General features: G+C 45.8%; 3 protein-coding genes across 4 annotated transcripts in view; 1 reads left to right on the forward strand and 2 right to left on the reverse strand.

Moving 5' to 3' along the window:
- Positions 1-9,043: 9,043 nt before the first annotated feature.
- LOC141919203 (phthioceranic/hydroxyphthioceranic acid synthase-like) lies at positions 9,044-21,974 on the reverse strand. Its single transcript, XM_074814353.1, has 6 exons — positions 21,914-21,974; positions 19,574-19,727; positions 17,921-18,081; positions 15,173-15,376; positions 14,888-15,069; positions 9,044-14,602 (listed from the first exon to the last, which is right to left on the reverse strand). The coding sequence occupies exons 1-6, from the start codon at positions 21,972-21,974 to the stop codon at positions 9,044-9,046; spliced, it is 6,321 nt and encodes a 2,106-aa protein (XP_074670454.1).
- A 19,991-nt stretch (positions 21,975-41,965) lies between these two features.
- Positions 41,966-50,507, forward strand: PTCHD3 (patched domain containing 3). 2 transcript variants are annotated; one of them, XM_074833387.1, is made up of 4 exons: positions 41,966-43,282; positions 43,510-43,631; positions 45,212-45,357; positions 47,801-50,507. In XM_074833387.1, exons 1-4 carry the CDS (start codon positions 42,548-42,550, stop codon positions 49,399-49,401), a joined length of 2,604 nt encoding a protein of 867 aa, XP_074689488.1. In that variant the 5' UTR covers positions 41,966-42,547; the 3' UTR covers positions 49,402-50,507. The 2 variants fall into 2 exon arrangements, with proteins under 2 accessions (XP_074689488.1, XP_074689498.1); XM_074833397.1 differs by lacking the exons at positions 43,510-43,631; positions 45,212-45,357 and having other exon boundaries at positions 41,966-42,979; positions 43,090-43,282.
- Positions 50,508-66,655: 16,148 nt separating this feature from the next.
- The window catches only part of LOC141919256 (phthioceranic/hydroxyphthioceranic acid synthase-like), a 14,845-nt gene continuing 10,120 nt past the window's right edge, over positions 66,656-71,380 (reverse strand). The window contains exon 6 of the mRNA XM_074814483.1: positions 66,656-71,380. This exon is cut by the window's right edge and continues 834 nt beyond it. Within this exon, the coding sequence (XP_074670584.1) occupies positions 66,656-71,380 (4,725 nt within the window).

The raw sequence follows: 71,380 nt of genomic DNA on the forward strand, positions 1-71,380 counted from the left end.
GTCTTTCTGGAGTTATAGTCTTCTTGATTTCTGAACAGCCCTTTTACCTGTTGCTCCAGGTGTTGTCACTCATGTGGCCCTACACAATCCTCCATTCCTCCATTCCTTTCACATCACACCCTGTGTTTTCCAGCTCCAAATCCTTCTTTATCAGAAAACTGACTCTTTCTGCCTCATATGCCTCTGAGATGTCTGCTTTTCTGAGATTTGTACTACCTTGAGTGAAGCATGGTTCCTTTCACAACTGCAGTCCCTGAGGCCACTAGTTGTCACTCTACATGAAACTCATGTCCCAGCTTCAGAGCATGGAGTGCCAGTCATGTATAATGAACAGATCTTAGAGGTCTTTATCAGGTTAATTTATGTATACTCAGATCTGCATCTATCTTCCATTGCACTTTGTCCTAAATCTGAAAGTTTGGCTCGCAGGGAATTGGTAACAGTTCTTGGTTAAAGAGGCAGGTATGGCTCTGTTCCAGATTGTGCATCTGCTTTGAACAGTCTCCAAACCATACTGGTTTCATTTTCCTGAAACAGCTTGTTTGGGGTTACTTGCAACAGTGTGCTGCATCGTGAAATCCACAGTCTCTTCCACATTTTGTGTGCCAGACTGCAGTCTGTCATAACAAATTGGGGGAGTCCATGCCTGGGAAATACACGATTGATATGTGCTGCAAATGATCAGATGAGAGATACTGGCCTCAAAGACATTCTACAGTACAGCTTCTCAAATTTATTTCACGTTTTCTTCTTGGATAAGATTTCTTTTTTCTTTTTCAGGGTGTGATTAACTTTGCATCAAGGATGTCACCCTCTGCTAAATCCACCCTTGAAAATGATTCAAGAATAGGTCAGCCTCTTTCTTCCAGAGTCACATGGAATTGTCAAAACTAACACTGCAACAGAAAAAAAGCAGCCTGTCTGCTCTGTGTGGTGTGTCGGCTATTCTCATCTCTGCTAGGGATTTAAGCGGTTTGTCTGTAATTGGTTTATTTCATAACCAAAACTGAATATATGAATCCCTTTTATGCTTGCACTGGGGACGCACATTGATGAAGAGCCGTGCAAACACTTTATCGCACTTTCTGAGCAGGAAACCTGAATGGCAGCAAATATTTTCTATCTTTCATCCGAATATGAGCAGGAAATGTTTCCACTTAAAACCTGGCTTAAGCCACGTTCCAGGCTTAAATCGTGACTACATTGTCCATCGACACCACTCCAGGCTTAAATCATGACTACATTGTCCATCGACACCACCGGCAGCGCCAGGCCCAGCGATCCTGGCGGGACTCCAGTTTCTGCTGAGTCAGGCATATTTCTATGCTGATTCCTGCTGGTTGTCGGCCCGTCTGCCGAGTTCAGAACGGGTTTGTCCTGTCCGGATAGACACTGTGAACAGGACCGAGCTCCTCGGGAGCGCAGCCGTGAGTTTTCTATCTAACCGCATTCCTTCAAAAGCCAGGAGGAGCCGAGGCTGCCAGGGCCGGCGCTTCCCACCCGCTGAGCGGAGCGCGCGGCCTGTGCGGCCCCTGAGGGGCGCTCGAAGGGGGCCTGGGCCGCCCGGCCGCAGGGCTCGCGGGAGCGGCGGGCCAGAGTGGGGCAGCGCCCGCGGCCGGTACCGAGCGCGGGCGGCGGCGGCCGCGGGCAAGCGGCGGGACGCGGGCAGCGGCAGGCGGCGGGACGCGGCGCTGGAGGGCGCTCCAGGATCGCGGAGCCCTCGGCCAGTTGAGCCGCCGCCCGCCCCGCTCACCCACGGGCGGCCGCTCTGCCAAGCTGCCCCGCAGCGCGAGGTCCGCAGGGCAGCAGAAGGGCCGATCCGGCCGTGCGGGGAGGCTGTGGGAAGCGCGGTGCTCTGCAGCAGGTGGGAACCATCTGCCCAGCCAGGCCAGGCTGGGCTCCACCCGGCTCCGGCGGAGGTATCCACCCTCTCGGGGAAGCCGTTGTCTGGCTGGAGGCGGTAAGGTCTGTACCCCACACTCCTGGGTGGAGGAGGGTGCAGCTCCACATGGGCAGGCAGTGCGCTGGTGATGTAAGCCAAAATGTCTTGCTAACATTTTTTTTTACTGAGAATAGAGTAGGTCAGTGTAACTTTTGGAATGTGCAGACGCAGCTGAAGGTTGGCGCTTCCATAAAGAAAGGGGTTTGAAGATAATAAAATAATAAGATAGTTGGGGCGTGTTCTTGAAGATAACAGGAACAAGGACAGGACAAACTAGAATGAACCCGCTCAAGACGCAACACAGCTGCACAACCCCCCCAAAAAGACCTTTGTGAGCACGGGTGAGCCCTGAGGTCAACCAGCAGACACAGTGAGAAAGACTACCGATGATCGCCAGACACCCCTTGAGACCACCACCCAGCAAGAAAGCGCATGCGTAATTAGGATGCAAATATTATAATTAGTTCCAGGAATGTAACGCATATGTAACTCGCTTCTGAGAAAAATTACGAGTATGTATGATCTCACTGTATATTAGCTGCCGCTTATAGATCTTGGGCATGCTCACTTTTTGCAAAGCTATGCGTGTGTGTGCCCAGCACTGCAATAAAGAATGCCTGCTTTCTAAAACTCCAAAACAAGTCTTAAGAGAGTTCCTCTGCACGCTTTTGCGATAACAGTGAGTCACACAGGCAGCAGGTGGAGGAGCTGCAGGAGGAAGCTAGCAGGTTATGTATGCTGTGGTAGGGAGGGGGAACATGAAATAGATAATAATTATTTGAGATGTTGCAGGAAGAAATATTAGGTCCCTGTGGCACTGACCTCCAAGGACTACCAGACAAAGAGCATCACAGCAAACAGCACTGTGCACAGGGAGGTGCCATGGTCTCTGGTAACCGGTGGCAACAGGATATCACATCCCCCCATTTCCTCCAACATACCAACCAGCAAGAGGTATGAAACCTTAGCCGTGGACGAAGCCAATGAGCAAGACTCAGAAACCGCACCAGCTGCACACGCTAAAATCTGCAAAAGGCAGCAGCGAGTGCAACTAGTGGGTGACTCTCTGCTGAGAGGCACCAAGGCGCCATCCGCTGGTCTGATACGCATACAGTCAAGGGAAGTTTGCTGCTTGCCAGGAGCCAAGATCCGGGGTGTCACAGAGAGACTGCCATAACTGGTAAAAGCACAGACTACTATTCCCTACTTCTTTCCCACGTGGGTACCAGTGACACAGCAGAGCATAGCCTGGGCAAGATCAGGGAGTACTTCAGAGCCCTGGGGGCACAAGTGATCTTCCCCTCAGACTTGCCAGTCAGAATGAGGGGCATGCGCAGAAGTTGATACGTCTTGCAGATCATACCTGGCTTTGCAGTTGGTGTCGTAGCCAGGCCTTTGGCTTCTATGATCATGTGACATTCTTTGATCAATACAGATTATTGGGAAGAGATGGGATTCACCTGTCTAGAAGAGGAAGGAGAATCTTTGCTAGCCGGTTGGCTGACTTAATAAATTGTGCTTTAAACTAATGAACAATTAGTTGGAGAGGGATGGGATCCAAAGCTGTGGCACCTGTATACTCACAAGCAACAGGGTGGATGAGTGCACCAACCAGAGTAGTGAGGAATGTCCCACAACCCTCCAAAAAGGTTCTGCCAAAAAGGTGAGGCAATCCAACTGAAGTGTCTCTATACCAGTGCACACAACGTGGGTAACAGGAGAAGCTGGAAGTCACTACACAGCTGGAATGCTACAATTTGATTGCTGTCACTGAAACTTGGTGGGATGAGTCACATGATTGTGGCACTCTGATCAATGGTTATAAACTGTTCAGGAGGGACAGGCAAGGAAGAAAAGGGCGGGGGGAGGTTGCCCTCTATGTTTAAAAAAAAAATTATTGATTGCACAGAGCTGTGTTTGAAAAACAGCAATGCACAGGTCGAGAGCTTATGATTGAAAATTATAGACCAAGCCAACAAAGGAGACCTGTAGGAAGCATCACGCTGTGTTGGATTTGTGTGTCTGTGGTGGGGTTTTGGTAGCAGGGGAGGGGGATACAGCAGTGGCCCCTGTGAGAAGCTTCTCATAGCTCCCCTGGCTTCAAGTCAGACCCACCTCTGGCCAAGGCTGAGTCAATTAGCCATGGTGGCTGCACCTCTGCAATAACATATTTAAGAAGGAGAACTTGAGAGGAGGAGTTGTGAGGAGGACACCTATGCAAATACTGAGGTATGTGGAAGAAAGGAGGAAGGGGGGGGAGGTGCACCAGAGCAGACAGCCCCCGCCCTGCAGCCCATGGTGAGGCAGGCTGTCCCCCTGCAGCCCATGGAGGTTAATGGTGGAGCAGGTGCCCACCTGCAGCCCGTGGAGGACCCCATGCTGGAGCAGGTGGCTGTGCCCGAAGAAGACTGAGACTCTGAGGTAAGCCTGGCTGGAGCAGTTCGTCACTGGGAGGACTGCAACACGTGGGAAGGACCCACACTGGAGCAGTTCATGAAGAGCTGCAGCCCGTGGGAAGGACTCACATCAGAGGAAGTTCATGGAGAACTGTCTCTCGTGAGAGGGACCCCATGCTGGAGCAGGGGAAGAGTGTGAAGAGTCCACCCCCTCATGAGGAAGGAGCAGCAGAAACAACGGGTGATTAACTGACCACAACCCTCATCCCTTGCCCCCCTGCGCAGCTGTGGGGGAGGAGGTAAAGAAGTTGGGAGCAAAGCTGAGTCCAGAAAGAAGGGAGGGGTGGAGGGAAGGTGTTTTTAAGATGTGGTTATACTTTGCACTGTCCTACTCTTTATGATTGGTAAATTTAGTGGTGGTGGTGGTGGTGGTGGTGTCCAGTTTACATTGGTGTTCTTTTTCTTCCCCTGTCTTTTGCCTGTGACCATAGCTGGTGAATCATCCCTCCCTGTCCTTGTCTTGATTCCTGAGCCTTTTGTTTTATTTTCTCCTTCCCATCCCTCAGGGGTAAGGAGTGAGTGAGCAGCTGAGTGGTGTTCAGTTGCCTTCTGGGCTTAAACCATGACACATGCTCACAGGCCTTGATCTGGCTAGGGGACTTCAACCACCCTGGCATCTACTGAAAAAGTGGCACAGCTAGCTGCAAGCAGCCTAGAAGATTCTTGGACTTCCTCCTAATCCAAGTAATAGAAAGCCCAGAGAAGATGAGTTACTGGATCTGTTGCTCACCAACACAGAGGTCAAGATAGGTGGTAGCTTGGGCTGCATTGATCATGCTCTGGTGGAATTAGTGATCTTCAGGGATATAGGCCACGTGAAAGGTATAGGCAAGTCCCTAAACCTTAGGAAAGTGAACTTTCAGTTGTTTAAGGAACTGGTGGATGAAACCACCCTGGAAACTGTCCTCAGGGATAAAGCAGCAGAAGAGAGCTGGCAGCTATTTAAAGACATTTTTCTTACAGCACAAGAGCTATCGATTCCTCTGTGCAAGAAATCAGGCAAGGAAGGCAGGAGACCAGGATGGCTGAGTAAGGACCTCCTGGTCAAGAGGGAACTGCGTAGGCAGTGGAAGCAGGGACACACATCCTAGGCAGAATATAGGGATACTGCCTGGGAGTGTAGGGATGGGATCAGGAAAGCTAAGGCACAGCTGGAGCTAAATTTGGCAAGGGATATGAAGAATAATAAGAAGGGCTTCTACGGGTGTGTTAGCAGAAAAGGAAGACAAAAGAAATTGTACCATCCATGATACATGAGACAGGGGTTCTGGTGACAACTGACATGGAGAAGGCTGAGGTACTCAACAATATTTTTTACCTCAATTTTCCCTGGCAATTGTTCTTCCTACATCTCAAGTTCCTGAATCTCAAAGTAGGGACTGGTGGAATGAAGTCCCACCCATCATAGGAGAATATCAGGTTTGTGACCACCTGACAGGTCACAGAATCACAGAATCATTCAGTTTGGAAAAGACCCTTGGGATCATCGAGTCCAACCATCAGCCCTACTCTACAAAGTTCTCCCCTACACCACATCCCCCAACATCTCATCTAAACAACCCTTAAACACATCCAGGGATGGTGACTCCACCACCTCCCTGGGCAGCCTGTTCCACTGTCTGACCACTCTTTCTGTGAAAAATTTTTTCCTTATGTCTAAACCTCCCCTGTTGGAGTTTAAAGCCATTCCCTCTTGTTCTGTCACTAATTACCTGTGAGAAGAGACCAGCACCAACCTCTCTACAATGTCCTTTCAGGTAGTTGTAGAGAGTCATGAGGTCTCCCCTTAGCCTTCTCTTCCTCAAGCTAAACAGTCCCAGCTCCTTCAATCGCTCCTCATAGGATTTATTCTCCAGGCCCTTCACCAGCTTCGTTGCCCTCCTCTGCACTCGCTCCAGCACCTCGATATCTCTCTCGTATTGAGGTGCCCAAAACTGGACACAATACTCAAGGTGTGGCCTCACCAGTGCAGAGTACAGGGGGACTATCACCTCCCTACTTCTGCTGGTCACACTATGTCTAATACAAGCCAGGATGCCATTGGCTTTCTTGGCCACCTGGGCACACTGCTGGCTCATGTTCAGCTGCTTGTCAATTAGAACCCCCAGATCCTTCTCTTCCAGACAGCTCTCCAGCCACACCTCCCCAGGCCTGTAGTGATACATGGGGTTGTTGTGGCCCAAGTGCAGGACCTGGCACTTGGCCTTGTTGAAGCTCATGGGACCTGATGAGATGCATCTCGGGTTCCTGAGGGAACTGATAGATGTAGTTACTAAGCCGCTTTCCATCATATTTGAACATTCATGGCAGACAGGCGAAATCCTCAGTGACTGGAAAAAGGGAAACATCACACCCATTTTTAAAGCAGGTAAAAAACAGGACCCTGGGAACTACTGACCAGTCAGCCTCAGTTCCATGCCTGGTAAGATCATGGAACAGATCCTCCTGGAAGCCATGTCAAGGCATATGGATGACAGGGAGGTGATTAGAGACAGCCAACATGACTTTACAAAGGGCAAATCATGCCTGAATAAGCTGGTGGCATACTGCAATGGAGTGACTGTTGGTAGATAAGGGAAGAGCAAGTGATGTCATCCATCTTGACCTCTGGCAAGGCCTTTGACACAGTCCCACACAATGCCCTTGTCACTGAATCAGAGAGAAAGTGGTCTGATGGATGGACTATTGGATGGATAAGGAATTGTCTGGATGGCTGCATCCAAAGAGTCAATGACTCAGTGTCCGAATGGAAGTCAGTAACAAGGGGTGTTCCTCTCCTATGAAGAAAGGAACACCTCTCTTATGAAGAAAGGCTGGGAGAGTTGGGGTTGTTTAACCCGGATAAGAGGAAGCTCTGGGGAGACCTTATTATGGCCTTTCAGTATATAAAGGGGGCTTATGAAAAAGATGGAGAGAGACTTTTTACCAGGGCCTGTAGTAACAGGATAAGGGGCAATGGTTTTAAACTGAAAGAGGTAGGTTTAGATGGGTCTTAAGGAAGAAATTCTTTACTATGAGCATAGCAAGACACTGGAACAGATAACCTAGAGAAGTAGTGGGTGCCCCATCCCTGGAAGTGTTCAAGATCAGGTTGGATGGGGCTTTGAGCAGCCTGATCTAGTGAAAGACAACCCTGTTCATGGCAGGGCAGGTGGAACTAGATGATCTTTAAAGGTCCCCTCCCACCCAAACCATTCTATGATTTTCCCTAAAAGTCCTTAAAAGTTTCCCCCCACTTTGGAGAAAGGATATGTAAAGAGATACCTAATTTTTTAATTAAATCAACTCTGTAGTTAGTAAAGAATTCCAAAGGAAGAATAAGAGTTTCCCTAATAAAAACCAAGTTCACCTAGTATACTATTCACACTCTGTTTCATTCCTGTTGGGTATGTATCCCAGTGATGTTAATGGTGAGTCTTTAGGAAAATGTTACTTGTGTATAATTTGGAGAGAAGATTTGGAAGTATCTCTTTTATATAGAATTTGCTGAGAAGGTTTAACACTAGATTTATCTTAGAGTATAGGATTAAATAATATTAGCACATCCTGTAGGAAAAGATTAATCTAAAATGCTGATTCATGCTTGATCAAAGGCATTTACCTCTTCTGTGTAATACAAAGTACTGCTCTCACCATAGACTAATCTAGAATGATTTGGTCTGAGCTGAAGAAACTAACTGAAGAGGGTCTGTGTTTGAAGCAGTAGGTAAGATTGTAATTGCTTAACGAATTTCAGGTATTATATAAAGTCACAGGTAATGACTGCATGCATGGAAATTGTATCCTGTGTTTGACTTCAGTGCATAGTATTTGCTTTAAGTTTGCAATAGAAATTGATTTCTTAGAAGTATTAAAATGATTTATTATAGTCAGATTTGAAACTGAATAAAATGTTCTGATTTTTAATCATAATACATTTTAAAGTATTCTGGAATTTCCACAACTGACTCACTACTACATAAGTATCATTAAATTTTTCTATCTGTGGGTGCTGCTTTCAAAAGTGTGGGGTAAGTCTCACTAGAGTAAAATAAGGATGGGTGTTAGGATTAGAAAAAGTTAAACTAAGACACTGGATGAAGGACAAAGAATTAAAATAAGACAAAGATACACTTTGGGTTTTGCTTTTTAAACTCTTTTACTATTCTTGTTTATTTGGGCTTTCATAAAAAATGGTTAATGAAAAACAGTGGCTTTGCTGTATGCTTTGCAACTGGTAAATTTTTAATATATTTGCAGACATAAGGAAAAAATTAAGTTTAATTTTTTGAGAAGAAACCTTGGAAATTCACAACATCTAGAAGTCTTTCAAAAATATGCCTGTATTTATACACATTTAATACAATAAGAATACAGTAATGACAAAAATGGTGATAATCCTAATGCTTTATATGTACATTCATCATTTACAGGTGTAAACATACCATTTTCATCAAGATTTTCATATGGTCAAGTAACAAGTCAAAAAATTGACCAAAGTTAATACAGCTAGAGCAATGGCAGAAGAACCTGGTGTGGGTCTTTCTGGGTTGATGCAGAAGAGAACATCACCAGATGTTCTACCCTGTCTGTAGTGACATATTCTGAGATATGACAAAGGGTCCAGGTATCTTCACAGTTACACAGTTCCTGAATGAGAAGACTCCTATAGCCAGCTCCCATTTTCTGCACTTTCAACTGCAGCATTTTTTGTCTCAACTATTCCATTTGCGTTGCTTGTTTCTTCTAAAACTACTACTATACTTGACAGAGTTGTGTGAGGATCAAGCAGTTTCAGAAGAGGTATGTCCACCTTTCTCTCTTGAAACACACGGTTCTGAATGGTCATGGCTAACATAGAGTCTATGCCCAATGATGAAAGTCGTGTATTCATGGTTAGTTCATCTCGGTTCAACCCGGTGAGGTCACTCACCAGTGAGGTGATATAGTCTTCAGATTTGATTAAAGCAGTATCCTGGTCTTGAGTTCCCTCAGAGGTTTCAAGCTGGTTCCCGAATTCTTCTGACATAAGTGATATGAAGCGACTTTTGAGTGAAGTAATCCGAGAAAAAACATGATGCAATAAAGCTTGAAAGTTTAATTTGGTGACAGCTTGCTGTGGGTTATTCATAAGCAAGCTCTTCCTGAGATACTCATGAATTTCATGCACTTGCAGAATGTCTATGCCCTTGGATGCCAGAATGTTCTGAATATGTTTTTGATTGAGCAGTATACCAAGGTTCAAAGCACCCCAGTTAATGGCTTGGCCCGCAAGCCCACAGTTCCTCCTGTAGAGGCAGAAGACATCCAAGAAGGAGTTTGCAGCTGCATAGTTTGCCTGGGTGGAATTTCCCAGAAAGGAAGTTACAGAGGAGTAGCACACAAAGTAGTCAAGCTCCTGGCCTCTGGTAGCCCAATGAAGATTGAGGGTCCCTGCTACTTTGGGGCTCAGCACTTTCTGAAAGTCAGACAAGGTCAGAGCCTCAAGGTGGCCATCGTGCAGAACGACGGCACTTTGAAACACACCTTTGACGGGACTCCCTGCAAAGATGTTCGCAATGGACTGGAAAGCTTTCTCCACATCACTGGTTGAAGTAACATCACACTGCACGGACACTACTTTGCTCCCTTTATACTGCTGCTGCAAAGCCTTCATCTCTTCTTGCTTCTCATTGTCTGGAATTTTCCTGGAGAGTATTGCAATACACCCTCCTCCATTCTCGGCTATGAATTTCACCGTTTCAAAGCCAAGTCCAGTGAGCCCCCCAACTACTATGTACACGGCATTCTGCTTAAACAGCTTCTTCTGGGATTCATACAGCGGAATATCTGAGAGCATGCTGATGTCCTTCTGCCTTCGCAGTACAGCAAGTGGGACGGATTTGCAGGTAAAATAGGACATCGCAGAGTTTATCCTTTCAAAGTTCTCAGTCTGCTGAAAAACAGAACCTGATAGATGTCTAAACTGTTTCATATCCATGGAACTGATCCACGCATGCACGGTCTTTTGCAATTCCTTTAGAAACGCTTTCTGGAAAATGCTGCTAAGCGTAAGGATATGAAAGCTGATGTTTTCATGATCAATTCCACTGATGTTCTGGATACATTCAGACTGTCGATTGCCACACACTATCACCACATCTTTAAGAAAGTACATGTGGGCCAGATCCTCCTGAGACAGTTTGTTTACTGGAGGAAGAACAACAAGGGCATTGCATAAATTTATACGCTGGAACTTATCAGGAGTGGGCCTCACAAGTACTGTTCTCCAACCCATCTCTTCTGCTGCCGCAGAAAGAACAAGGCACAAAACTGATGATGGCTCTGTAGAAATAATACCCAGCGTTCTGCCGTGTTTCCCCTTGGGTAACCTCTGATTGAAGATTTCCCATGCAATGATAAAGTATGACACACAAGGGACATTCTGAAAGCATGGGAATTTCTTGACATTGAAACAAACTGCTCCTGGGATCCGAACTCTGGATGACGCAGCAGCTGGATAACATGACACCACGCGATCTCCCACTTTAACTTTCTTCACATCAATGCCTGTTGCTGTTACTGTGCCACTGAAATCCAGAGCTAAAAGCCCGTGTTTGTCTATTGCTTGTGAATTCCAATACAGTGTATTACCAAAGTTACGACTGGAAACGCTAATGGGAAAATAATCTTCTGAGTGGAGACATATTTTATCCACTTGAATTTCAACGCTTTGTTTGTCAAGCTGAGTAGCAGTGCTGGTGGCTAGTTCAGCAGACAAGTCTTTCGCTGCGTATGGATCAGAAGTGTACAAAGTGAATGTTTCTGCCTTCTGGAGAGATCTTAGGGGCTGGCTGTAATCTGCATCTACGAAAGGTGTGCGTCTGATTTCAGCCACGTAAGCTCTTCCCTGGCTGATGCAAACTTCTGGGTAGTCCACACCCTTGTATTTGACAAGAACATCTGCTAGCACTGAGATGTCCAGGGAACTTGAAGAGCTGAGGTCAATCATCTGAAATGTGATTTCTGGAACTTCAACAACACAAGTTCTGGTCATGCCATACAACGCAAACCCACAGTTAACGTGGTCTACGTATCTTTCTGTTGTTCTGTAGGTGATCACTCTGACTGAACAGGGGGACGTTTTCTCTCTTAATGCCACGATAACTTGGCGATAGGCTTCACAACACTTTGCCAATTGGTCTACCACTTTGCTTGGGAAATCTTCGTTTAGCTTTTGAATTCCCCACAGGAACAGAATTTCATCATAATCCTCAACCTCTGCTCTCATTTTATTCTGTGTGTGGCCTTCCAAGGGGGCTTCCCAGTCTTCGTACATCACATATCGCGAATCAGGATGCAAATATTTTTTGAGCTGCTCAGCTATCCCAAATTTGTCAGCAAACACTAGGACTCTGGGCGTAGCCCCCAAATGTCCAATCGTCTGTGAAAGAGAAAGTTCTTTCCACTTGTTTTCAAACATAAACTCATTGTCTCTGGAAGACGCTTGCTTCATGAAAGTGATGGCAACGCGCTTGAGTTCAGCCAAAACGGAGCCACGTTTGTCCATAAAGCATCCACAGACCTCTAGGCAGTTCCCAATGGATTTGCTTGTTCTCATGTATATCATCATTTCTTCCTCCAGCGGTCGGAGCACCACCAGGCTGCCTATCCCTGAAGGAAAGCCTGCTCTGGACCGGAACGTCCTTGAGGTCATGACAGCGGTCATCTGCAGAAAACAGTCGAGCAGCACTGGATGGATACAGTAGTTGTACATCTCTCTGACGGTCTCCTTGTTCACCTTTATGCTTGTTATAGCTTCCCTGAGTTCCTGGCAATAATACACATCACTGAGCTGCTTGAATATGGAGCCGTACTGAAAGCCAACCTGAGTCAGTGCTTCATAAACCTCCTCTCTGCTAATCACTGACCTGCATCTTTGATAGATGTCTTGGAAGGCGATGGTGCTTTCTTCCACCACAGCTTCAGACCCCTTTGTAACTTGGCCTGCAGCATAAACTGCGTTGGAGGAAGAGACTATCTCAAAGGCTGTCACTGCTTTTTGTGGACTCAGCTTGACACTCAAGACTTGGGAACTCTGTGTGAGAACACACGGCGCAGAAAAACTGATACTCATCTGGCAGGTACTCAGAGGCACTTTAGGTCTTGAGCTGCTCATCACAGAGGCCAGACCAAGCTCCACATAAAAAGCACCAGGGACTAAAGCCACACCATTGTTCTTGTGCTCATATAAGTACGATGTCGTGTCCTGAGACAGCAGGCAGCCAAACTCCATGTTGTCACTGTTTATGCCATAAATCAAAGGATGACTGGAGCTGACACCTCTTTGGTTTGCTTGTTGATGGATATCCAGACAGGCCATGAGCCTTTTGCGATCAAACTGATACCGCGGAATGGCCAATGGAACACTTTGATACCCATTATAAAAGTGCTGCCAGTTGGGATTACATCCCAGTTCAAACAGATTTCCTACCAGGGTGAAGAGCGTCTGATACTCTGCACCATTTTGCAATGAAGAGAACACCTTTGTGTCTTGTCCTAGAGTTTCCTTTATGCTTCGCTGCAATGCTCGGTGGGGACTAATTTCCACAAACACCACGTTTTCCCTGTCTCTAGCTGCAGTTCTGATGGCTTGACTGAAAGCAACAGGCTCACGGGTATGCTGGGCCCAGAATTTGCCTTGAGCAAAGTCATTCTCAGAAGCAGCCACCCCAGTCAGCGTTGAAATCACTTCAATTTCCCCCTTGCGTTTTTCTACAGGCTGTATGTTCTCTTCCAACTCCCCAAGTATCATATCCATGCTGGGACTGTGGTACGCAGCTGGGACGCTTAAAACATGAAGGAAGATGTTTCTCTGGCTGAAAGCCTGAGCTAAATCTCTCTGGACAGCATCCACAGAGTCTGAATTGCCAGACAAGGTGCAGGAAACTGGGCTGTTGAAAGCTGCAATGCACACCCTTCCCGAATAGGGATGCAGACATTCGGCAATCTCTTGAACAGGGATGTTTCCGACCACCAGCATTCTGCCACGCGCGGTCTTTGCCTGCAGCCTGCTCCGGTGATAAATCACTTTGACTGCATCTGCCAGGGAAAGGTACCCAGCAAAATGCGCAGCAGCCACTTCCCCTACCGAGTGGCCAACAGCAGCGACTGGCTTAACACCCCAGTGTTTCAGAAGGGAAGATAAGGCAACCTGCAGGGTAAAAAGCAAGGGCTGGGAAAGCTCTGGATTCAACAGATCCTTTGGGCTATGACCTCTTGCTGGCAGGAGGCTGATGGGAGCATGTTTCTGAAAAAGTGCTTCTACTTCCTCACACTTGTCTCTGAACACTGGCTCTGAGCTCAGCAATGCCTCACTGAACTCCTTCAGCGTTACGCCGTTGCCACAGAACACAAACACCAGCTGCGGTTCCACCTTTGACATGGCCACTTCAGTGCTCGCTGCCGACATAACCTCTTGCTGCAAGTGTTGGAGAGAATTTGTGACAAATGCTTTTCGGTACCTATAGCTGGCATGGCTTCTTCTGCAGGCAGACGTATAGGCCAGGCTTGGGAGAGTTACGGAGTTTCTTGAGCTCAGCTGGTCAGCTGTATCGGCCATTGTCATCTGAAGGGACTTACTTGATGCTGCTGACAGCAGAACTAGCTCAAGGGGCCTCTTAAAGGCAGGAAGAGGCTCTAGCTGCTTAACCTGCCTGACTACAACGTGAGCATTGGTTCCTCCAAACCCAAAGCAGTTGATGCCAGCTACTCTTCCGTACTCACTGGATTCTTCCCAGGGCTCTACAGTTGTGGGAATTGCAAGGTTTAACTTCTCTGTATCGATGCTGCTCATCTCCTTCGAGTAATGCAAGGATGGAACAATCTTTCCGTGATGCATCATCAGAAGCACTTTGATTAACCCTGCTGCTCCAGCAGCCGATTCTGTGTGGCCAATATTTCCTTTCACTGAACCGATTTTCAGAATGGAAGCTTGTGAAGACCTGTTTTTACAGATGACACTACCTAGGCTTTCAGCTTCAGTAGGATCTCCAGCAGCAGTTCCTGTACCGTGTGCTTCAATGTACTGCACAACTGAGGGATCAACATGAGTTTCATAAATGCTGCGCAATAACTTCTCTTGCTCTATTCGAGATGGTCTTGTGATTGGAGTCATAGACCTACCGTTCTGATTTACTGCGCTGATGTTTATAACACCCCAGATTTTGCTGTAGTCTTCCTTTGCCTGTTTCATAACAAGGTAGAATTATCTTTAATACTCTCATGCTTCTCTGTATAGAGGAATACAAACCAACAAAACCCAGGACAGAGAGAGTATAACACTAACTTCCAGATGCGTGATCCCATCCCCACGGTAGGGAAAGTGCATAAATGCTTAATGCTTAATAAGTGCTTCATTAATCTTAAGCTTGAATCGGAAAATCTTTTCTGGACCAATTATTAGAACTGGAGATACAAAATTCAGGTAAGCAACCCATCTTATTTTAGGCTGCTTCACAAGTAATCTTACCTTTTTCAGTGGTTTGAGGAAAACAACTCCACAGCCTTCTCCCCTTCCATAGCCATCTGCCTTTTTGGAGAAGGGTTTGCTTATTCCCTCTGGAGAGATCATTTTTGCTTTACTGAGAGACACAAAGGTGCGGGGATCTATTATGCAGTTCACTCCACCACAGATTGCTGCCTCACAATCTCCTGGAGCAAATAGGAAACATGCTCATGTTGAGATGGCCAGGATGCTAGACAGAAACAGTAGCAATCCCCATCGCGTTGTCCAGCATCTCATCAGTCCCGTTACCTGATTTAATTGCTCGCAAGGCATAGTGCAGAGCAAAAAGAAAAGATGAACATGCAGTGTCGATAGCCAGGGATGGTCCAGTCAGATTAAATGTGAATGAGACCCTGTTAGCAGCAATGCTCATTGCTGTTCCGGTGCCATCATAATGATTTATTTCACTCACTGCTCTGCTTGTTACGATTTCATAGTCTCGATTCATAAGACCTGTAAAAATATCAAATACGTGTCACGTTAACCCAAGCAAAGAGAAGAGATGTACAGCTCTAAACCTGATAGCGTGTTTTGCTTTTCTGTTTTAATGGTAAACTACGTGGCATCAGTGCTCCTGTGGTGAAACTTGTCTCCAGCACAAGTCAAAGGCAAAACTCCCAGCAATTCTCCTGGTCCCAGCTTATACAAACTACCTAACACCTGACATTTCTACCTGCACAGTAAACGACGGGCCTTTCCTGATGGCTGAGCTCCTTGTATGATGCAGTTAAGCTCCGTGTAGCCTGCTGAGACCCCTGTATTTCAGTCTGAGAGTGGCTGATTTGGTTTTGCTATGGGAATATATATTAAGAAGTTACAATGATATAAATGTACAGGACATTAGCTTCAGTTCCTCAGATGTTCTATGTTAAGGGTCACAGCATATGCTGTATCCAATACTTTTTACTTATCTTTGGGTTACTCACTGTGATCCAGTAAGACAGAAATAGAAAAGAAGAACAGGGCCTGTGAGAGGAGTTGGGTCCTCTTTCTGAGAACACATATGCTTGAAATACGGTGGATCCCCAAGTCCATAGGCATGAGTGGAAAACACAGTACATCTATTCTGAGAGCAAGGAAGAGTCTCCTCTGAGAAAGAAGAGCATGTGTCAGACTAAAAGGTCATCTAAACTGTTTGCCCCTACAGTTACATCAGCCTAAGTATCCCAGAAAACTCCCCTTAAAAAAGACACAGATTACACCAGCAAAAATGGGCTGTTATTCTAGCTCCTTGACAGGATAGGATAGGATAGGATAGGATAGGATAGGATAGGATAGGATAGGATAGAATAGAATAGAATAGAATAGAATAGAATAGAATAGAATAGAATAGAATAGAATAGAATAGAATAGAATAGAATAGAATAGAATTTCAGTTGGAAGGGACTTACAATGATCATGTAGTCCAACTGCCTGAACAATTCAGGGCTCACCAACAATTAAAGCATGTTATTAAGGGCATTGTCCAAATGCCTCTTACGCACTGACAGGCTTGGGGCATCGACCACCTCTCTAGGGAGCTTGTTCCAGTGTTTGACCACTCTCTTGGGAAATAAATGCTTCCTGATGTCAAGTCTGGACCTCCCTTGACGCAGATTTGTGCCATTCCCACGCGTCCTGTCACAGGATACCAGGGAGAAGAGGTGAGAACCTCCCTCTCCACTTCCCCTCCTCAGGAAGCTGTAGTGAGCAGAGTTTGCCCCTCAGTCTCCTGTTCTCTCAACTAGACAGACCCAGAGTCCTTAGCTGCTCCTCACAGAACATGCCTTCCAGCCATTTCACCAGCTTTGTTGCCCTCCTCTGGATGCCTCCTTTATAAGTTGTGGGGCCCAGAACTGCAGAGAAGACTCAGGGTGAGGCTGCACCAATGCTAAATACAGCAAGGTAAACACCTCTTTTGACTGGCTGGTTATACTGTATTTATTGCACCAGATCCCTTCCTGCAGGGCTGCTCTCCAGCCACTCCTCTCCCAGTTTACACTTGTGTGCAGCATTACTCCGTCCCATGTGCAGAATCCGGCAATTGTTCTTGTTCAATTTCATGCCATTGAGGATTGCACAATGCTGCGGTCTATCTAGATCCCTCTGCAAGGACTCTTGTCCCTTGAGAGAGCCAACAGCAATTCCCAACTCAGTATCATCATCAAACTTACCAATGGTGCACTCAACTCCTGCATCCAGACCATTGATAAAAATATTGAACAGAACTGGCCCTAGAACGGAGCACTGCTGGTGACTGGTTACCAGCCAGATGTAGCCCCATTCACTACAACCCTTTGAGCCCTGCTTTCAGCCAGTTCTTCACCCAGCACACCATGTACCTGGTCATCTCACAGCTGGACTTGTCCAGAAGGACGCTCTGAGGGACAGTATCAAAAGCCGTACTAAAATCCAGAAAAACTACATCCACCGCCTTCCCTTCATCCACCAGGTGGGTGACTTTTTTGTAGAAGGATCTCAGATTAAACAGAACTTTCCCGTTGTGAACCCATGTTGACTGTGCCTGAGGATTGTATCATCCTTTAAATGTCTTTCAACAGCACCCGGCATAATCTTCTCTGTAACTCTTCCAGGTACTGAGGTAAGCAGTTGGACAAGTGCCCCTTGGTAGCACACTAATAACTACCTGAGGATTTCTGCTGGTTTAAAAGGATCTTAACCCCTGCAACACCTTAACCAATGTTAAAATGGAAAAAAGTGTAGGCTTGGCTTGAGGGTATCATTCCTGGGAAGGGTTGGGCTGGGTAGACAGTTTAACTGCTTTCTGCTTCAACCTCAGTGCCTGAAGACACTCAGAAGAGCACCTAAAACAGATACGTAAATTATATAATGAACTTCTAGAGCAGCCTAGTAATCCTTACCAAAAATAACCAGTAGTGTCATAGCACAGTAGCCTTAGATCTCCAGTGCTACATATGTATGTAAAGTTTATGAAGGAGTGCTCCAATCTTTGTGAGGTTCAAACATATTTTCTTCACCATGAAATTTTCATCTTACCAATAAAAACACCTGTTTTGGTGCCACTGACAGCTTCTACGGGGACTCCTGCATCCTCCAGGGCTTTGTATGTGCATTCTACCAGTAACTTCTGTTGTGGATCCATGCGTTCAGCTTCCATATTATTAATCCCAAACAGGTGGTTGTCAAATGAATTAAATCTAAAATACACAGAGCAGAAGATGTTACAATATATATACATCAGGGATTTACTTCTAGACTTAAAGTACACGTTCTTTGCGATTTCATGAAAAGCAAAGCAGTAACTGCTGTTTAGGCTGCAGTTCCCACCTATGAAATTCAGAAGAAAATGTTTATAGGCCAAGGATGTTTTATGTCTCACTGCAAAATATGTATTTTTATCAACGATTCTGCATTTCACAGCTACGAGCCCACTCCTAGAAATTTTTATTCTTATGGTTATTCCACTAGTACCAATGGGATTGCTCAGATTATGAAAATCTGCGGAATGAGACTCTCTCTGCTGTAATGTGGTCTCAGCCAAGAAGTTTTAAAGAAATATTGTCTTCTAAATTTATTTAAGGCAATATAGACCAATGTTTTACAATTTAAAACCAGTAAGTAAAGGATCAGCTCAGATGTTTCCAAGAAATACCCATACTTCTCTAATAATAAATTCAAAATATTTTATGTGTGTATGTGTGTGTTTATCTTTAAGAAATCTTCAAAGTAGGCCCGTGCTTACAAAAGGCCAAACCCAGCCCCTGTGTAGCTGTACCCATATCTCTGGGATAACGAGACATGAGGACACAAGCAAAGGGATGCATACTGCACTTTGCTCCTCCAGATTTTCTATTTACACTAGTATCTTTACCTGATACTTGTACATACATAATCCCTCAATATTCTGAAGAAGTGACTCAGAATAAAGAAAAAACATTTTTTTTTTAAGACACAAGAGTACGAGCCTAGGGCAAAGCAAAACTATTATGAAAATTATGAATAGTTCAGGTCTACAAGCAAGTATAACACTCAAATTAAGCATAAGATCCACTTCTTGACTATCTTGCAAATCCAGACTTCCTTACTTTGTCTCTAAATTGTCACACCAGCACCTGAATTAGAGCTACTTGTCCCCACAAGCACAGGATTAGGTCCTGAGGTCCAGCAAAGCTGGCTAATTTTCATGCTGAAACTGGAGGAGACTTAGTAGGCAGTTCTTACAGCTCAGAGTCCATACTCCACCACCTTCCTCTACAGTCCATAGTACTACAGGCAGCACAAATTATTTGGCAGGCTGGAGCCCACCTCAGATCCAGGAAATACCCCCTCATGCATAATGCGTGTGTACTGCTGTACACCCAAAATGCAGACACCCCCATCACATGACAGGTGACATCTCAACACATGGTGAGTATGTACCTACATGTTGGATTATGTGATCAAAGGTCATATGTGTTCCCAGCCACGAACATATGTGCTTAACATGGCCTGCAACTAAATTTGTTCAGCAACGTCACACACCAGCAATTCCTGCAGTTTGACAACTCCATGTTCATCATATGAGGTAAAAAAGAGTCAGTTCCTAGGTCCTATTTACCAGCTCTCCCTCTGCCTTGCACCTTCTGAAAGGATGGACACGTACGCCTAAGTACAGAAGAAAACGGTGGCACAGCAGAGTAGCAGACTCACTCATTGAGAAGAGCAGCTCGCGTTGTACATATTTTTCCTGGCTTGTTGTCATCTGGATCATACCACTCTTTGGCATTAAATCTCTCAGGGGGGATTTCTACGGTGCAGTTTTTGCCTTCCTCCAGGACCTTCCAGAAATTGTCAATTCCATCACCTGTTGTACAAAGGTTTTAAAGTAGATAAATTATGTGCTCCCCCTCTCCCCATGCAGACTCAGAAGTGCACACTCAGTTACAAGCAACTCCCACCTGTAAATCTAGGTTGCTCAGGTAGAATCCCCAGAGAAAGGAATGATCATTCTTTGGTGAGAGGAAAGTGGAAAGGCATGACTCATCCCTTCACCGCCTGCCTAAAAGCAAAGGAACCCCACCAAATCCTTAACCTCTTCTGTCCCCTTTTCCCTGCCATCTCACTGCATCTGCTACATACACGCATCATGTCCTTAATGACCACACAGGTATGATGGGGTCTTTCTGTATCTGTACAGCACCACTCCTCAGGCAGCTCCACTGGCAGCAAAAGGTCATCTCTGGACATCATTAGCTCTTTGAAGACTGACTGAGCTTACAAATACCAGGAAAATGTCAGAGGCATCATCCTTTGTCCCTAACATTGGCAGGGCATCTGAATCAAACATAAAATTCTGTGTATGTTCAACGCTGACAGAGCCCAACACCTCACTAGTAGATTGTGAGGGACCCTGTCCTTACTGGTGGGGATCCAGATCTCCATCTCCAGGCAGGGAGGATATGTCTAGGCCCTCTTCTTAGCCCTGAATCCAACTAATAGGGCATCCACACAATGGCCCACATTTCTCCTCCTCCCAGCTTCCACTTCCCCCAGCAGACATAGTGGCCACATCCACACGCTCTGGAAACAGGCCCTTGCAGGTGCTAAGCTCTGGCGTGACCAAGCACTGACCATGAGAGCTCCAACCAATGCGGGCCAGCGCTGGGATGGCAACTGTGCTAGCAGTCAGTAACGGTGATCACAGGACAGCATTCCCACCTACACCCTCCTATGGTTTCTCCATCATCACAGACACGGTCTCAGACACTAGCCAGACACGGGGTACTTTAACAGCTCCCATCGCTCAATGGCTCCTTTGAGGCAAGTTGAGAAATGCCGTTCTGAGCGTGCACAGTGCAGGATCAGGACACGTGTTCACTTCACGGCCAGGTAATTAGGAACAACTTTTCTGAAGACAGTGCCTTTGCTGGCATGTCTGGACCAACCAATGGCTTGCACCAAGTTAGTAATTAATGCTCAGGCAAGAGACTTCTTCTGTGTATTTACTAGCACTTTACTAGATTCAGAACCATTCATGTTTGCTCACAGTTAGCTATGGACCACACAGTTATCGCTGTACCACATATACCTATTGAATCTTGGACAAAGGGAGGCCAGGAACTAAAACGTGGTGAGGGCAAGAAAGAAAACAAGGAAAGGGAGAGACTAGCATGATCACCTTTAGGTCTGAATGCCAACTTGCAAGGACAGAACTGTATTCCACTGCCTGGATTACTTCTGGATGTTTTAAACCTGTTTCTATCTAATGTAAAGAGTATGGACAGTTTGACAGCAGCAGCCAGATCCTAGAAATCTCTCACAGCTCTTTAAGGGTCTCCACCCATCTAATCTCAGTCAGCCATCTAACCTTGGAATGTGAAGTCAACCATCACTTTCATAAGGCCTAATTGTAACTAAGATTGTAAATACAAGACTACTGTAATACAGGCTGCTGTCTCTGATTACAGGAGGCAATATCAGTTCTTTACTGAAGTCAGCTTCCCATCTTGTACAAGAGGCACCATTTAGGTGTGTATTTGTAAGAGGCAGAATCTGACTAGAGACAGAGCTGTATTTATCCAGCTCTGCTCTCCTCTGGGACCGTTCAAAGTGAACACTCTCATAAAGCAGGCAGCTTTCTTCTAGGAAGACCCAACCTATTTATACTGCAGGCAGAGAAGACCCTCTGTGTAGGCCCTTGATCTGTCCTGTCCTTATGGGTGCATAGTCCTGCAACAACACACAATCGTCCAGCCAGTGCACATGCAGAAAGCTCAAATCATCCCGGACCCACCCAGTTCATTTGTATATGTGTGCAGCTCAGCGCCCTGCCCACAGCCAGCACTGCGGGTCTGTCTGTCAGCGGACAAATTTGAACCACTTACTTCCCACCACAGCATGACCTTTTACAAAGGTCCTACAAGTAGCAAAGCCATGAATTCTACAAAAGTAAGGGAGGAACATGCCATTTTCCTCCACCTCAACATTAATGAGTGACTGTGCTTTTCAATGTTCACGCAGCAGCCTGCTTTGCTTTTACACAAAACTTACCTCCAGGAAAGTTGCATCCTATTCCCACAACAGCAATTTCATCTCCAGTCTCTGTCTCCATCTCCTGGGCTGCACAATACAGGTATAAGTGTCAGCCAGCTCAAACAATTATGCATTTATCATTAAATAAATATTAGGTTAAAAGGTGAACTTCCCACAAACACACATACTTGTTCAAAGCTTGATTAATCTTGAGTGATCTATTTTTGGTTGTGGTGGGAAATGACACTTCCCACAGGTGACCAGAGCTGCGCAGTACTTTTCTTGTTGCCTCTACTCTTAGAGGAAAATCCCTGACTAATTGTCCAGGCTCCCTCACTCACAGACATTTCCTTTCAACTGTTTAACCTCTGCTAGTCCTGCCACCAGCTGATGTGCTCTTGAGCCTCTCCCTAGATCAGTCCTGCTTCACTTCTTGCGGACAGAAGTGAACAGTGCAGTGACCAAGGCACACTTCCAGCTCTATCATCTCTATCCTATTCACAGAGCAAATCTCCCAGACAGACTCTGCAAATTACCAGTTAAAATCAGACTCCCTAAACAGGCAACAGACGATCAAGTAGCTGAAGGAACAAAAGAAAGTGCCTGGAAAGACAGACCTCATTCAGAGCTCTGCTTTGCTGCATCCCAAGGCTGCTTAGCTTTTGTCTAAATCAGCCTCCTCTGTAGTCAGAGGCTAACCCCCACAGACCACGCTCAAAGCCACCATCAGCTACAAGATCTCTCTCTTCCTGACAATGCACAGTCTCCAGGTAGCCCCACTACAGCCACACAAATAACTGGTCTTTCAGCTCATTGCAGCTTCACAGGGAAAGCTTTTGCTGCAAAGCAACGCAAAATAAAACATGATTTTTTTCAATCAACTAGATGGCAAAGAAAAAAAATGTTTGGGATCAAATTAAATACCTCAGTATAGAAGTGAAAGATGATTTTTTTTTTCCTTAATTCTGGGAAGGGAACTTGGTGAGATAAAAATCAGGTCAATTCAATTACTTGGAACTCACTAGGATGCCCACCTCAGAACCCTTCAGTCCTCCTGGTCTTGCTTCAACCCACAAAGAGGAGAAGATTCACGCTGAAAGGGATTTGGGGGATTCTTGGCAGTGGTGATAGATTCTCATCCCAGTGATACCGCAGTAGGTCCCAAAGAGCCCTTCTCAGCTATTGACTGACAGCAGTGAAACAGAGATGAGGCTGTTTTACAGCCCCACACATCATTCATAGTTACCATTTCTTGGAGGTTTGCTTTGAAACGTGAAATTAAAAACAACTGCTGAGATTCACACTTTGAAAAGTTTACTTCAGGGTTCCATTAACTAAGATAGAGAAAATTAAAAGGCCACCTAGCAAAAATAAGGAGACCAGAATCTGGCTTTCTAGGAGTAAATTTGATTTTACCAATAACACAAACTCTAAAATGCTATAAAAATTCTTTTCTTTTAGTTCTTTCACAATTGTCTATGATTTCTATGTTTTTTCTATTTCATATTTTAATTTCATTGCTGCAAATAATAAAGCTGCAAAGCCCAACATTAGATACTCTTATCACAAAGCATTGCTCCTAAATTAGCACTTAAATAGCATATAACAGAAAAATAAGGACCTTCCGACTATAACATTAAATACGTCTTTGGCATCCGTAGAGTTACCCAGTGAGCTATGTAAGTCTTACCTTATATCCTCTCAGCAGGGTGTACTAATACGCTGAGTCTCTGGAATTAGTTTATATAGGATTCTGTGAGGTTTCTTATTCAAATGCGCATGCTAAAATGTGATGACAATGTTAACGCCTTTCAAAGGCAAAAAAGCAAATGAGTCATGTGTTTGGTCAGTGGCCTCGACTAAAGTTCAGAACTACTTCCCTGAAGTAGTAAATTCTTGATGAAACCAGGATAAGAGTAAAATCTCTGTCTTACAGATATAATTTCTTACAGTTAGTAAAACAATAAATTGGAGATATCCTTGCCATGAAATAGAAACATATATTAATAGACTGGTTAGGACATTAAAGACCATCTATTTCCAACCCCCCTGCCATGGGCAGAGACACCTTCCACTAGACCAGGTTGCTCAAAGCCCTGCCCAACCTGGCCTTGAACACTGCCAGGGAGGGGGCAGCCACAACCTCTCTGGGCAACCTGTTCCAGTGCCTCACCACCCTCACAGTGAAGAACTTCATCCTTACATCTAATCAAAATCTACCCTCTTTCAGTGTAAAGCCATTACCCCTCATCATATCACTACACGCCCTTGTAAAAAGTCCCTCTCCAGCTTTCTTGTAGGCCCCCTTTACATACTGGAATATCCCATAAAAATTTCATGATCTTAAGAATATGAATTAAAAGACTGTCTTTAACAATGCAATTTGTTTTGCTCTTAATACCAACAATCTGATCTAGGGTTTAAAGCCCCATCTATTTGTTGGAGGCACCATTTGTGAAAACTAACCACAAACCCTCTATAAACTTAAAATCTGAGTTTCATTATTGATTCCACAGCTGCATTCTTTTACTGAGCAGGAACATTTAAACAGGCAAGCACAAAAATCCTTGTCAAAAGACAAGTAGTCTCAAAATATTTCTGAGTTCACCAGGACATTAAAACGAATATTTAGCTTTCCTTCTAAAAACTGCCATCTGCTTAAAAGCAAAACAAACAGTAGAATATCCAGAAGTAATCTCTTCCCCCTCCCCCATCTGATTTCACCTCAACCACCCAAACTCATCTTTCTCCTCTTCTGACTTTGTAATGGAAACACACTGTTGGATGAGCCAGGAGAGTTCATACATAGTTAACATTTTCCCTGGTTGTGGCACCCAACTCTTTCCAAAAGACAGCAAAAAACTATTGTGCTGAGACAAAACCGTTTATTCTGCCACTGAATAGCTTCATAACCTGCTCTGAAAAGCTCAGATTTTGCTCTTCATTTCATAGCTGTAAACCTCAGTCACTTTTCTGAATTCTCAGGTTATTGGGAGTTATTTAACGACTTCTTTAGTTAAATTAACCCACTTCCCCAGTGTTGTTACTATGCTGATGCACAAGATGAATCTGATAAGATGAATCTGAATCTGACTTGAGAATCCCCGTATTTTACACGTGTCTAAAAAGCACTTTGCTGTGAGGGCACATTGCTGGCTCATGTCCAACTTGGTGTCCACCATGACCCCCGGGTCCTTTCCTGCAAAGCGGCTTTCCAGCTGAGCAGCTGGAAAAATCTATGATATCTTTTGTAGCTATACTTGTCCATGCGCGAGTGCATGTTGGCAGCTGCCTATCTAGAAAGCTACTTTGCAGGAAAGGATCTGCAAACTATAGCTACAATAGTAGCTACAATAGATCTATTGTATTTCTGAATTATATGTATAGTGGATTTCAAGAGCTACACCAAGATTTAAATGAATGTTAGGCATTTAAAAGACAACTTAATTAAAGAATACATGTAATCCTGGAGGTGAACGGACAAGATGCCTCTATCTTCAGCACAAAAGATCCCTGAAATCTTGTTGTTGCCACCCTCTTGACACCCAAAAGTTCTGTGGGCTGAAAAAGTAACCAACACATTCTAGACAAGCCTACAAGGTTCTGGACAGACACACTACACACTCCTGTGAATTCCATCTGATCAGCAAGCCCAGAGCACACCTGTCTCAACTAACGTGAGTGGGCCATTTCAAAACACAGCACTGATGACATTCACTTAGCTTTGTTCTGGCTGGCACTGGTGATGGTGACACACATTTTCAGCCATTAGCCAGAGCTAATTAATTGTTCACCACAATGAGGCTCCAATACATCTGTCCTACAATGCTCCTCTAGGCACCAGGGAATCACTAGAAAGGGTTTGTACCTTCCACCCTGAATTATTTTGCTATTTCAGTCAGTAACTGTTTCAGACAAAACCCTTAGTCTTGACTGGGAACCAGAATCAATCATTTCCACCTCCCAAATGAACACCCTAGCCTCTAGGCTGCAGAGCCAAGCTCCTTTGTGCTTGCCCTCTTGGTGTCCTCTTCATTCTCCTTATGCAGCCACCCAACTAAAGGGACTCATACCCGTGCTCTACCCTTTCTGGATGGGGGCTGTAACCAATAAGATGCTATTGAAGAAGTTGGCACCTCTTTACCTGGTTGCTGTTCACTTCTTTTTAACTCCAGGTACACAGAAGTACCCATCTGCAGCCTCAAGTTAAGTATTCAAAACATGAGATGATTGGTGCCACCCAGAGTTGTCATTTCCTCTTCTTTACTGGCAGGTAGGACTTCTTCCCACTCTTTAATCTCTGCATTCGTTGTTCTTCAGCCTTCTGAGGCTTCTGTGTCCTCGTCCCACTGGTGGACTACTGCCACCTACCTTTAGCTTCTGGATTCGCAGCTAAAGGCTGTAAACCTACCCACGAGGTGAGTGTCCACCACCCAAGTCTTCAAGTGGACCTACCCACCAAGTGACAGTTCATCCCTTTTTCTGGCTATAGTCTTCCTTATAAATCCACAGTTCTCTTCAGCAAGCAAGGTCAAAATGACACAGGTCCCAAAGGTTTTGATTTACCCTTCCCTTCTCCCAGTAGAGTCAGTGGGGGTCTACCAACAGAATTCAGACAGTGCTGGGAATATCTGGAAATTTCTACTGTGCTGAGAGAAAACAAACAAACAAGTACATTAGAAAAGGAGGCCTGCAATATATCCTGGTTCTAGAAAAACAAATTACCCCCTTACTGGCTCCACACCAGCCTAAGATGACTGATGGTGCCTCCAAGTCAATTGTTTCTTCCTGCAGGGCCTCCCTGGGCCAAAATGCAAGGCATGGTTATGTTCTTCTGCCCCATACACAGAGAAGCTGTATGCAGATGGATAGAGGATGCTGATCAGGTACAGTTAGGGAGCAACTCCTCCAAAAATTCCCAGTTCACCCAGGATGAAACCCAAAGGACGAGTGTTCATCTTCCTCACGAAGGTTTTTTAGAAAAGGCTGGTAAGTAGTAACTTCGGATTTCTTCAGAAATGGCAGACACGGTTCACCCTACCCTGTGGAGAACAGCAGACTGCTGACCTGTCAAATTTCCTTCTGATGCTATGGCAATGTGACAGACGTCTCTGTACCTCACAGAAGAAACTTAACACTTTTCAGAAGTAAATCACAATGAAGAAAAATCTCTGTGCTAGATTTCCAGAGTGGGCAGCAGAGCAGAAGTGGCCCGGCTCTGCCCCTCATAATCTGAAATTGCAGAGATCAATTCTTGCTGCCATGGCAAAGCTAGACAGCCATTTTTCTTTATAACTGTGTAAATGTGAAAGCCTGCCGCGGATTGACCCCAGCCATCAGCTAAGACCCCACCCAGTCACTTGCTCACTATCCATCTAGTGGGATGGGGGAGAGATTCAGAAAAAGCAAGTTAAAGAGTTTAATAAGTGAAGGAAAAGGAAAGAAAAAAAAACAGGTGATGCAAAGGCCATCACTCGCTGCCTCCCACCAGCAGATTGATGCGCAGCCAGTCTCCGAGCAACTGCTACTTTGGAGAAACTCCCCCCGGTTTTATGGATGAGTGTGGTATGAAATATGTCTTTGGTCAATTCAGGTCAGCCGTCCCAGCTGTGTCCCCTCCCAGCCTCTTGCTCACCTCCAGACCATTGTGAGGGTCACAGTGGGAAACAGCACTGCTCAGCAATTACCAGCCCCTGTTGGTCACGAATCTAAAACACAGCACCATACGGTCTGCCGTGAAGAAAATTAACTCCACCCCAACCAGACCCAGAACACAGCCACATACATGTACAACACGCCAGCACAGCACAGAGGTCTGCCCCAGAGCATAAGGACTTTTGGACAGAAGAAAGATGGGTAAGCAAAAGGCTGCATGCAGCCTTGAGATAAGTAGTGAAGGGGAAGTTCTAGGTGCCTCCCTGTTTGTACGTGTAGCTTGGCAGTCACCCTGAAGTGGCTGGTCAAGGGGTCACAGGCAAAAGATGCAGCAGGTCTGCAAGTTCAACTTTTGGCTTTGTAAGCACAAAACCTCTTACAGCTCAGACCTCAGCTGATACCAATGTTTTTCTACATAGTATATCCCCCATAAAAGAGAAGAGCCTATGGCTTCCCACAGTGTCAAAAATTCACTGGCAATTTTGTCTCCCAGTCTGTGGTGGGGCTTTTTCTGGACCAAGGCACGGTTATGGATGTGATGGAGGCTGGGCTGAGGACAAGGATTCTCTCTGCTGCATTCATTAAACACAGATTATGCTGCCTTGAAGACCTGGGTCTGCCCTTTGTAAAAAAAAAGGTTCTCTTTGAAGGTACAATAAGGTTATACCACACTTTGGTTTGCAAATTCTATGGGGCATACACTTCCAAAACATTCACCACATTCCATGTTGATACAGCTAGTTTTAAAGTGCTAAATGTCATAAACTTACAATTGTCCATGACCGTAATTACAGACTCTATACTGAAGTCACATAAAATAAATCAGCTTCCTGGAAAGATAATGGATTATTTTCCCCTTATTATATTGAAATATGAGCAAAGTTCAGTTTATGATTTCTTCTGAAAGGTGTAGAAAAGGTTCAAAGTGTCAAGTGAAATAGCAATTCTTTACACCTTGTCATAGAAAATTAACCTAGAAGGAATCATAAACTTATCTCTGTCACCTGCAGGACCTAGAAAAACACCAACAAAAAACCGAGGAGAATCAAAAATACCCATTTAAACCTTCAAAATCACAGAGAAGATCCCATTCAGAGACAGATACCATGTTGCTCCAAATGAAAGCACAGGCAATGAGATGCACTTGACCCAGTATGCCCCTAAGGGAGAATTACCTTGCTTATCCCTCAGCAGGGCACTCCCCACTTGGGTTATGCTGTCTTCCATGACAAGAACAATCTGAGATGAGCAATCATGAAATTCAGAAGGGAAGACGGGTAATTACAGATGTCCAAGGTGACTTTGGGAGAGGAACAGCAATGTACTGCTGTGCACTCCTTCTCCAGAGAGTTGGTCTGCCTGCCTGTCTGTTTCTGTTCCACATCAATATAGTCCTCGCTATTAAGGAAGAGTGGGTTGGTTTGTTGGTCTTCTGTTTATTGATTTTTTTAACTCAGCCCATTCACAATAATGTATGAGACATAAAAGGGATTTGAAATAGTTCCTGGCGATTTGGCTCTTCCTAAAATCTTGTTTCAGTAGTCTTAAAATGAGCCACAATAATCTGGACAGCCTAACTTTTGCTTTACTCTCAGAACAGTCTTTTATAAGCATTATTCCTCTAAACACACTTCATGGAAATGGCAGACAGATAGCTGAATGTGAGGGGGGAGTCAGCTACAGATTTAATCAGTAAATGTGGCACACATAAATTGAAGCGTCTTTACCTAGAATTGCCCACCCACTCTAGATGGTGGCAGATAAGCATCTGCTTACACTGGGGATGAGTGTCGAAGTACCTTTTACAGTTTATGGAGGCCTGGTCAACAAAGGCAGTGTTGCAGAGAGTTGGCCATTTGACTTATGCAGGTGATCACTGCACTCCCACTCCAAGCAGAAGCTAACTGAACAGGAGTGATTTCCCTGAACAATATTCCAGTGGGTCACCAGAGGAGAAAAAAAAAGGGTGAAGAAAGATGAAGGTACCAGAGGAAGACCAAGGTGATATCAGGATGGGATGTACTTTGGTTCATTTATGAGAAGCAGTATCTAACATGGCTGTCACTACTTAAGGACCAAAGAGGTCTTTTCCCAGGGACAGGCCGTCTCTGTGTGACATGTCAGCATTCTAGGGAATGCGCTCCCAAGCTGACAGGAATTCAAGAAGCTGAAATTCTATACAGGTTTCTGGTATGTTGTATGTAAAGCAGGTTAGCTGGGTACTGACATTTCTTCAAACATTCTGGCTCCCCCAAAATGTTTAAATTCACATGTAGATAAAAGCATAGACACACAGGTAGATCCAAGCAAGCAAACTTCATGCATTTATGTGTGAATCAGCAGTAAAATAATACACCACTCTGATAGACAGGGCCACCAACAATTAATAAAGACAAATGCCAGGAGAACCTGGACTGACAGGATGAGAAGGAGCCTGCTTCTCTTAACACCCCGTTGCACAGGAATAGAGGCTCAGAATGGCAAGGATTACACTGGTTACATGGTTACTAAAAATACTCCATCTCCAGGAAGTATGAAATTCTGAAAATAGCAGACAACTGTTCAGAGAGTGAAAGGAGGAAGAAATGTAAGAAATTCAAAGATGTTATTTCATTGTGTGTATAGAAGGCACTGCCAAGTGTCATTGCCCAGGGATATTTCTACATTCCAAAGTGAGGTTCCACCCTCAAACCGAGGTACCAGAACCTTCTCTCTTCCACAGCAGGGCCCACTGACCAGCACCAGGGCATTTGTACCCTGCAAGAAGCAAGGAGAAAGGAGAAATTCAGCCCAGATCTCCCTCTGGCACAGCCCAGGAATGCTCGCAGAGGCCGATGAGGCTTTGATCATGTCTTGAATGCCATGATGGCTCCAGGGCTGAACCAGAGACTCTAGCTGAAGAGATAGCGGGACAGGGAGATCAAATGCCTTTTCTAGTGTTTGGGACTTTCTGCACAGTTCTTTGAAATTAAGAAACAATGTATGGCTCGCTGCTGATATTCCCCACTTTGAAACCAGCAGGCATTTGTTCCCCATAAGATCTTCTGAAGAGAACCATCACTGGACTGCTTTCATCCATGGTGCACTGCCCCTCAAGAGAGGAGTGTCTACTCCAGCCAGCCATGGCTCTGCTGTGGAACAGTACATGGACCTGCCTATGGTGAAGGCTGGATTTGATAGCACCGTGTTTAGAAACATAAAACAAAGTAACTCTTTATAGAGATGATCAATAATTTCTGATAAGAGTGAAAAAAGTATGGGGAAAACTTCATGTTGCTTTTGTAAATTGAAAATGTCAAGTGAAATGGCATTTTACGGTATTTTATTTAGTGGAAGATTATTCCAAAAGGAACAATATCTTACAGAAAGCCATAAGAAAAGTCTCAAGTCTCTGAGAAAACAGAAGGGAGGATTTTCATCCATGTGCAATGTGAATCAATCCTTGTGGAGTTGGGATAATGGAGTCTGTCAACTCAAACCTCCCAACCTTATTTTGGAGAAACTTAATGTGGTATCCTGTTTATGTCTATTGTATAAACACTGTACAGTAGTTTACTCCATAAAATGGTTAATGTCATCTGATTCTCCCCAAGGAAAAAAAAAATTCAATCAGTCCTAACACTGATCTCAAACTCATCCATGAAAGTAATCCAAACAAATTTGCCTTACCACTGCTTTAGCACTATTGAATGTTAGCCATTCATCAAAAGAAAACTTCCTCCTACCTTTGACAGAAATACAGGAAACCATAAACAAAGGGGTACAATCCCTATCTCATCAAAGGCTATACAGTGTAAGAAGCTAGTCTGCTGTGGTGGGTTGGCCTTGGCTGGATGCCAGGTGTCTACTAAGCCACTCTATCCCTCCCCTCCTCAGCAGTACAAGGGGGGAGAAAATAGGATGGAAAAAACCTTGTGGGTCAAGATAAAGGCAGTTTAATAAAGCAAAAACAAAGGCCATGCATGAAGCAATGGGAAGAAAAGGATTTATTCTCTACTTCCCATCTGTAGGCGATGTCCAGCCACTTCCCTGGAAATAGGGCTTCACAATGCATAGCGATTGCTCCGGAAGACAAACGTTGTAATAACAAATGCCCTCCCCCTCCAACTCCTCCTTTCTCTTAGCCTTTTGCTAAGCATGATGTCATATGGTATGGAACATTCTTTGGTCATTTGGGACCAGCTGTCCCACCTATGTGCCCTCCCAACCCCTTGCCTACCCCTAGCCTACTGGCCTGTGAAGGGAGGGTTGGAGAGACAGCCTTGATGCTGTGTGAGCCCTGCTCAGCAACAGGCAAAACACTAATGCGCTATCAACACCTTTCTAGTGACCAATACAAAGCACAGCACTATATGGGCTACTACGAGGAAAGTTAACTCCATCCCAGGCAGAGCCAGGACAGCCAGCCATAATATTAGCTTCTGGCTTTTCCTTTTTTCAACCCTTGGTACATCAAAAGCACTGCTATTGCTTCTCCAGAGGCAAGAGCTTCTTCCTTCTCTCAGGAGGGCAAATCAAGGGACACGGCCAAATCCACAAAATTTCAGTATGAGAACTGGAATAAATACTCAGGAATTGAGCTGATTGGAAATGGAATTTCTGTTGCATAGACAACATTTTTTGATAGTTTTCATCTGTCCATCAGAGAAGAATTAAAGGCCTTTGCAAGGTTTATTTTCTCCAGCAAAGCGACATGGCATTCCCTGTCTGTCCCACTGCCCATCCAGGGAGCAGAGCAGCCCAGGGGGCAGTGGGGGCAGCCCCAGCCCCGGGCAGCAGGCATGGCCGTGGGGATGGGGATGGGGGCAGGCCAAAGCCAGGCCTGGCCATCCTCTGCAGGTGGGGTCTGGCCCCAGATTAGGAGCCATGGCCAGGCGCAGGCAGTTTCCAGTCTGGGGGTGGGCCCTAGCCACAGCCTCTGCACAGCCCCCCTGGGAGCCTCTCCCCTCCTCCCAGAGGAATGGCGTCCCCCTCGGCTGTGCCATCGTGCTCCGTGCCTGAGGCCCTGGCAGCCACACCCCTGGCATCCACTCAGGGCCCACACAGACTCTTTCCTCATGGTTGTATCTCTCACTTAAAATCTGTGCAAGGGCTAACGTTTCAAACTGGAGGGGCTTTGGTGAAGTTCCTGGCCTTGCTGTCTCTGGGACTTATGCTTCAGGCAGATTATAAATCACCTGCTCAGCTTTTATTTAGTTGTCCATGTGACTTCCCATAGTAGGTGACAGCGGGACATTTATGGCTGCTTCTTGATGTTATCATCTTTCTCACCATCCCTGCATGTCAGGTAAAGAGTGGAACAGGAACTTTGCCTTACAACAGAAACTTCAGCTAATTTTAAAATATTAACTGTTTCATACTTAGAGTGGTCCTGTGAGACAGTTATGTTACAAACACGAACAATACAAAACCTCTCCATTCTCGGTATACCACAGCGTTGATACTGAAATATATCTAGAAAACGTACTTCCTCTCTTAAAGAGAAAAAACATAGAACATCAGAAAGAAGTCCTTGATTTGAAGCACACAAGGATCTGTTGCTACTTAATTAGCAGAAGGATTTTAGAAGATGGGAGGCAGAAAATATAGGGGGAAAGGGAGATAAAAACTAACAGAAGATCAAACACCGAGATTTGTAAAGTGACTTTGTACTTGATGTAGTCATTCTATCTGACAATGTACTGAGCTGAGCTGAAAATCCTGTGCTTGTGCCAAACACATCACCTACACATTGTAGCCAACAGCCAGTTACTATGAGAAGTTGTGACAGGAGACAGAGCTGCACCACAATATTTCCAAGAGAAGAAACTCATGCATATTAATTGAGGCTAAAAAGGGACAGTGGGCACAAGAGACCCAGGAAGACTTTCTGTTTGAAATCCAATACTGCCTAGGGATCTTCCTTAACTTAAAGTTGAAAATAAGTGTTCCAGAGGATAAGTTCAAATGGGAATTTGCCTCAGGAAGTCTTTCAAGTGCTCTCCCAAGTTGCAGGAGTTCAAGAAGCTGAAATTCTCTACAGGTGTCTGGTATATTGTATGTAAAGCTGGTTACTCAGGTACTGACACTTCTGCAAACACTCCAGCTCACCCAGAAAGTTTAAATCCATATGTCAATAAAAATATATAGGCATAGGCACAGATAGAGTCACACAAGCAGTCTTCCATGGGTGCAGCAGCAACAGAAGAAGATATTACTCTGATATGCACAGCCATAGGAGATAACTTCTCTAACTTCCTGTTGGCACACAAACACTGACATAGAAAGGCAATGATTACATTGGTTGTGTGGTTGGCAGAAATTTTTCCGTCTCAGGGAAGTATAAAACTACCTTCCCGTAAATGAAATGGGGAGGGGTATGAAAGGTCATCCCTTACCGGGATAACAGAATAAATGCTCATGTTGGCCCCTTCGATATCTTTGCCATGTATCTGAGCCTCTGTTGAATCAAAGTTCAGTTTGTGCTCAGATCAGTATTCTCTGACACTGAAATATTCAAAATAATAAGCTAGTGTTTCAAAAACCCAAAAAAACCTACAAAGCCCAAACAGACATTGGCTGATCAAAGTGAGAGTAAGAGAGAGGCACTACAGTTTCACTCTTTCTCCATAAATAACGGGCACTTACAGTTCCTGAAGATCTTCAAGACCTGACTGACCATTTTACGAGGAAGCTTATAAACAAGTATGTAATAAAAAAGCAGCCCACAAAGATAACGTACTCCTTATTAAGACACTGACTAAAGAGGCAAACTTTTTACAGTTCTCATGGAAGTAAGTTGTGAAATCATTTATATGCATGAAGGAAAGTGAAATTTTATGGATCTTTTATAAGGAAGTACAAGTACAAAAGCCAATTAGGTTCTTCAGCAGCCTCATCGTAGTTACATCGTACTCATAGCGCTCCAGGGATTTAAAAGTATAATTTAGAGTGATCTTCATGGAAAACCTCATGATTTGAGATTTCAAATCACAGTGGAGATAGGAATTTTTCTTTATGTCAGCTTGAAAAGAAACATTCCCAGAGCTAAAATATAAAATCTGGCAGCTCACCTTGCCTTTCTGGTATCCTACACTGATAAGCTGAAATTCTGTCCATCACTATAAAGTACAACAGAAACAGCATATCATCCAGACAGTTAAAACACTTATGCAACTTCATTCTTCCCAAAAATAAAAAAGAAAACTCAGATGAACGTAGAAGTTCCTGAAGAGCCTCACACCAAAATGGCCTCAGAACATGCCTAACACATATTGACAGCTTGGAGACATCACATAAGGCAGTGACAGCTTTTTGCACAACACGGCTGCCTCTGTGTTGATGTTGACCCCTCCTACATAACACCTAAGGTTACCATATTCACAGCAAATACCAGTCTCATCATCAAGCAGAGGAACAGCAGCCACTCTGCCAGCGCCAGCAGATGGCAATTTCACAGAGTCACTGTGCGCTCCCAAAGCAAGGAAGAGCAGACCTCCAACATGAGTAAGTTGTTTGTTCTGCGTCCTGGTGCCAGAATAACTTCTGGGTTTTCTTTGGAATCGTATATTCTAAACAGATAAGCTGCCCTGGAAGAAACCAGGAGTTCACCTCCCATCTGGCTGCTCTCATCACTAGGCCACTCCCATTGTTCCTTTGTGGGCATTTTCACAAAGGACCAGGAAACAAGATTCTTTCTTGCACACTGGCTAGTGGGGGCACAGAGGGCACACATCTCCCAGCTGATAGCCCACAGCTTGACAATTAGGCTGCTCACTTTGGATACAGGGGTTTGAAGCACTGCGTTTCCCACGTCATGTAAGGGCCACACACTGTCACTGCTTATCACAGGTAGCAAAGTCCATGCATGCAAACAGAGGCAGTAGCTAGGCAGCCCACAGAGCACTCCTGCCTCATCCAGATGGAGGGAAAGAAAAGGACAGGGCAAGATAGGACAGGGCAAGATAGGACAGGACAGGACAGGACAGGACAGGACAGGACAGGACAGGATAGGATAGGATAGGATAGGATAGGATAGGATAGGATAGGATAGGATAGGATAGGATAGGATAGGAGACAACTTCCCTGTCATTGTCAGGTGTTATGGTGGGCAGTGTAAAGAACAGGTTAGTCAAATTTCCTTCAGAAATGGCAGAGGCATACCCCATGCTGCGTTACAGCGGAAGGAGTGGCATAAAAGACTTTGTGATGTCACTTTTTTAATTTCAGGGTCCAGTGCATCTCAAACAATTGACAAAGCACTTTCCATGGGCAGCCTGGATACAGAAATGCCCCTCTGTCCTGGCATTCCAAAGAGAGGGGCAGAATATAAGCCATCTCTGCTCTGACTGAGAATTTGAAATCACAAGCATATATCCCTGGTGTAAGCACAAAGCTCTACATTTTGAAATTAAAAAACACAGCGCTTGCTGATACTTGGTTGTGATGCACTTCACCAGAGAGCAGGAGTCTACCACTGAGCTCAAAGACTTTATGACAATAGAGAAACAAGAGAAATTCAGTTCTGAGCTTCCTGAGAGACAATCTCGACCATACTGGCGTTCACAGGGGGTTTTGCAACTTTTCTAGACTACCTCTATAGTTGTAAGAATCAAATCAAAACTTTTTTACAGTGAGGCTTAACAGGTACTGGCATAGGTTGCCCAGACAGGTTGTGGAGTATCCATCTCTGAAGATGTCCAAAGCTGGACTAGACAATGTCATGAGCAAACTGCTCTACTTGACCCTTTCAGCAGGGCAGCTTGGACTAGATCTCCAACCTGAACTGTTCTGTGAGTGTGAAATTTATTTTACTTTACAATTTTTTATGAAAGCAGACAGCTGAGAAATAAAAGGTAGTTAAAGAACAATATTAACATAACATAAAGCAAAGCAAAATTGTCATGTCTCATTTGTAAGCTAAATGTTCCAAACAGTGGAACAAATAATCTAGAATTCCTGACAATGTTTTCAAGAAAGCAGAACTCATATGAAATGCTATCTCATGGCATGCTATTTCAAATAACATGATTCTATAAGATCTTTGCAGCTGTATATGGAAATTACTTTAGGCTACAGGGATTTCTTGAAAGAACAGAAATCACAGAGATATTTTCTGCCTATGAAACACAGAGCAGATAGGGATTTTCATTAATGCAAGCTTGGAAACAAATATTCATGTTGCTGAGAAACTAAAGAGTGTTGATATCTCCTCCACCTTATTTCATAAGAATTTACACAGAAATTTTATTTTAAGTCTATATTCACCACCCAGACAAATAAGCATGAGTCAGCAGTGTATGAAAGTGCATCAACAACATAGCTTTGTGGTGGTGATGGCTGATCACATAGTGGGCTGAATTAGCAAGTGTAGCGAGCTCTTCAAGGGAAGTGATTCTCTTCCTCCATTCAGCACAATTCCTCCATTCCTCATGGGCAGTGCTGTGCCCAAGGTTGGAGTCCCCAGTACAAGAAAGCTATCAGCTTACTGGAGTAAGAGCAGTGAAGGGCCACCATGGTGGTTGGGTCCTGGAGCACACAGTGTACCAGGCCAAGAGAGATAGATTCAGTCTGGAGAAGACCAAGGGTGGGGAGGATCTTCCTGCTGTCTTCAGCTATGTGATGGAAAGGTGCAGAGAAGACAGAGCCAGATTGTTCTCAGAGATGTGCTGCGAAAGGACAAGGACCAACTGTCACAAGTTGTATCAAGAGAAATTCCAGTAAGATATTGTCAGCAAAAACTGTTTACTCATTAGGGAATTTCCATGAATGTCATTTATTTGCTAATTAACAATCTATTAATCACAGATTTTGGTATCAAAGAAGACCAAAACCAACCAACCAACCCCTAGGAAAAAACCCCTGCTTCCATTCAGACACCACTTCCCCTCACCCCGCCCTTTTTGCTCTTCAGTCCCCTCACCACAGCTACACTCAGCCCCTTTGGTGAAGCGGTGGGCGGCGCAGGAGACTGGGACCAGCGTGTGCATGGTGGTTCCTTCCCTGGCAGCAGCCCCTTTGGGCTCCACCTCTCAGCTCCTGCTCAAGCAGCCCCTTGGCTCCAGCCCCTGTCCAGACATGGTCTTCTCTCTTTACTCCTCCTGCTCCAGCCTGGTCTTTTTTCCTGCTTCTCCTCCTGCTCTGGCCTTATTTCTCCTTTTGCTTGGTGTTTACCACCCTTACTTTAAGACATTTTCACAGAGGTGCCACAGACTCCCCCAAGAATGGGCTCAGCCGTGCCCTGCAGTGGGCCCATTGGAGCCAGCTGGAAATAGCTGTGACCGGCTCAGGGCAGGCCCTGGCCTCTCCTCACAGAGGCCACCCCTGCAGCCCCGCTACAAAACCCCGACATTTATGAGGGGGAAGAAATCACGATGAAGGTAGTCAAACACTGGAACAGGTTGCCCAGAGGCTCTGGAGTCCCCATTCTTGGAGATACTCCAAACTCAGCTGGACACAGCCCTGAGCAACCTGGCCTAACACCCCCGTCAGCCCTTCTCTGAGGGGGCGCCTGGATGAGAGGAGTGCCAGAGGGCCTTTCCAATCCAAATTATTCCGTGATTCTACAAAATTGTTTCAATCACTTCCAGTCTCAGTAAATCTTTGGAAGACAGAGGAATACAGAGACAGACCAGAACATGTTTGTTCTCTGCATTACTGGGGACAGCCTACCCTTCCAAATAGACAGTTATTCTACATTAGGTTTGTGAGCAAAAAAAGACAGGGACGCACAGGTAGAGCAGGAGATGGATCCTGTACCAAGCAGAGGGAAATGGAGGCTGCAGAGACAAACTGAAAAAGAGCTTTCTAACACAAAAGGTTGCAAAGCAGGGACTCTCACCAGCCAGCCATACGCTGTTTCTTAATTTCAAAGCACTGTGCAGAAAGTCCCAAACACTAGAAAAGGCATTTGATCTCCCTGTCCCGTTGTCTCTTCAGCTAGGGTTCAGCCCTGGAGCCATCGTGGCATTCAAGACATGACCAAAGCCTCGTCTGCCTCTGCGAGCCTTCCTGGGCTGTGCCAGAGGGAGATCTGGGCTGAATTCTCCTTCTTCTTTCTCCTTGCTTCTTGCAGGGTACAAATGCCCCGGTGCTGGTCGGCGGGCCCTGCTGTGGAAGAGAGAAGGTTCTGGTACCTCGGTTTGAAGGTGGGGTTGAACGCAGGTCTCCCGTCCTCCTGGGAAATGGCCTGACCGTGGGTGCTGCGGAACAGGGAGGCAACTCAGCCACGTGAAAAGGACCCGCTTGTGTGTTTGTTTGTTGGTTGGTTTCCTACAGCTGCTCTTGACTGGTTTATGTGGGCCTGAAATGGATGATGTACCTACGTTAGGCACATTCTGACACCATGTAGAGATGAGGCCACTGGGCATATTAGAAACGAATTGATTGTATTTCTGGGTCCCCACAGATCTTGTCGAGATGCAGGAATAGCACCAGCTACGCCTCTCAGCTCTCTTCCTGGCATGTCAGGTATATGTCTGCATTGCTTGTCACCACTTCATTAGCATTGGGAAACACAAAGAAATGTGAATATTTACCTCTGTGGCAATATTTCCAAACAGTAATTGACTGGAACCTCACTTTGAAATGTCCCTGGGCATTTCACAGCAAAGACACTGGCAGTGCTTTGCATACACACAATGAAATCACGTCTGCATTTTATCACAGTCCTCGTGAGGTGCTTTCCACCTGTGTTATCAACTTGTATCAAATTGATTTGATTCTGGTATCACTACCAAGAAGAAGATTGCAGCCAGCATACACCATAATTCAGTTTAAACATTAAAGTTCAAAGATAGCCTTCCAACCAGGAAGCTCGGATTCTCTGATTTCCTATCTTTTCATCTTTTAATATATCTGGATCCAAGTCCCACGGTTTTGTGCACACACAGAGAGAACCATCATGACTTAGCATCTGGCCTCCAAATCCCTTCTAAGCCAGTGGGAAATGCAAACTACGTGAAGTCTGCTTGAAGAGCCAATGCCCCTATTAACCACAGCACACACCCAGCAACCACCAACTGTATTATGAAAGGAAGAGAACAACAGTTGCTTTCTTTGAAAGCCTGGGAGCAAAAGGTGGCAGTATCACCTGGGTATTTATCTAGTAGCTTAGCAGAAAACACTCGTCCATTGAAAGGGAGATCTGGGCTCAGATTCCTCTTCCTCTTGAGTAGGCTTAGATCCAGTGAACACAACGAAACTGCCAGGAGAGAGGTTGTGCCTTCATACACAAATATAGGAAAAGCATGACTTGCCTGGGAGTCTGGTGGTCCCGTTCCTGGCCCTGTCCCAAGGAATATTTCAGATTTTATCCTATTAGAAGCTAATATAAAATGCACGAAGAGGCCAGGGAACAAGGACAAGAACCCAGATTCTTGGCAAGAAAACTGGCATGTACCTCCTGCTTGAAGCCCGCTCTGAGTTGAGACTTGGTGAGCCGTCTTGCCAGGCCATAAGTCAGCCCCCAGGCCTCAGAAAGAGTTAAACTAAAGGCACCTACCGGTACCCAGTGCACTGGGTACCCTGATGGGGTAGCTCCTGCCACCAGGCCATTTCCTACCTCCTGATCATTACCAGAGCTTGTCTCCAGCTCCTGAGGAGCCAGAAAGAGATTGGCTATAAGAAGTGGTCAATTTTTATTTTCTACCTTGTTGAGCTTAAAAAAGACAGTAACCCCTTACGGCTGTTTTTTACCATGGAAGCATTTATCTGGACACCGTCTCCTCACGCCTGCTGCAACGTCAGTGGATCATCCACAACTGGTCCACTGCCAGGTTATCCTAGAACTCTTCTTGGCATCTGGCTATGGGGATAGGCGTGTCTCTGTAGTTCACTCCCGGACACAGGTCTGTTTTTCTCTGGCGTTATCTCCACATGAGAGAGGCTGTCTTCTCCAGCTGGGTCACTCCTGGACAAGAATTCATCAAGTGTCTGCATGACATCAAATACCTTACCCCTTTTTTCTGAGGACAGACTCCTCCTGTGTGAAGAGCTCTTACTCTAACATGATGTAAATCCAGAACAAAATGTGGGAGATGCCACCAGCTTTGGGGCCTGATTCATTAAAACTGTTGGATTTCGACAAGCTAGGAGCTACAGGAAATAACTTCCAAGTGCCTGTCTCCCACAGAAAAATTCAGAACTGACATACCTCCCTCAGAACATCTGCGCACAGAGGAAGGAATCACCAACCTGCGCTAGATGCTGGGCACAGCGGGCGATCTGTAACGCTGCTCAGAGCCTGGCTGGCTGTTTTACGCTCACAGGCGGCAAGCCTGTCTCCTTAGGATGAGAGAGAACACATACCTGCAACTTTTCTCTGCAAGTACTGCCAGGAAAGGGGCAAGTTGCTCCTTCTAAAGAAGGGCAAGAAGAAGAAGTGCCTGTCTGCAACGTTTTAGCTAATTGGCCAGACACCTCTCCAGAAGCGTCACATCTGAGCTTAATGTTCTCCTCAGCCAGAGGGCATTCAAATCACTGTCACTTACCTGTGTCCATGCCACCAGGCTGCAGGGTATTTTTTGGACATGGAAAGATGCTTTCTGTCACTGTTTCTGCACAAATCTCTGGTGTTCCACACCACAGAGATGTTTGTGGCTTCCCGTTGCAATCACCAAACCTTGTTTCAAAGTTCTTTATTTCTTCAGCTCTCACTTACAAACAATTTTGTAAACTTGTTTACCAAGACAGCAAACACAGCAAGACAAACGTACCTTCTGTGTTTTGCGCCCAGCCAGATCCTTAGTGGTGAAGCAATGGCTGCAGCAGATTTGGGGGAACACTAAAGAGGTCGATGAAGTCCAGAGCAGTCGTTCTCAACCTGTGGTCAGCAGATCCCGGGGGGGCTGCAATGTCATCACAGGGGATCCACGGAGGCTTAAAGCAGGCGTGGGGAACGTCCAGCCCAGAAACATTTGGTCTGACCCGCGGCAAGCACTGTGCCTCCTCTTCCCACAGCCCCCTCCCCTCAATGCTCCTCTCATACTCAAGCCCCTCCACCGCCTGCCCTGACGCACTAGTACATTCGGTGCCAGTATGGTTGGTGGGACCCACTTTCACCCGGCGCTTTTTCTCTTCAAGACATTTTCTTAACCCAGCGGCCCTCTTTAGGGCCACAACGGGGCTGAAGTCTGTTCCTCCAAGTGGTGGCCCTGGACCTGTAAACAAAAATATATGGTGACTGAACACAGACAAACAAGGGGGGAGGTGAGAAGAATTGTAAAAACTTGTCATCCAATTTTAATGTAAAAATTGGCATCGAATTCGATGTTAAAATACCATAAAATGGGCCATTTGAGCAAGAAGAGTGTTGATGCTATTATTTTAAATCTGTATGGAATCATTGCAATAAAGGTATTAGGAGCGTGTGCATTAACAGATTAACTTATTTCCCCTTCTCTCCAAATCTGAAGACCTTTCATGAGAAAACTGAAATCAGTATTTGATGCAGTCTCGTGCTTTAAATTGTGAATCAAGTCTTGGTGGTCCGCGGCCACAAAAGGTATTTAAAGGGGGTCCGTGGTGAAGGAAAGGTTAAGGACCCTGCTCTAGAGGATTAATCGTAGGCTAAGCCGGGCCTGGCTAAGCCGGGCCTAGAGCCTGCACCGCGAGAAGAGCGCGGTGGCAGAGCGGGGCTCCAGGCAGCAGCCGGCACCACGCGGGCTGTCACGGCTCCGAGGCCGCGCGGCGCAGGGCTGGCGGGGGCCGGGAGCGAGGCCGAGGCCGCGGCCAGCCGGGAGCGGGGGCGCGACGGCAGCAGCTGTCCGCCCGCCCGCCCGCTCTTCCTCCTGGCGGACACCCGAGCCCGGGGCGCGGCGCGGCGGGGGGACGCTCCTGCTCCCGCCTGCCCGAGGCGGGAGGCGGCGGAAGCCCCGGGGAGGGGCAGCGGGGGAGGGCGCGTCCACCTGCCCTGCCGCTGTTAAACGCTCGTTCCATCGGCGGCGGCTCAGCTCCGGCGCAGGGAGAGGCCGCGCCGGCGGGCCCCGGCGTGAGGCCGCCCGGGCCCCCGCCGCGCCCATGGCGAAGCCGCCGCGCCCCGCGGGGGACAGCTGCTGCCGCCCCACCGACTGCGTGGAGCGGCCGCTAAGGCGGCTCTTCGCGGCGCTGGGGAGCGGCGTGGCCGCCCAGCCCTGGCCCTTCGTGCTGGTGCCGCTGCTGCTGGCGGGCGGGCTGGGCGCCGGCTTCCTCTTCCTGCCGCAGCGGCAGGCCGACGACATCGAGGGGCAGTTCACGCCGACGGGGGGTCCCGCCAAGGCCGAGCGCGACTTCGTGCGGCGGCGCTTCCCCACCGACGACGCGGAGCGCTTCTCCGCCCCGCGGCTGCCCACCGAGGGCGCCTACGCCGCCCTCATCGCCGTGGCGGCGGAGGGGGGCTCGGTCCTGGGCCCGGCGGCGCGGCGCGACGTGCTGCGGCTGGACTCGGCGATGCGCGCCCGCGGCTACGAGCAGGTCTGCGCCCGCAGCGGCGGCGCCTGCGCCAGCCCCAACCCGCTGCTGCCGCTGCTGGACGAGGCGGCGGCCGCCCTGGAGAACCTCACCTTCCCCGTCCACAACTGCAGCTTCCTGGGCGCCGCGCTGGGCGGCGTGCGGACGGCGGACGGCGGGCAGGTGCTGTCGGCGCGGGCCCTGAAGCTGATGTATTACCTGCGGGAGGACGGCCCGGCGGCGGCGGCGGCGAGCCGGCGGTGGCTGGAGAGCTTCCTGCGGGACGGCCCGGCGGAGCTGGCGGCCATGGGCCTCGCCTCCATTCAGGTAGGGCGCAGGCGGGCGAGCCCCGAGGGGCCAGGGCTGCCGCGTCGCGGAGAGGGAGAGGAGGCGGTGGCGGAGCCGAGTCGCGGGGGCCGCGGACGCGCTGGCCGCCCCCCGGGGTGCGCTGGCCTCGGAGCCAGGGTGATGGTTGGCGTCGCCCGTGCGCGTGTGGAAGGACCAAGCAGGAGGGGCAAAGCGCCTCAGCGTTTCTGGCCTTGTTTTAACGGCAGGTGACTTACTTTACCTCGCTCTCCAGACAAGAGGAGTTTGAAGGAAACGCCAAGAGCATCATCCCACTCTTCTCCATAACCTATTTCCTGACGATAACCTTTTCAATCGTCTCTTGCTTAAGGTAAAATGCCTCCTAAGGTAAAACGCGTCCTAAGCTATGGGTCACTGCGAAGTGACCGCTGCTCTGCTTCACCTTGCCAGCGTCAGTCTCTGCTCTTGTCAGGTGAAGCCGTTCTTGAAGCTGCAGACTTCACGGGACGCTTAGCAATAGGCAAAATGTATACCTTTGCTGTTTCTCTCCTACTTGTGCGTAGTTCCCAACTGCTTAAACGGGGTCCATGACACGTGCCAGACAAATACCCGAACAAGCGTTCAGTCCAGAGATGCACGGCTTGAATGGTTGTAGCCACTTGTCTGTTCTCTGAAGCCATCGGCCATTTCTGTATTCCCCACGTCATAAGCATCCTCGGTGCAGCTGATGGCTTTGAAACTATTTAAACGCTGAAACAACCCCCTACCCTTTACCTTTCAAAGAGGTCTGAGATGCTGTAGCTTTGGCACTGAAAAAGACTGTGCCAAAGGAGACACTTTTAACGATGGAAAGGTTCTACTTTACCCTGAGTGGGAAGGGGGCCAGAAGTGTCATCTAGCCAGCCTGCAGCGGCAGAATTCCACACAAGCTCTTCTGTTGAGTAAAACTCACTGGCTTAACTTGGCCTACTCAGTGGAAACATTCACCAAAAAGATGCGTGAAAGTCAAACAGATAGAGACTAATTCTTTGTAAAGATCAGTTAAAAAGGGGAAGGAAGCTGGGGAGGGAGGAGAAGGATACCGTGTTAAGATCTGTTTGTGCTTCTTTTCTGCCACCTGCTGAGTTACGTTACAGGTGAAGGAGCACTAGCTTCCCAGATTACTGCAAGTCTGGATGCAGCTTTAGGTGTTCTGCTCGCTAGTAGAGCTGAGCCTTCCCTGCTCTGCACAAAGAACTGAGCCCACCCTTCCTTGGTGCTGGCTACAGTCGTTTGTGAGCACAGAAGGGGCAAGGGTGGTTTTACAAACACATGCCTCTTGCCTTGGAAGCAAGAGGCTCTCTCAGAGTTCAGAAATGGTTGACAGCCTGGAAAATGTTACTAATCAGGCAGGAGGTGACTCTATCCCCTCAGTATGGTGTGAAGTCTCCCCCTGGCAGCGTTTCATGGGGAATCCTTGAGCCAGCCCTTGGGGGCGTCTTGGCAAATGGCTGGTGGTGGCCTGTCTGTCTGCTGAGAAAGCTTCTCTGCACAGCACTTGCTGCCTGGGAGATGCTTCCCTACTACACTGATACACTATGCCAAGACCCCGTGGTAAAGGAAAGAGCTTCTAAAAATTCATCATTTTTTGGGGGTCACGCTAACTCCAGCCTCTCGCTGGTAGAGCTTACGTGTCATCACTTTGACAGCTCTTTTGTTACTGATGCAAAGATCAGTAAACATCATCACTCCTATGTATATAACTGGCCAGCAGTAATAATGTGTGTAGCACCTCCTCGATACATTAATCTTGTCCAGTGCTGCCACCTGGGAGCTCTCCTAGCAAATAGCAGCTTTCATGCAGAGTTCTCTTCACAGACAGGGTATCGTTGGTAGCTGTGCACTTGTCATGCCAAGCACCTTGGTGAAATATGTGACATGTAACTAAGATATTCCTTAAAATATTTTCAGACTGAGCTGTATAAGAAATAATGTCTGGCTTGCATGCTGTGGAGTGGTTTCTGCCGGTTTAGCTGTATTAAGCAGCTTTGGATTGATGCTCTTCTGTGGAGTGCCATTTGTGGTCACTGTAGCAAACGCACCATTTCTTATTCTGGGTAAGTAGAAAAAGCGACTCAGATTGAGATACGAAGACTAAAGCAGAGCTAAAACAACCTGATGGTGTTAGTCTTTTACGATGTGAGCATCAGATCCTGCGCGGTCCCATGCTGCAGTGAGGGGAGGAGACAGGCGGAGGTGCGGCCGCCTCTGAGCTCCTGCAGCCGGCGAGCCGCTCAGCTCAGTGTCCCCACGCTGGGGCTGGAGCTGGGCTCCGGCGGAAGGGCAGCTTTCCCCAAAAAGCGATGCCTGCTCTAGTTCCCCTGTGACAGCATGAAAACTAGAAATGAGTGGGTGGTAGGGTTAGCACTTCTGGCATTGTTCTAGCGACCCTGGTAACTTAGCCACGGCGATTAATCATTTGTTTAACTAGCGCTAATACTTGAGGTGAGCTCAGCCGGGTTCTGTCACCGCATTCCCCTGTGTCATCCCCTGCTGTTTTCTGTAGGTGTACTCTAAGCATTTACATGTCTCATTAGCTCCGGATAAATTTGTCCACCCCAGACCGGTTTGTTGTTAGCACTGATCTGTGGGACTGCTGAATTTGTCAGCATCATAAGCAGGTGCAGAGGTCTCCCCCAAAGCATCCACCTCTTGACCGCCTCTTTTTGCGGTACAGTGAGAGCACGCCACTTCTCTGCTGTTAGTCAGCCTCGGGGTAGCTCAAGAGCAGCACCGGGGATCGTGTCCTCCAGCATGCAGCTCGTGTTACCCTAGCACGGACTTCATCCAGCACCTGTCTTAGGAGGTGACTATGGGAAGTAAGTTACTGTAAGTTTTTATGTCCCGTTTTCAGAGTGTAGTCTTTGGCCAAGATAAAATTGGGCCTGAGTACAGCTTAAGCAACGAGCAGGACTGTCATTTCAAATAAGAAATCCATCTTGTTTTGTTAAGATACGAAATTGCCTCTGCAGTATAATGACTGTGTGCTTAACAGTCTCCTTCAGCTATCCAACTGAAGTGATGCACCATTTGTGCAACCGTCTCTCCCCAAAAGGCAAGGCAGTTAGTATTGCAGTTGCACAGACTGCCTGACAGCCAGTGCTGAACTTCCCAAATAACATGAGGTAGTATTGCTGCAAATAAATTACTGCTCTTAAAACCCTTATCTGACCTCCTGTATGATAAATCCGTGTGATGTTTTCTTGATCTTGGTCTCATGCTGAGGAAAGCACATAGAACTCCCAGGTTGATAGAGGCTCTGCATCATGCTAGATGTCTAATGCAAATGCTCATTAAGGCACGCATCGTTTCTTTGTTTCCTGCGGAATGCATTTTCTATTTGCTTTTGTTTGCTCATCAATTGCAGAGGCTCTGAATTTCAGAAGGACCCTTTTGTGTACCTGGGAAAGGGCTTAAGCCCGTCTCTTCGGGTCGTTATAAATAACATGCAGAGTTTTGTCTTCCTTGCATTAAAGTAAACAAATTACCAGTACATCAGATGAATTGCTTTGATGCCTGCCTCCTTTCTGGAAGCAGTCTGGTTCGCTGCCATCCACTAGTACCTTTTGACGTGCTGCTTAATTCATCTCTGCATGTCTACTGGCAATTGCCCGTTCAGGCAGCAGGTGTTGATTTCATTTATTCTTTTATGCTTAGCTATATGATCTATGCTTGCTCCTCTGCTCAGACTTTCCCTTTTTGTGTGATTAAAATACTGTAAGGTCTGTGATTAAGGTCTCGAGAGTTACCAGAGCTGGGAGAAGCACACTGGCTCTTCCTTTTTTGAACTCTGGCTCACTTACCTACTCTTGCGTCTTAGTGAAAACTCTACCCAGGACCCAGTCTTCCTGGCAGGGTTTCCCAGGACTCTGGTGGGTAATATATATGTGAGCGCATCAGTATAATGTGAAGATGAATGAATAGTAAATCATGAAGAAATGCTTGAAGATATACTGGAGAGAAGATAAGTGGAGAGCAAAGAGAGTTAAAAAGTGAACCACTGGAGAACTGGGATCGCTGTTCTCCCATGCACATAGCAGCTGTTCTCTCTCTCTACTGAAGGCAGAGCAAGAAATTATTGGTCTAATTTGTTGCAGTGGTGAAGAGAGAGTCGAGAGATAATGGGGGGTGCTTCCAGTGATCGGGGCAGTTACGCATCAGAATAAGGAATGTATTTAAATTACTGGATGCCGGGACAGCAGATACAATGTGCTTGTCAGAGATGGACTAGGTGTGCCCAGTCCTTTGACAGGGTAGGGTGTGGGATCAACAGCCCATCAGGTCACCAGGAGTTTCTGAAACGTAATAAAGTCAGCTACACACAAATGATTTGTTTTCCTATGTCTGCTTAACTCGCATCAGTGCTAAAACAATGTTAACAGCCTAGGTTGCTTTTTCAAAATGTTATGCCGACTTAAATGTGATTCATTTTGTACTTTTGTTGGGTGTTAGTGGAAGCTGCCATTTGCAATGCAGCGTTAACTTTTTCTCCTCTTGCAGGAGTTGGTGTTGATGACATGTTCATCATGATTGCATGCTGGGAACAAAGTTCAAGAAGAAAAGAGAAATCCAATGTTAAATCTCTGCTGGCAGAGACTTACGCAGAAGCAGCACTTTCTGTGACCATCACCACGCTCACAGATGTTTTGGCCTTCTTCGTTGGCACCTGGACTGCTTTTCCATCCGTGAGATCATTTTGCCTCTATACGGGCACTGCTTTTGTCTTCTGCTATATATATACCATGACCTTCTTTGGGGGAATTATTGTATTAAATCATAAAAGGGAGCAAGGAAACCGACACTGGCTAACTTGTATGCCTGTGGGACTGGATGAAGACCAGGCAGAGAAGTCCTGCTGGTACAATGTTTGCTGCATAGGCAACTGTTCTAGGCAGTCACCTCAGCCAGAAGGTGAGCACCCAATGAGCATATTCTTTAGGAAGTATTATGGTCCTTTTTTTACAAATAAATGGGTCAAGCTACTTGTGGTGTTGCTGTACGGAGCATATTTGGGTGGCAGTATTTATGGATGTACTCAGATCAGGGAAGGCATCGATCTTCGAAATCTGGCAAGTGATGACTCCTATGTTGTTCCGTACTATGATGACGATAGCAAATACTTCTCAGCGTATGGGCCCAGGGTCATGGTTGTCATTACCGAAAGTGTAGATTACTGGAACGAGACTGTTCGTCTGGGCATTGAGAACTGCACCGAGAAACTAGAGAGCATCTCCTATGTAGATAAGAACTACTCAGAGTCATGGCTGAGAGTATACACAAGCAGTCCCCAGAATGGTTCAATAGATATAAACAATAAGACTATTTTCATTAGTCACTTGTCTGAGCTGTTCAGAAATGTTCCCAGTTTTGAGTGGGACGTTAACAAGACTCAGGATAAAATAGAAGCTTCACGTTTCTTCATCCAGACGGTGAACGTGACCTCAGCTGTTGATGAGAAGAATCTTCTCAACGAATTAAGAGAGACAGCCAGGCAGTGCAGTATTCCCTTAATGGTGTACCACCCCGCGTTCATCTACTACGACCAGTACCTGGTGATAGTGCAGAACACCGTTCAGAACGTTGTTGTTGCTGCCGGGGCAATGCTCGTTGTCTCCCTTTGGCTTATTCCCAACCCGTTGTGTTGCTTGTGGGTGACCTTTGCTATAGCTTCTGTTATCGTTGGTGTTGCTGGTTTCATGACATTTTGGAGCGTCAACCTGGATTCCATATCCATGATCAACCTGGTCATTTGCATAGGGTTTTCAGTCGATTTTTCTGCTCATATTTCCTATGCCTTTGTAACGAGCACAGAGTCATCAGCCAACAAAAGAGCAGTTGAAGTTCTGTCCCTGCTAGGTTACCCAGTCTTACAAGGTGCAGTTTCTACTATATTAGGAGTAGTTGTCCTGGCTGCAGCAAAGACCTACATCTTTAGGACATTCTTCAAGATCATGTTCCTCGTTATTTTGTTCGGGGCTCTTCATGGTCTTGTCTTTATTCCGGTGTTTTTAACCTTTTTTGGAAACTGTGGCAGATCACCCCACACTACCAAATCTAAAAATCTAGAGCTTAGGTTTAGAAATGATAAAGATTGTCCGTGACCAAGTTAAATGTAATATATTATATATTTATTATATGTAGATTAAAATGCAGTGACTTTCAGAGAATATAAGAAATAAAGAAAATGAAAGACAGAAAAATAAATACAACAGGGAGGCAAAGGCTTCAGAAAAGCCAGGCAACAAGAATAACAGAAGAAGAAATGAAAATGCACAGAATGGATTTGCATTTCTCATTTTTGTCTGTGCGTGACTAACACCTGAATGTTGTTAAATATATTTTTTTGTGACTTGTTTACTGAATGTATTAAAATTACTATAAACACTGACCATGGCCTGAGCTTAATGGACTGAGTTACAGGTTTGTCAGGCAGTGCACAGAGGAGGGAAGAGTAACTCCCCCTGGTTTGCATTTCCTGCCTGTTTACCTTGATGCTGTAATTCAGCCCAGCACGGAGCCTGAAGACAGTTTTCTCCCGAGAGGCTCAAACCTGGAGGTTTTACAGCAGGATTACAAGGGGTCAGATCTACCTCGGACTGCAGGGACTCCCTAAGCCTTCAGGAGCTTCAGCTCCTAATGCAGCACCCTCAAGGAAGACAAACTGACTCACATTTTCTGTTCAGATCTATTCTCTTGGTGTCCCCTTTTCTCGTGAAGATTAAACATCACGTAGCTTTAAGGAGGTTGTGTGTAGCTCCTGCTGGCTGCAGTTTGTGAAGGGAGATGCTGTGGCTGGTTGAACCTGTGTGGCCCTCCTGGGTAACCACCATGGAAGACACTGTGCCACGGCACGACAGGGCAGGGATTCACTGGAGAGAATCGGGCCCTGATTGAGGATAAAGTGAAAAAGCAACTCCGGTTTCAGCCAGTCAGTCTGAAAACCATAAACCCATAAATTCTGTTGTGTTCATCAGTGACAACCCATCCTGTGACACACTGATAGAGCGGAGGAGCCTTCACTGAGTAAGAACTAAGAATATATGAGGTTGTCTTTTAACCTGTAGGGACAAGATGCTGGATAAAAAGTCAATTCATAATCTGTTGCCAATTTAATGAGCTACTTGTTGGAGATCAAATGACTGATGGTAACTGATGTGTGTAATTTTGGAAAAATTGGTCTAGGAGTTATTAAACCATTCAGCCCAAATCTGCATCTGTGGAGTGTTTCTTCTGAGAGACGCAGCAAGTGCGACAGAGCCAGGGTCTGCCTCTGTTCCGTGGGGATTTCTGACCGGTTGCATGAGACCCAGTAGACAGGGCAGAATCCTTCTGTTTCCTTCACGATGTCTCTGTTTATGGAGACAATGGACTGGAAGTCAAGTCAAGGCCTCAGTGGCAAATAAACATCAGACTGTGAGTTAGAAAAAGAGCGTTATAAAAAAACCAAAGCAAACTAAATCACCCCCCCCCAAAAAAAACCAACCAAAAAACCAAGCAAGCTACTAGCAGCTCAAATGTTTTCAGGAACTGTTTCCTGGAGGCAGCTTCTCCTCCACCTTAGGCCCAGCTAACGGCTCTGAGCCGGTGTGAGGAAGAAGAGGGGAGGACCCCACCCCCAGTGCAGAGCGAGAGGGAAAATGAGGCGGCGATGGTTTAGTGGGCCCTGGCCCCTCTGACCGGCTGCAGCCCCAGCTCAGCCCTTGCAGTCTCTCATCACCCCTCCCGAATGGCAAGCTGGGCTAAAAGCCTTTTCCTGCCCAGGTGTTGCTTCATCATGGATGGTGACCTTTTTGCCTTTATCAAATCCAAAGAAAGAGGAGACAGAAGGGAGGGGAGGGGAGGGGAGGGGAGGGGAGGGGAGGGGAGGTGTCTTGGGAACAAAAAAATGAGGATGAAGGCTAACACTGAGAGCAGAAGGAAGACGAGGACTCCTGGCCATGCAGCTGAGACATCCACCCACAGATCTTCCCAGGCAAGTGGGCTGGAAGTCAGAGATGGTTTGAACTTTTGTTTTACATGGCTCACAATACAAGCTGGTCTATTCACCTGTCTTTCTCTGCTGTCTCAAAGACCCACCCTGTTAGTGCATTTTGAACATTTCATTCTGTGGGTTTTGTCCTTTTCAAAGGAAAGCTAGCCAAATGCATTTTAGACAGATAATCAACATATTAAGGCTTCAGATGCAAAGAAGGTTTTAAGAATTTGCCCTTCCTTGCAAGACAGTCCAGAATCATGCAGGAATTCAAATCTTGCAGTGCCATGGGGAATATGTGAATTCCAGGGCTGCCAGAGTAATTTTCCTTGAGGTTTCTGGGCAGTTTTACTGACGACAGCTCAGCAGAAAGTAGTTCACGAGCTGGTGTCCAGGAGAACAGCAGAAACCTACAGGATCTCCCAGAGGAATGATGGGAATCCTCACAGGTGGAAGGGAAGGCGTGCATGGTTAAGCACATCACATTATGCTGCTTTTGGAGAGAAAGAAGACTTCCAGTTTCAAGCCCTCCACCTATTTCTGTATGTGGACTTTATTTGTGGTTAGTTGCCATAGAAGTTCCTATCTCTCTGTTGCCATGAAGGCAATCTGGAAACCTGGTTCAGACGCAGATGCCTGTGCTCTTAATCAGATGAACCCATCGGGCCCAGGCAAAGCTTACCCATGGGTGAGATCCAGATTCACATCCACACAACAGGCCCAGGAAATTCCTGAATCTTGCTGAAGATAACTTTTTTTGTGTAGATACTAAGGGAGCTGACTCAGAAAAGTGCTGTCCTAGATCTGTTGTTTCTAAATAGAGATGGTCTCTTGGGCGATGCGGTGATCGTGGCTATTTTGGCCACAGTGATCATGAAACTGTCAAGTTTAAAATCTTTGGTGATATGGGAAAAGCTGTCAGCAGCGCTCCTACCCCAGATTTTGGACGAGCAGACTTTAGGCTGCTTGAGAAACCAGTTAGTAATGTCCCCTGGGAATCTGCTTGTGAGGGTATTCGGGTCCATAAATGCTGGTCACGTTTTAAGAGCCATCTTTTAAGAGTGCGGGAGCAAGCAAGTCCAATGTGTTGTAAGTCAAGCAAGCAGGGCAGCAGGCTCATTGGCTGAACAGGGATCTCCTTCTGGAACTTGGTGGGCAAAGAAAATGTATGGACTTTGCAAGCAAGGTCAGGCTACCCAGGAGGATTACAGGAACGCTGATCACCACTGTAGGGAGAAAAGGAATATGTAAGGCAAGAAGCACAGGAAGAGCTGCTGGCTCTGGTCACATCCTGGGCCAGAGTAGCCCACCATGCACAAATGCCTTTCCCAGGCTGGCCTGTAGGAACCCTGAAAGTCTTGGACTCTGTAGAATCATAGAAGAATCATAGAATCATTTAGGTTGCAAAAGACCTGTAAGATCATTGAGTCCAACCATTAACCTGACCTACTAAGTCCACCACTAAACCATGTCCCTAAGCACCACATCTGAGCATCTTTGAAACACCTCCAGGGACGGTGACTCCACCACTTCCCTGGGCAGCCTGTTCCAATGATTGACAACCCTTTTGCTGAAGAAATTTTTCCTAATACCCAATCTAAGCCTCCCCAGCCGCAACTTGAGCCTGTTTCCCTTCATCCTATCACTTGTTACTTTGGAGACGAGACCGACACTCACCTCGCTACAACCTCCTTTCAGGTAGTTGTAGAGAGCAATAAGGTCCCCCCTGAGCCTCCTTTCCTCCAGGGTAAACAACCCCAGTACTCTCAGCTACACCTCATAACACTTGTTTTCTAGACATTTCACAAGCTTTGCTGCCCTTCTTTGGACACGCTCCAGCACCTCAACAACTTTCTTCCAGTGAGGGCTCCAAAACTGAACACAGTATTCGAGGTGCAGCCTCACCAGTGCCGAGTACAGGGGTAAGATCACTTCCCTGTCCCTGCTGGCCACGCTATTTCTGATACAAGCCAGGATGCCATTGGCTTTCCTGGCCACCTGGGCACACTGCCGGCTCATATTCAGCCAACTGTTGACCAACACCCCAGGTCCTTTTCTGCCAGGCAGCTTTCCAGCCACTCTTCCCCAGGCCTGTGGCGTTGCATGGGGTTGTTGTGACCCAAGTGCAGGACCCGGCACTCAGCCTTGCTGAACCTCATACAATTGGCCTCGGCCCATCGCTCCAGCCTGTCCAGATCCTTCTGTAGAGCCTCCCTACCCTCAAGCAGATCAACGCTCCCGCCCAACTTGGTGTTATCTGCAAACTTACTGAGGGTGCACTTGATCTCCTTGTCCAGATCGTTAAGGGGCATTAAACAGGAGTGGCCCCAGTGCTGAGCCCTGGGGAACACCACTTGTGACCAGCCTCCAACTGGATTTAACTCCATTCACCACAAGTCTTTGGGCCTGACTGTCCAGACATCTTTCTTTTTACCCAGTGAGCAGTACACCATCCAAGCCATGAACAGCCAGTTTCTCCAGGAGAACACTTTGGGAAATGGTGTCAAAGGCTTTTTTAACTACTTGTGACCAAGCACTTAGTCAAGAATGAACCCACATGACTAAATACGTTTTATCTGAGGAGTTTGTCTTCTGCAGCCCATGGCTCAGCTCTCACAGAGAAGGGAGGAACAGCTGAGGAGACTCGGGGGATGCAGTGGGCTTGGGGGCACTCATGGGACGAGGAATGAAGACTCTGAGGGTTCAAAGGCTTGGAGAGAGCATACCACTGCAGTACTGCACGGACCTCATGCGGTCAGCAGAAACCAGGCACTGCGTCCAACCCTGGAGACAGGGCAGGATGGGCAAAGGGCTTCCTACAGGGATCCGCCCTGCACAGCTGCACACCAGGGTATATCAGCCTCCGGAAAGCGCTCGCGTGCGGCAGGCACTGCTGCTGAGAAATGGCTCTGGGACTGGGAGCTCCCCACTGAAACGAACGGGGAAGCTCTGGGACTGGGAGCTCCCCACTGAAACGAACGGGGAAGCTCTGGGACTGGGAGCTCCCCACTGAAACGAACGGGGAAGCTCGATGCCTTTAGAGGAAAAGCAAAACCCACTTCCTTGTCCTACCCTTCTACAGAAATGCCTCGAATACAAAGATACAGCCCACACCAATACTGACTGGAAGAGAAGTGACATTTCCACTGCTTTCAGCTTTGCTCCTGGGCACGGCCCTGTGCCATGCCCAGCGGAACTGTGTCCCTGGAGTTTCACAGTGCAGACCCCAGCACACCAAGTTAACCCTTGCCCTGACACTCCCGCTCTGCCTCTCGTCAGCGCCTGTTCATATTGTCGTGTCCATCAGGTCTAGCTGCACTATTCTGTGAACACTGAAAAAATTGCAGGGGGAAATAAAATTTTCAGGAGACAGATGTAGGCGACGCTACAACTACTGGCAGTAGTCACTGTCTTTGGGTTTTCACTCTGTTCCGTAAAAGCATCCCTAACTGTTCAACAAATTTCATTTTAATGCTCAGATGTCCCGCACCTGTTCTTTTTCTTTATTTGACAAATGTAGTAATGGAATTTAAGGTGAGCAAAGTACCAGGTTTTTATTTAGCTTTTGTATTTTTGCTGCTGCAGCCTCTGCCTTTGAAGTCCAAAACTAGCAATGAAAGAGCCTTTGACAGTTCAAGAGTCAGCACTTCTCAGCAGCAGAAATGTCCAGTGCGCAAGGAGAAGTAATCCTCCTTTTCCGCCAAGTGTCTATTACATATCACTTAACCTCTCTTTGAGGACGTGTTTCTACAAACTCTTGGTTTTTCTCCTATTTCTGTGCTATTGCTTGCCTAAAAACAACACAAGCTCAGGTTTTTCGTGCATTGCTCAGTGACCTTCTCTGCAGAAGCCGCCATCCCAGGCAGTGTTGAATCCACTTCTGTTGGTTTAAATTCAATATTTTTTCCCCATGTTTTCTAGTACTGGATTCAAGCTGTGGAACGCATCTGGGACAGTTCAAAGATGAAGACAGACATTTCTTCTGCTGAGTGCTAAAACCAATTCTTTCTGAAAAGCACTAGCAAACTTGGCATTTCTACAGACAAGTAACCTGGCAAGTCCCAAGAGAGCAATTGATTTCTTGCATTCAGCTGCTCAGCTGTGTTTTCTGTTGTCAATCTCAGGTATTAATTTCAAGTGCAGAAAAGAGAAATAGTTCCAGTACTCCTCTATAGGGAGGAGCAGCCAGTGTTTGCATAAACCATGTGAGACCTTGTTTCTCCTAAACCTAGCCCTGCTCAATCCCTGTCCTACCCCACACTCACCAGCTGCTTCTCATTTGCTTAGAGAAACTGAAACTAGGAGCTTTCACTTCTTTGTAACTCTGCCACGCAGCTATTTAAGGAATGCAAATATTGAACAATCTCTTCACTGACACGATGTATGCATCCTTAGGAGCAAATTTAATTAACCCCACTTGATTTTTAACCAAGTCAGCCTTCAGAGTAAGCACTCGTGAAGACTGCGCAACTGATGAATGGTCGTCGAGTTGATAAATAGAGCAGAAGGAGTTTTCTTGCTTGTAACTGAGCTGGGTTTGCAACCAGAGGATGGACCATCTGTTCTGATTTGTGACACTCATATTTATAGTCATACACAGCCATAATACTACTCATTCAGAAATGTCAATGAGAATTATCGAAGCTGTTCCCACCATGGTGGCTTTAACTCTGGTGTTCATCACCTCTAGTGTTTCCACGTATTTTGATTATTTCTGTGTATCTGAGGGGATACATGTCTCAAGTTGTAAAAAACCTCTGGCTCTCACCCTGAGACTCCTGACTTTATGACCAATAAAATATTTGGATCTGTATGTTTGGTCCCCATGGTACAAATTCCAAATGTCTTGCTGCTACATGTGTGAAAAATACATGACTTCTACAGTATCTTCTTCCCACCAGGGTGCCCTGGGAATTGCTGCATATTCATTTCTAGTCGAAACACCAGCTAACGAGGAGCTCGCCCTGGAGTCAGAAATCCCTTTCTGAAAAACATAAGCTCATGTTTGAAGACCTGGGATATTTTACTCACTATTTCACTGCTGCAAGAAATACCTTGTTGCTAATCACAGGCCAGCTCTTGGGTTTTTAAACCTTAGGAGCCCTCCCCAGGAGTTCTTACAATCTTAGCTGTGAGTAAAAATCTGTTAGCTTCAGCAGATCTACTCAGTTTAATAAAGGGCTTCTGTTTGCTCTAACCAAGCTTCAGGCAGCAAACTGTAAACAGATTTTTCTCTAAATAACATTTAGGGCAACTTAAGTCTTTATTCACTGAAATTATTTGGAACAAGTTTTTTTGGCAAAAAAGATTTCACATTAAGTATGGTACATAGCCGAATATGTGTACATCTGTAGGCGTGCACACCAACACCTGCCTTTAACTTTTAAACAACTGCTTCATTTTAAAGTAGGCTCACAGCTCATTATCAGCTATAGTCCTATCTTGCAAACTTCTCTTCTCACAACCAGGTCTTGCCTAAGGCATTGCTGACACAGCAACTATGGCATTGCTTAGAGGCTTCTTGATTTGGAAACAGGGTTGCAGCATCAAGAAATAAGTTAAATACGAATTTGAAGTTTCGAAAGAAGCACGTTCATTCTGCTGAATTTGCTCTGTGTGATCCTGGCCACAAAGTGGCTCCGCCCTGTCCCCTTAGCCACACCTAGCCACAGCAGCCACCGCAGGAGGTGAAGGTACAGGTACAGTTGCCCTGTGCCCATCTGCCCTTGTAACGGAGGCATTTATCAAATAACCGCTGAGAAGTGTAGAACTGGTTATCTGGAAATGACAGTAAAAAGAGATGCAGAAAGTTTCTAAAACACAAACCGTCCAGGTAATTACACAAGTGATACAATCCTGCCATCACCACTGCTGCCTATGACACTTCCAGGATTTAAAGCCAAGGAGATTTACCAGACAAAGCATGGGTTAAATTCCTGGAAATCTAAGGAACAACTGTCTCCATGCTTACTGGGCAGGCTTCCACAGCTCATGAAAGACAATGTTACTTACTTCACAGAGAACAGGATTAGAGTCTCCATGTATTGTGGTTTAAACAAGGCTGGCAGCCGAACACCACGCAGCTGCTCGTTCACCCTCCCTCTGCCCCATTCCTAGGGAAAAGAATTGGAGGGGTAAAGGTAAGAAGACTCGTAGGTTGAGATAAAAACAATTTAATAATTGAAATAAAATAAAATTAAAATAATAATGATAATAGAAAATGCAAACAAGTAATGCACAATGCCATTGCTCACCACTCACCAACTGACGCCCAGCCTGTTCCCAGCCAGCGATCCCAGAGAAGAGAAAATCCTGAAACTGCAATCCTAGAAAGAGAGAGCCAGCTTCCCCACCCTCATCTATATACTGAGCATGACATTGTATGAGATGGAATATTCCACTGGCCAATTTGGGTCCATTGCTCTGGCTGTGCTCCCTCACAGCTTCTTGTGCACCTGCACGCTGGCAGGATGCAGGGAGTTGAAAAGTCCTTGATTTCTTAGCAACAACTAAAAACATCAGTGTATTATCAACATTCTTCTCATACCAAATCCTATGCTGAATCCACAACACAGCACTGTTCTAGCTACTAAGAAGAAAAATTAGCTCTATCCCAGCTGAAACCAGAACAGTATCCACCTCTTATTCCATAACATTTACATTATGGTCAGGTTCCATGTTTTCCAATACATTCTAATTAATCCCATTACTTTTCCTGTTTTTTGATACATACTCACTGATTTGAAGTTTTAGATCACAGTAACAGACTTACTCATCAGGTAGACAGCTCACACTGTGCACTTTTTCCCCTGTGTGCATAATATTTTGATATTAAAATCTTTCCAACAGTATTTCCACTGTATTCCACAGAGATTCAGTATTTCCACTGAATTTTGTCTGCTTCCAGAAATTTCAGTTCCACCACCTATTGGCTTCATTACTTAAAAAACAGAATAACCAGCTATTTTCTCTTCAGTTCACATATGGAAGTAAAGGTACATTATGTCAATATGAAACATGGCATTCTTTGGATTTCCTAATGGTTTGGCAATAAATTACATCGATGACAAGAAATTTTTTTTTGAGGGGTGGGTGTAACTAACTTTGCATCGAGGATGTCACTCTCTGCTCAATCCATCCTTGAAAATGATACAAGAACAGGCAAGCTTCTTTCTTCCAGAGTCACATGCTATTGTCAAAATTGTCAAAACTAACATTACAGCAGAAAAAAGTAGCCTGTCTGCTCTGCGAGGTGTGTCAGCTATTCTCATCTCTGCTAGGGATTTAATACAAAGTACTGTTCTCTCCCCAGACTAATCTAGAATTATTTGGCCTGAGCTGAAGAAACTAACTGAAGACAGTCTGTGTTTGAAGCAGTAGATAAGACTGTCACCTCTTGATGAATTTCAGATGGTATGTAAAGTCACAGGTAATGACCGCATGCATGGAAATTGTATTCTGTATTTGATGCATAGGATTTGCTTTTAAGTTTGCAATAGAAAATGATTTCTTAGAAGTATGAAAATTGTGTGGTCAGATTTGAAACTGAATACAATGCTCTGATTTTTAACCAAAACACTTTTAAAAGTATGCTGGAATTTGCAGAATTGGCTTACTGCTCCATAAGTATCATTAAATTTGTCTCTCTGGGCACTTCTTTCAAAAGTGTGGGGTAGGTCTCCCCATAGAACATGAAGGGTGGTCAAAAGGGACATAAGGGGGAAGAGGGTGATCAGTCACAGGCTTCTGAATTGATCACTTTTTTTCATGAGGCTCTATTTAATGTGGTGTTGTCCATTGCTCCCCAAGATTTGAACTGATGGAGATGATCTAATCCATCTGCTGATGGATTTCACAGAATCACAGCACAACTGAGGTTGGAAGGGCCCTCCAGAGGTCATCTGGACCAACTCCCTGCTCAAGCCAGGACACCTCGGACCTGTTGCCCAGGACCATCTCTAAGGAGGGAGACTCCACAACCTCCCTGGGCAACCTGTGCCAGTACTCGGTCACCCTCACAATAAAAAAGTGTTTCCTCATGTTCAGAGGAAGCCTCCCACGTTTCAGTCTGTGCCTGTTGCCTGTTGCCAGGCCCCACTGAAAAGAGCCCGGCTCCACCCTCTTTTCAGCCTCCCTTCAGGTATTTATATACATCGATAAGATCCTCCCCGAGCCTTCTCTTCTCCAGGCTGAAGAGTTCCAGCTGCCTCAGCCTTTCCTCATATGTGAGGTGCTGCAGTCCCTTAATCATCCCAACAGCCTCAGATGTCTGAAGAACTTTGCTGTAGCTCTCCAAGGATCCTGCAAAATATGTGTCATGTTTTGTTATTAATGTCACCATTTCTTATAACTGTCTCTGAGGTCACAGGTACAAACACTAAGTAGCAGAGTCAGGACTACATTTCACCAGCATCATAGGAACAGCCTGACAAGTAAGATGTGTCTTAATCTGTTGACTACATTACTTAAAACACTGACATGGATCCATTTAGGATAGAGCATTTTTTATTTTACAGGGATAATCAATGTTTTGTGCAGTAACAAGGTATGACTGAGGGAAGCCATTATCAGCAACGTTGCTGCTATCAGCTGAACACCTACTTCTCTGGGATGTTATGACAAAGAAAACAGAGGTTGGCTTCATAAGATCCTGGTGTTTGGCTGCCTGGGCTCAGGAGTCCAGGCTGGGACCATGGGGGGAGGCTCCCAGAGGCTCTGCTGGAAGGCCATGGCCACAGCCAGCCCTGGTCTTGGAGAAAAGCTTGTAAGCTGAGGCTCCATCACCCTGCCTCTGCCAGAGCTACGGCCACCACTGTGTCCTGGTCCTGCTGCAGCCTGGCTGTTGCCCCTGATCGAGGTGCAGACCACCCCTGCAGGCCAACATGCATGCTACCACTCATTATGTGATCCAAGCAAAACAAGAAACAGACATTGGTTTACTTGCAGGAAAATGAAGTTTTTAGTTCAGCCTGCAAGCTTCTTTTATGCAACAGGGGGACGTTTTGATCAGTTGCCTGAGGCAGAAAGCAAAAAGTGCATCCATGAGCACGTTTTCCAAAGAAACGTTAGGGCTCTTTGCCATTAATTCTGTATTTATGTCTCTGCTGTTTAGAACATATCTGACTAATTGCATTTATGGTTGTACGCAGAGAAGGGAAGACAGATGTTTTAGCAGTTTGGCTAAATGTTGTATCACTTCAGGCTCTGACTGGAAAAATTAATAGTTTTCCAAGTACTGTGCCAGAGTGATGATTATCTTATTGCTGAATATGCATCCCACTAATGGGATCCTTCCTCTGATAACAGGATTGAGAGTTTGGAGGCTGAGAGCACAGAATCTTTAAAAATACACCCCATGTAGTTAACTCTATCTGAGATTAATTGCAAAGACCAAACAACATTGTCAGTGAAAGCCTTCTGTTAAACACAGATACAGATTTTTTTTTCACAAGTAATTTATCTAATTATAATTCAGATTGTGAGCAGAACATAATTTTTCAGGAGGAAATGACAGCTACAGCTTTCTTCAAACAGTCATGTTTGATAGCTGCTGATGGAGAAAAAAAAACTCTTTTAAAGCCATTCAGAGGCATAAGCAAGAACTGCTTATATGTTCCAGTTACAAAGTTTGGTAGTACACAAACATCACTCAGGACTCTGTCACTGCTCCTACAGCACTGCAGGTTGCCTCTGTGTTTTTGCAGTCCATTCTGTTGCTTGTGGGTAACTTTTCCTTCTCCTCCAGCTGGTTGCTGCTTTCAGGACATCAAACATATCTCTGAGCTAATGTGTCATCTGTGAGGATTTTCCAGGCTATTTTTCTGGTCATACGTCCTATGTATTTGTCAGACTCAAATGAAAGAGTAGTCAGTGCTCTGTCATTGCTGTCTTACACACTGCTGCTGTCAGAATAGTCAATTCTACTTGCCCTGGCTGCAGCTGAAACTTGCTTTCCCAGAGCATTTTTCAAGATCAGGTTTCTCACTGTACTTCTAGGGGCTGGCAATGGTCTTATTTTTATTCAAATATTCTGGGCTCTGGGACATTTATGGCAGATCCACAGAAGCAGTCAAAACCAAAACACATAGAAAACATGAGCTCCTTCAACAATACCTCAGAATGCAAGCACCATCAGTAAATTATGAAAATCCAGCTTTCACGGTGCTAACAGAACAGTGATTGCTTTGGCAAGAGAAAGCCAAAGAGCAGCACTGGCTGCAGTCAGCCCAAGTTGGTGCTTCGAGCTCACAGAATCAGACCTGTCTTTATCAAGACTAAAATCAACAGGCTGAGTTACAATTGCACAATGAGAGATTCTTACGTCTACTTAACAACACAACTCAGCTGCCTACATTCGCCAGCCTCAGGATCTGGGCATGCAAGCTCTGGAGTCATCCTGCTTTGCATGACCCAGTCAAGCTCTGGCTCCTTTCCTTCTCCCTTCTCCATTTCTCCTCTAGTTTCACAAAATCATTTCCATTTCTGCTTCCATCAGCATAATGCAATGGTGGCTCACAAAACACAGGGTGGACGACGCTGTTTTGGAGTGACAACAGATTGCTCTTTCGAATGTAGGACATCATCAAACAACAATGTATTCAACATTTTAAAGCAATAGTAAAATCATCTATATAAGAATTATATGAAAATTTTCAATGTGCTTCATGTGGTTATGGCTTAATTCTTAAATTATCAAAGAAAATATCTGGGCAGAGTACAGACAATACTAGAAGATTACTGGGCAAATAAAAGCATGTTTAAAGAAATATACCTAATGGCCTTCAGATATAAAAACTTGCCTTTAAAAAATCTAAACAAAATCTTCAAAAGTCTGGAAACTAACAATTAATAGTTTTGAATATATTTTTTTTAGACTACATAATAAAATGCCTCCTTATGTAGTGCAGTTATCAGCCTTCAGCTGCTCTTTACACAAAAGGCATTTCTGTGTCTCAGCCAAAGCTGTGCCTTCCTGAAATCCATCAGGCAGGAAAACCACCTCCCACAGATTCTTTTCCTATGTCCGGTGTCAGCAGCTTGTGGGTCCCTACTGGGACTCCTCCCCACCACCTCCCTACCCCATGGACCTAACCACTGGCTGCTCCATTCACACTGGGCCTCTTGCATGGAGATCTGTCACTGTGTTTTCCCTGGGACATCCCATTCCGCACCCATGAGGTGTCCCAAGGCTGCTGTTGCTTCTCTCCTGCTGCTGCACCAGCATTGAGCAGTCTGGCAATTCCCAACCAGCTGCTGGGCAGATGCAGGCAAGCCATCAGCAGACATCACAGCTCACCGCTTGGGTTTTTCCATTGCAGAATACGTCTGCTAGCTTGAGGTGAGCCTCTAGTTGATGAGTTTAGGAGTGTTTTAGGTGTTTTCAGGAGCTCAGCTTGAACCGCTGAATAGGCTGCTTTACAATGGCCTTCTTTTTAAGAGGGGGATTCTCTGTCTGCAGTCCCTCCTCCCATGGCTGTCCTAAATAAGAAAACATAGCTGCCCTTGCTTTGAACTTCGACACTGACAGTTTGTCCTGGGGTGTTGAGTCTCCTCACATCTTCCACATCTGCTGCTTTGCTAGGAGTTGACATAGATGGCTTTAGCATGGCTCAGTTAATACATGTGTAGCAGCTCTCTGTAATTTAGCTCCAGTCTCTGTGAGGCCAAAGAAGCCACTTTTGAGTTCAAATTGTCTTGAAGCAGCAATGAAGCTCTACTGCACTATCTCCTTAAAGGGACAAGCTCCTTTGGCTCAGGTATCGTGCTGAGTTCCCAGCACTTCAGTGACTGTCCTGGTTTAGCCAGGATAGGGTTAAGTTTCCCCAGCAGTGGGGGGGGAGCTCTAGCCGGCTTATTCAGATACCCTGGGGATGTCACATCCTGGCGCCGAAGCAGGACGGTCAGTTAACACGTGTGTTATGCCATCGCTCTTCTCACTGCTGTATTGGTAGATATTTTGCTCTGTTCATTGTTATTACTGTTACTGTTATTGTTGTTGTTTGCTGTGTTGCTGTTGCACTGTTGTATTAAATCTCTCCTTATCTCAGCCTTTGTATTTCACTCCCTTTGTGGGGGAGGGGCAGTGGCCGCATGGTCTCAGACCCTGTCAGGGACTAAACCACCACAGTGACCATGTGTATCTCCTCAGCAGCAAGAAGAGAATGTTGAGCTTCCTAAAGTCAGTGTGAAACTTTTGATTCCACCTTATTCTTTGTAGACTAACGTGACTGCAGAAGCTCAGGGCTTTGCTCTCCTCTCCAGAGCACTGGCCACATTTTTGTGGACTTGCTGCCATGTTTTTGCTGTTGTCTGGCACAAGATGGTTCTTTGGAAATGATTTATGGGTCGTGTTTGTAGTGAGGCCTGATTTGTTGGAAGCTAGAAAAATACTTATTAAGACTTCATTGCAAAGCTGTAATCTGTAATTTCTCAGTAACACTTGGCCCTGCAGTGCTTGCTTTAACAGCTGCTGTATTATGAGATTGAAATGTGTCTCACAATACAAATTTAGTAGAAGTATAAATGTATATGTCATAGATCTATCCATGTATGAGGCACAGCAAAGAGAAGCTTAAGCAGTGTGATACCTCATGCAGGTGATAGATAATACACCCACCTATGGCAGGAGAGGTGACATGTTAGTAGTCAGTTCTCTCTCTCTCCTCTCTCTCTCTCTTTCAGGAGAGATTTTCGCAGCCTTTCCTCATAGGATAGAAGCTCCAGTCCCTTAATCATCCTCATGGTCCTTCCTTGGACTCTCTCCAGTATGTCCGTGTGTCTCTTGTACTGAGGAGCCCAGAACAGGACACAGCACTCCAGGTGTGGCCTCAACAATGCTGCATAACATTCAGGTAAAAAGTTTGCTGTTTTGCAGGTGGGATGCATTAGTTACTGACACAAACATTATTTCAGATGGTGAGGATGACACAGTGCAGCGCCTGTGGTATTGCTGCCTTTGGCAAGTTGGGCATATGGTGCAGTACAGGAACAGTCATCCGAGGCAATGGAAGCTTCTGCTTCCTTTCATTACAGCATTACACCAGCATGGACATTTAGAGTAACTGTTGTTCACTTTGGTTACTTTCCTGGTTCACACATCATGCTCATCAGCACAATTCTTGTGACTAATGGCTGTGTTTGAATTAAGGGCAAGTGGCCTTGGCATCACAGTTTCCAAGGTGTGTCACTCAAGCCATCAACTGACAAGGGACTGATGTCCTGAAGTGTTTTTCAGCCTCTGTATCATAGTTATAAGCTTTGTGAGTTGCCCAGCTACTGGTCAGGTTCTGCCTCACCAGAACCACTCTGGATTTAAAATCTTCCCTGTGCCTTCCCTCATATGTGTATGTATATGTATACATATAGTTACTTGCTCCTCATCTCATTACCATGCTTCCCTCCAAAACATTTGGGCAAGGTCACGGGGATTCTCTGCCCGTACAGAATCATAAACACAGAATGATCCAGGCTGTAAGGGACATGAATGAAGAAGTGGCTGGAAACAATCAGCAAGGATTTTCCAAAGGCAAATGGTGCCTGACCAGCCTGATTACCTTTAAGAATGAAAAGACTGGCTCTGTGGATGAGGAGAGACAGAGAATTGTTTTTCACCTTGATTCCATCAAGGCTTTCAGCACAGCCTTCAAATGCATCTTTGTAGCCAAATTGATGCGAGATAGATTGACAAAGACGACTATAAGCTGGTTGGAGTATTCAGTGGACTGCCAGGCATAAACAGTCATTTCAGCAGTGCAAAGTCCATCCAGCAGCATCCCGCAGGCTCTGTATTAGCAGCCTAGTCAACAGGACAGAGTCCACCCTCAGCAGATTCATGGAGGACATCAAGTTCAGTAAGACCACTCGACACTTTGAAGGGAAGGGCTACTATTCAGATGGACAAATAGCTTAACAGAATCTTCATTAATTTCAACCATGGTGAATGCAAAGCCTTGTACCTGGGATGGAATAGCCTCCCGCACCAGTTCTGCACATGAGACAGACTAAGCCCCACAACGTTACAGACTGGGGACTAACTGGCTGGGGAGCAGCTTGGATGAAAAGGACCAGGGGGGTCCTGATGGGCAGTGAACTAAGCATGAGCTCACCGCACACACTGGCAGCAATGAAAGCTAACAGCCAACTGGGCTGTATCAACAGGAGCAGAGCTCATAGACCGAGGGAAGTGATTCTTCACCTTTGCTCATTATATCACACTGGTGGTGTAATGTTCATCACCAGTACACCACACTTTACTCATTACACCACACTGGGAACCCTGGTGCAGTTCTGGGCATGCCAGTATAAGCAAGATATCGATAAGCTTGAGTAAGTTCAGATGAAGGCCATCAAAATGCTTGGGGGCTGGAGCACCAGAGCTATGAGGAGAGAGTGAGGGAACTGGACTTGTTCAGCCTGGAGAAGAGATGGGTTCAGGAGGACCTCATAGTCCATGGATATTCCATGTACTGGAGAATACTGCCAGAGCTGCAAGGGACATCTCAGACTGAATGATAATTAGATATAAAATGGAGAAAAAAACCAAGAATCCTATTCCCATATTAAGAGACTATAAACAAAGTTTCCTTCAGTGTCTTTGGGCAAAAGTCTATATTTTCTCACAGGAGTAAAACAAAGGCAGATGTTAGGATTAGGAGAAGTTTAACTAGGAGAGTGGATGAAGAACAAAAAATTAAAATAAGACAAAGATACACTTTAGGTTTTGCTTTTTAAACTCTTTTACTATTCTTGTTTATTTGGCTTTTCTAAAAAATGGTTAATTAATAAAGAAAAACAGTTGCTTTACTGTATGCTTTGAAACTGGTAGAGTTTCAATATTTTTGCAAATATGAGGAAAAAATGAAGTTTAATTTTTTGAGAAGAAAACTTTGAAATGCACAACATCTAGAAGTCTTTCAAAAAGATGCCTGTATTTATACACATTTGATAATACTCAAAAAAGAACAATACATTAAGAATAAAATAATGACAAAAAAGTTGATAATCCTATGCTGCTTTACATGTACATTCATCATTTAGAGATGTAAATATAACATTTTCATCAAATCTTCAATACAGTTTAAAAAATATCATGTGTATTGAATATAAAAATTTACCAAATAAAAATGTGTATGTATTAACCTATCTATTTCCAGTTAAAAATATTGAAAAAAAGAAGGTAACAAAAATGGAAAGTAACAAGTCAAAAAATTGACCAAAGTTAATACAGCTAGAGCAATGGCAGAAGAACCTGGTGTGGGTCTTTCTGGGTTGGTGCAGAAGAGAACATCACCAGATGTTCTACCCTCTCTGTAGTGACATATTCTGAGATATGACAAAGGGTCCAGGTATCTTCACAGTTACACAGTTCCTGAATGAGAAGACTCCTATAGCCAGCTCCCATTTTCTGCACTTTCAACCGCAGCATTTTTTGTCTCAACTATTCCATTTGCGTTGCTTGTTTCTTCTAAAACTACTACTATACTTGACAGAGTTGTGTGAGGATCAAGCAGTTTCAGAAGAGGTATGTCCACCTTTCTCTCTTGAAACACACGGTTCTGAATGGTCATGGCTAACATAGAGTCTATGCCCAATGATGAAAGTCGTGTATTCATGGTTAGTTCATCTCGGTTCAACCCGGTGAGGTCACTCACCAGTGAGGTGATATAGTCTTCAGATTTGATTAAAGCAGTATCCTGGTCTTGAGTTCCCTCAGAGGTTTCAAGCTGGTTCCCGAATTCTTCTGACATAAGTGATATGAAGCGACTTTTGAGTGAAGTAATCCGAGAAAAAACATGATGCAATAAAGCTTGAAAGTTTAATTTGGTGACAGCTTGCTGCGGGTTATTCATAAGCAAGCTCTTCCTGAGATACTCATGAATTTCATGCACTTGCAGAATGTCTATGCCCTTGGATGCCAGAATGTTCTGAATATGTTTTTGATTGAGCAGTATACCAAGGTTCAAAGCACCCCAGTTAATGGCTTGGCCCGCAAGCCCACAGTTCCTCCTGTAGAGGCAGAAGACATCCAAGAAGGAGTTTGCAGCTGCATAGTTTGCCTGGGTGGAATTTCCCAGAAAGGAAGTTACAGAGGAGTAGCACACAAAGTAGTCAAGCTCCTGGCCTCTGGTAGCCCAATGAAGATTGAGGGTCCCTGCTACTTTGGGGCTCAGCACTTTCTGAAAGTCAGACAAGGTCAGAGCCTCAAGGTGGCCATCGTGCAGAACGACGGCACTTTGAAACACACCTTTGACGGGACTCCCTGCAAAGATGTTCGCAATGGACTGGAAAGCTTTCTCCACATCACTGGTTGAAGTAACATCACACTGCACGGACACTACTTTGCTCCCTTTATACTGCTGCTGCAAAGCCTTCATCTCTTCTTGCTTCTCATTGTCTGGAATTTTCCTGGAGAGTATTGCAATACACCCTCCTCCATTCTCGGCTATGAATTTCACCGTTTCAAAGCCAAGTCCAGTGAGCCCCCCAACTACTATGTACACGGCATTCTGCTTAAACAGCTTCTTCTGGGATTCATACAGCGGAATATCTGAGAGCATGCTGATGTCCTTCTGCCTTCGCAGTACAGCAAGTGGGACGGATTTGCAGGTAAAATAGGACATCGCAGAGTTTATCCTTTCAAAGTTCTCAGTCTGCTGAAAAACAGAACCTGATAGATGTCTAAACTGTTTCATATTCATGGAACTGATCCACGCATGCACGGTCTTTTGCAATTCCTTTAGAAACGCTTTCTGGAAAATGCTGCTAAGCGTAAGGATATGAAAGCTGATGTTTTCATGATCAATTCCACTGATGTTCTGGATACATTCAGACTGTCGATTGCCACACACTATCACCACATCTTTAAGAAAGTACATGTGGGCCAGATCCTCCTGAGACAGTTTGTTTACTGGAGGAAGAACAACAAGGGCATTGCATAAATTTATACGCTGGAACTTATCAGGAGTGGGCCTCACAAGTACTGTTCTCCAACCCATCTCTTCTGCTGCCGCAGAAAGAACAAGGCACAAAACTGATGATGGCTCTGTAGAAATAATACCCAGCGTTCTGCCGTGTTTCCCCTTGGGTAACCTCTGATTGAAGATTTCCCATGCAATGATAAAGTATGACACACAAGGGACATTCTGAAAGCATGGGAATTTCTTGACATTGAAACAAACTGCTCCTGGGATCCGAACTCTGGATGATGCAGCAGCTGGATAACATGACACCACGCGATCTCCCACTTTAACTTTCTTCACATCAATGCCTGTTGCTGTTACTGTGCCACTGAAATCCAGAGCTAAAAGCCCGTGTTTGTCTATTGCTTGTGAATTCCAATACAGTGTATTACCAAAGTTACGACTGGAAACGCTAATGGGAAAATAATCTTCTGAGTGGAGACATATTTTATCCACTTGAATTTCAACGCTTTGTTTGTCAAGCTGAGTAGCAGTGCTGGTGGCTAGTTCAGCAGACAAGTCTTTTGCTGTGTACGGATCAGAAGTGTACAAAGTGAATGTTTCTGCCTTCTGGAGAGATCTTAGGGGCTGGCTGTAATCTGCATCTACGAAAGGCGTGCGTCTGATTTCAGCCACGTAAATTCTTCCCTGGCTGATGCAAACTTCTGGGTAGTCCACACCCTTGTATTTGACAAGAACATCTGCTAGCACTGAGATGTCCAGGGAACTTGAAGAGCTGAGGTCAATCATCTGAAATGCGATTTCTGGAATTTCAGCAACACAAGTTCTGGTCATGCCATACAACGCAAACCCACAGTTAACGTGGTCTACGTATCTTTCTGTTGTTCTGTAGGTGATCACTCTGACTGAACAGGGGGACGTTTTCTCTCTTAATGCCACGATAACTTGGCGATAGGCTTCACAACACTTTGCCAATTGGTCTACCACTTTGCTTGGGAAATCTTCGTTTAGCTTTTGAATTCCCCACAGGAACAGAATTTCATCATAATCTTCAACCTCTGCTCTCATTTTATTCTGTGTGTGGCCTTCCAAGGGGGCTTCCCAGTCTTCATACATCACGTATCGCGAATCAGGATGCAAATATTTTTTGAGCTGCTCAGCTATCCCAAATTTGTCAGCAAACACTAGGACTCTGGGCGTAGCCCCCAAATGTCCAATCGTCTGTGAAAGAGAAAGTTCTTTCCACTTGTTTTCAAACATAAACTCATTGTCTCTGGAAGACGCTTGCTTCATGAAAGTGATGGCAACGCGCTTGAGTTCAGCCAAAACGGAGCCACGTTTGTCCATAAAGCATCCACAGACCTCTAGGCAGTTCCCAATGGATTTGCTTGTTCTCATGTATATCATCATTTCTTCCTCCAGCGGTCGGAGCACCACCAGGCTGCCTATCCCTGAAGGAAAGCCTGCTCTGGACCGGAACGTCCTTGAGGTCATGACAGCGGTCATCTGCAGAAAACAGTCGAGCAGCACTGGATGGATACAGTAGTTGTACATCTCTCTGACGGTCTCCTTGTTCACCTTTATGCTTGTTATAGCTTCCCTGAGTTCCTGGCAATAATACACATCACTGAGCTGCTTGAATATGGAGCCGTACTGAAAGCCAACCTGAGTCAGTGCTTCATAAACCTCCTCTCTGCTAATCACTGACCTGCATCTTTGATAGATGTCTTGGAAGGCGATGGTGCTTTCTTCCACCACAGCTTCAGACCCCTTTGTAACTTGGCCTGCAGCATAAACTGCGTTGGAGGAAGAGACTATCTCAAAGGCTGTCACTGCTTTTTGTGGACTCAGCTTGACACTCAAGACTTGGGAACTCTGTGTGAGAACACACGGCGCAGAAAAACTGATACTCATCTGGCAGGTACTCAGAGGCACTTTAGGTCTTGAGCTGCTCATCACAGAGGCCAGACCAAGCTCCACATAAAAAGCACCAGGGACTAAAGCCACACCATTGTTCTTGTGCTCATATAAGTACGATGTCGTGTCCTGAGACAGCAGGCAGCCAAACTCCATGTTGTCACTGTTTATGCCATAAATCAAAGGATGACTGGAGCTGACACCTCTTTGGTTTGCTTGTTGATGGATATCCAGACAGGCCATGAGCCTTTTGCGATCAAACTGATACCGCGGAATGGCCAATGGAACACTTTGATACCCATTATAAAAGTGCTGCCAGTTGGGATTACATCCCAGTTCAAACAGATTTCCTACCAGGGTGAAGAGCGTCTGATACTCTGCACCATTTTGCAATGAAGAGAACACCTTTGTGTCTTGTCCTAGAGTTTCCTTTATGCTTCGCTGCAATGCTCGGTGGGGACTAATTTCCACAAACACCACGTTTTCCCTGTCTCTAGCTGCAGTTCTGATGGCTTGACTGAAAGCAACAGGCTCACGGGTATGCTGGGCCCAGAATTTGCCTTGAGCAAAGTCATTCTCAGAAGCAGCCACCCCAGTCAGCGTTGAAATCACTTCAATTTCCCCCTTGCGTTTTTCTACAGGCTGTATGTTCTCTTCCAACTCCCCAAGTATCATATCCATGCTGGGACTGTGGTACGCAGCTGGGACGCTTAAAACATGAAGGAAGATGTTTCTCTGGCTGAAAGCCTGAGCTAAATCTCTCTGGACAGCATCCACAGAGTCTGAATTGCCAGACAAGGTGCAGGAAACTGGGCTGTTGAAAGCTGCAATGCACACCCTTCCCGAATAGGGATGCAGACATTCGGCAATCTCTTGAACAGGGATGTTTCCGACCACCAGCATTCTGCCACGCGCGGTCTTTGCCTGCAGCCTGCTCCGGTGATAAATCACTTTGACTGCATCTGCCAGGGAAAGGTACCCAGCAAAATGCGCAGCAGCCACTTCCCCTACCGAGTGGCCAACAGCAGCGACTGGCTTAACACCCCAGTGTTTCAGAAGGGAAGATAAGGCAACCTGCAGGGTAAAAAGCAAGGGCTGGGAAAGCTCTGGATTCAACAGATCCTTTGGGCTATGACCTCTTGCTGGCAGGAGGCTGATGGGAGCATGTTTCTGAAAAAGTGCTTCTACTTCCTCACACTTGTCTCTGAACACTGGCTCTGAGCTCAGCAGTGCCTCACTGAACTCCTTCAGCGTTACGCCGTTGCCACAGAA

This window comes from Strix aluco, chromosome 1 (assembly GCF_031877795.1).
Source record: "Strix aluco isolate bStrAlu1 chromosome 1, bStrAlu1.hap1, whole genome shotgun sequence".
NCBI lineage: Eukaryota > Metazoa > Chordata > Aves > Strigiformes > Strigidae > Strix > Strix aluco.

Coding starts and splice junctions, on each gene's coding strand:
- LOC141919203 (XM_074814353.1), bottom strand. CDS start 21,974: ATGGAGACAGAGACTGGAGATGAAATTGCTGTTGTGGGAATAGGATGC. Junction 18,082..19,573: donor CGAGCTGCTCTTCTCAATGA/GTGAGTCTGCTA, acceptor TGTGTATTTTAG/ATTTAATTCATTTGACAACC. Junction 15,377..17,920: donor CAAAACAGGTGTTTTTATTG/GTAAGATGAAAA, acceptor ATATTTTTACAG/GTCTTATGAATCGAGACTAT.
- PTCHD3 (XM_074833387.1), top strand. CDS start 42,548: ATGGCGAAGCCGCCGCGCCCCGCGGGGGACAGCTGCTGCCGCCCCACC. Junction 43,283..43,509: donor TGGGCCTCGCCTCCATTCAG/GTAGGGCGCAGG, acceptor TTTTAACGGCAG/GTGACTTACTTTACCTCGCT. Junction 45,358..47,800: donor CGCACCATTTCTTATTCTGG/GTAAGTAGAAAA, acceptor CTCCTCTTGCAG/GAGTTGGTGTTGATGACATG.